Source organism: Rhea pennata, chromosome 2, assembly GCF_028389875.1.
Source record: "Rhea pennata isolate bPtePen1 chromosome 2, bPtePen1.pri, whole genome shotgun sequence".
Classification (NCBI taxonomy): Eukaryota; Metazoa; Chordata; class Aves; order Rheiformes; family Rheidae; genus Rhea; species Rhea pennata.
In genome coordinates, this window is record NC_084664.1 from 87,980,147 (window position 1) to 88,041,094 (window position 60,948).

The 60,948-nt window shown below is 39.7% G+C and overlaps 1 protein-coding gene across 5 annotated transcripts; it reads left to right on the forward strand.

Moving 5' to 3' along the window:
* Positions 1-15,092: 15,092 nt before the first annotated feature.
* ZCCHC2 (zinc finger CCHC-type containing 2) lies at positions 15,093-60,514 on the forward strand. Of its 5 annotated transcripts, XM_062569857.1 has the most exons (15): positions 15,093-16,183; positions 29,549-29,660; positions 32,889-32,965; positions 35,291-35,362; positions 39,973-40,085; positions 41,962-42,056; positions 45,855-45,938; positions 47,722-47,779; positions 49,992-50,130; positions 51,794-51,858; positions 52,750-52,844; positions 55,108-55,236; positions 56,070-56,791; positions 57,125-57,578; positions 58,558-60,514. In XM_062569857.1, the coding sequence occupies exons 1-15, from the start codon at positions 15,245-15,247 to the stop codon at positions 58,623-58,625; spliced, it is 3,222 nt and encodes a 1,073-aa protein (XP_062425841.1). In that variant the 5' UTR covers positions 15,093-15,244; the 3' UTR covers positions 58,626-60,514. The 5 variants fall into 5 exon arrangements, with proteins under 5 accessions (XP_062425841.1, XP_062425837.1, XP_062425838.1 ...); XM_062569853.1 differs by having other exon boundaries at positions 56,070-57,578; XM_062569854.1 differs by having other exon boundaries at positions 49,995-50,130; positions 56,070-57,578.
* The last annotated feature ends 434 nt before the right edge of the window (positions 60,515-60,948 follow it).

Here is a 60,948-nt window from a genome sequence, read left to right on the forward strand (position 1 = left end):
CCGTCCAGGCTGTGCTGTGAAGCATGCTGTGGAGACCCACCAGCTAGCCAAGCACAGGCTGACTTTTCAACCTGGAGCAGTGCGGTAGCACCCGCTCAGGCACCAAGAGGCATCCTGGGGGCAACGTGCCTGAGCCAGTTAGTCCCCACTCGCAGTCTATGCTGCCGCTTTTTTGCTGCTAATGTTACCCGGGCAGCAAGATTACCGTTAGCTCGTATATGCATACAATCCTGTCGCACCATGGATGTGTCCTTAACACTTTTGCGAGGCGGTTTATTGTTACAATTATTAAAAAAAAAAAAAAAAAAAAAATCAGTTTAATCTCAGCACGCCTCCCTAGCAATCTTCCGCTACTATCTTTTCTTCTCGTATGTGTTATCCAACTCCTCTAATTCCCATTACCTGGTTGCTCTAATTTTGGACCAAGCGTAAAATTTGGCCACAGCAGCTTTCTTTTCCTATTTCTTGTTTCAAGTTTTTATTTCAGGGAAGAATGGTTCTCTTTCTGCTAAGTAAAGGTCTGAGAATGAAGTTACTGGTTTAAGTCCCGCACAAACCTCTGTGGCTTGACAGGTCACTTTTAAATTTCCCAGCGCCTCAATTCTCCATCTGCAAAACGCAATGAAAAAAAACCCCTTGGCTTACCTAGATGTTCTGATTACGGCATCACTGTTTGCAATTTATTTTAACTTCTTAGGAGAGAAGGTGTTGTAGAAATGCAAAATACTTGTTATTCTGGGTGCTGTTAATGGGTTATCAGTGTATTTTTAGTGAACACTTACAGCAATGCATAAGGTGTAGAAAAAAAAATCAGCAAAGCTGAGTAGTAGCAACCATTTTATGCTCATATTGCACTGCTAAAAATGTGAGTGAATAACAGTGATTAAGACCCAATCCATCACATGTGTGATGGCATAAGCTATAAAATCACTTCTATTTCCTCCATTCATTGCTATACCTCAGCTGTTTGTTTCTCCTGCTGTCTCATACATTGTTCACCTTTTGCTTCCACAGCATATATCTACTATCTCCGCCCAATTATTCTTTTTTTTTTTTCTTTTGGTGCGTAATCTCTGTCGCTTTAGCTTGCTGACTTCTCCTCCCAGCCTGGCATGCCATTTTAGTGAGCATTCCTACTTTCAAATGATTACTCTTGAGCCCTGCTGGTTTACTACTGTGTGGCAGCAGGCTAGGAGGCTCTTCCCTGCTTGCTAGCAAGCGAGAATGATTGCTTCGTCAAGGATTCGATAGGTTTTACTATGCAAGTTAAAACAGAATGGATGCCACTTAAAACGGCTACACATTCATTGCTTACACAAATGAAGTAATTCTCTGTAAGAGGAGCAGCATGATCTACCTGTGTGTTGGTGCATACAAATAGGGTATATATCTACACTCTTCTGTTAATTTCTCAACAAAAAGAGCACAAACAAATATATACAAACTTCTCCAACATTTCAGTATTAGAGATGGGATGGGATTCTGCAGCAAGTCTGGATTTGCTTGTATTTAAGCAAGGAACATTGAAAAGAGAAAGAAAATAGAGATCAAGATGTGTGTAACAAGAGACGAAACCTATGCCAAATAAACTGCCAGGTTAAGTAAACTCAGATGTGGTATCTAATTACTTTTATGTCTGTAATGTGTACTTGAGGGTCTCTGTGAAAAATGGCTTTGGATTGGAAGAGATTCCAGGTGTCCAGCTAGCAATAGCTCTAAAGTAACTACCACTGCGCCTTGCCTGCAGATTTTGCACAAGGCTTAGCAAACATGCTGGGGGAGTATTGCCACGACCATTTAAACCAGTCTGAGTCACAACTGGAACAAGTACAGCTCTAGTCCTAGCCAGGCTTCTCACTCTGCCCCAACACCAGAGCTTATCTGATGGTAGGACAGCTTCAAAGAGCAAAATGGAAAATTAATGGAAGGAAAACTGTATTTTAATTACCAAATTAAAACATAAAAATAACCTGACTTCTTGTTTACTCAGCTCCTTCAACCAAATTGCCATGGGATCAGAGAAACACTAGCAGCAATGCAAAAAAGGATGCAGGAAGATGTCTCCAAGAACAAGTTAATCCAAAGGCAATTTGGAGCTGTCATGAAGCTACTCCTGTACGTAGCTGTGGCACATGGACAAGGCAGATTTGGGAGCACTTGCTCAAACCTCTCTGCTGACCACTAGATATTATTTGGCAGCTTTTCTTGTGCCGTGCTTTCTTCTTAACCTTCCTGCCTCTTGTTCACAGCCTTTGTACCTTGTCTTCTTCTTCTGAGTGAGGCTGAAACCCTGGCGATTTTGCTTCATGTGCATCATTTTACTCTGTTCTGCATAATTCTCTCCTGTAACTGATGGGGCCTCCTTTCCTTCCAGCTACTTTTCCCTCCAGACAGGTCTGGGACAACACTTTGAAAGACTTTCCCTCTCCCTTGTGCTGATATTTGTGCAAGTTATATCTGTAAAATAAACAGTATCCAGAATTTGCTACTTCTGGTTCTGGAATTATGAGAAAGTGAGAAGTTCTGATATGTCAGAGGATGGGACAAGATCTATTTCTGTCAGTGTTCTTTATTTTATCAGCTGTTCCTTGATGGCACCTGTGTTGGTCTTCTTTACAGACCTCTTGGCATAGGAAGCCACATCTGTAATAGTGAGCAGTATCAAATGCTTATACTGTGGGTATATATATAAGCTTAATTTGAGATGATACACCTCATGATCTGAGCTAGTCTCATTTATACAACATCAAGTTTTGCACCTTTCTAATCGTGTAATTGGGCTTTAAAGAAGATATGAGTATAATTTGTAGCTAGCCTCAGAATGAGAATTTCTTCCCACGGTTTGAAAATGTGTTATCAGTCTGCATTAGGTTTGGAACTCGCTTTCCTGCCACAGAACAGAGTTGTATTGAAGTATCTGTTGCAAGATTGAAAAAATTCTCAATTTTTTTTCTGTTTGTGCCCTGGTCAGCAGTAAGGAGATAATGCCATCTTTCAGAGATTCAAGAATTTCGTCACAACTAATGCATCCCTAGAAATCATTTCAGCTCTGACAACATAACATTTTTCAATGCAAATACATGTTGTTGGATGTTCTGACTCATTCTGATCATTTTACTTCTATTTTAAGCTCCTTTTTATATGGCTAGATTGGAGTAAAATGGCTCTTCAGGTCGACTGCTGACATAGCCAGGCAATACTGTTCAGGTATACAGAGATCATAATGAAATGCCCTGCTTCTGCTGCCCTCCCCACAATATGATTTGACAAATAATTTATTTCAAACAACGTTGTTTATGAAAAGCAATGCTTCTTCTCTAATTTGCGCTGAATACAATGTAGCACAATTTTCAAAAATTTGTTTTTTTTTCTTTTTCTTCTTCTTCTTCTTCTTTTTTTTTTTTTTTTTTTTTTTTTTTGAAATCAGAAGTTCTGACAGCTCGGATCATCTTTAAAAGGGTGGCACTGCTAGGGCACAGATCAGTCTACTTGAGTGCCAAGAGCACTGCCTAACATTATGCTATTGGCAAAGCTCTTAAGCTATATTTATAATCTACAATTAATTGTACGCTGTGGACCAACTCTGCCAAGCTTCTCAGGCCAAGGCTTTAAGATGGCCACAAGGGAGAAAAATCTGTGGGAAGTAAACTATCAGGACCTTGCCTACTGGGTCTTATAGGCAGTAAGTAGACCAGCACTATTATGAATGCTTGGATTAGTGTATGTTATTGCACTGTTATGGTTGGTACTGTAGGCATGTATTCTCTGGATGTGCTGTTGAGGTGTTTTCCATTGCAAAAACGAGTTTTTTTGGTATAAGACAAATGAGAAAACTGAGAGTGCTAAAATGTATACTAAGTACAGCTAATGTAAATGTATAGCTAAGTACATAGGCTTTTGCAGTGGCAGTGGTAGTCAGTGGTCTGTCAGCGTCAAGCTCACTGGCAGCAACAAGGTTCAGCTGTATTTCTCACTTCTGTCATTAAACCCTCTGCTTGTTCAGCGTTTTCACAGTGCTTTTACACCCTCACTGGAGAATCTGGCCTATATAAGGTATAGGTATAGGTATAAGGTCCATTTTACAAACAAACAGGAGAAATGAAGACAGAGGTTAGAAAGGGTTCACGCTATGGCAACGCAGAGAGTGAAGCGCAGAGCCGACATGGGCTACATGCTGCACCCTTCATTTCTTTCAGATCACGGATTTTCTTCTGAAGCACCACCTTCGCTTTCTGCGGTCCCATCAAATCTATAGACTTTTCTTTCAGGTATTTTGCAGACCTTATAAATAACCTCTTCCCATTACGGAGTACAATTCCAATTTACATGTTCTTCTTCCTTGATACATATTTACCGCTAAATATACCTTCTTCTGGAAATTTCCTGATTTCTTAGTTCTTGTCCACACCACTTCTTCCCTCCAGCCATCAGTCCAGAAGTACAAGAAGATGGACTTGTTGAAGACACAACATCTGCTGAGAATAGATTCAGGAAGGAGGAGGCTTAACCATGTTTGTTTCAGTTTCTATATCTGAAAAAAGAATGCAGCAATTTCTTACCAGTCCCCCAGGAGTGGGTTAAGATTAAGTAAACAATGTTTGAAAAGCTCTTTGCAGGGGGCAAAAGGTCTGAGCATTTTCAGAGATCCGGCGAGATGAAATCTCTTGTTAAGCTGTACATCTCAAATCAGTTTCAACAGATTTTTCTTCCTGATTGCAAGCTTATTTAAAAGGAAAAGAAATGGTAGGTTTTTTGGCATGTGCTGTTTGAAATTCATGTCTGTCATCTTCCTTTGGCTTTTCTGTAGCATTCATTACTAAGCTATCTAAGTGCTTAAAAAACATGAGCTCCTCGGACAAAGGAATTTTCGAATCAGTCAGAGTGTGATGTTCAGAGGAATTTAGGGAGTTGGGAGCCCCTTGGAATTCATTAGATGCTGGATTTAAGCTACATGTCCAAGCTAGATGTCCATATTTCAGAGAGTTTTTTTGAAATATCATCTCAACAGAATGTTCAGAACTCAAGACAGACTATCCTTGGAGAGTCTTTAAAGTGGGAAGGGAAGAGAAAGAAAGAATGGTGCAAAATTATCATGCAACTGGTTTCCAACACTGATTTGTATTTACATTGGTTAAAAAAAAAAAAAAAAAAAAAAAAAGTTAAATTGTTGAAATGACTTAAAATCAAGGCAAGAACATCCTTTCCCAAGGACTTGAGTGACTTTCTAGGGATCCTGCAAAAGGTTTTGACAGTAATTCATTTGACTTAATTGATTTTGCCACCTTTTCTCTGGGAGATGATAAAACTGGTTGTCAAGATAGATAAGAATGCTGTATTGTAGACTGCATGTTTGGAAAGTTTTCCAATTTAAGCCTTCTATTATCAGCATTTTTATCATCTTTAGGCAAACTCAAAGTATTACAGTTTGCTATTCACTGACAATCTCAAAGTACACTAGGCATATTAAAGATATAGAAAGTAAAATATGTCCCTGAATAAGAGAGAATTTCTTAATTACTATTTTATTATGTACTTTATTACTTTCTAGAGGCCTCACTCAATGCCCTGGCTGTATTGTATTAGACATCGCACAAATACAGAAGAACATTCAGTCATGGCTGGATGAGTTTACCACTGAAATGGATGAGTGGATTGAGGTGTAGGGCACAAGAAAAGGAAGTGCTTGAATTGTAGATGAGGTCCTGAGGCAAACACTTGCAGTAGTCCTTGCCGCTTCTGAGCTGGCGACTTCTGGAAGCAGCTTGACTCCCCATCTTAGAAGCACTTGAGATCTCATCCTTGTTGTCCTTAAGGCAGCCTGACTTCTACAAATAATGTCTTCCCTTACAGCAGAACCTTCTAGGGAAGGATGCTGAGCAACCTTGTTTGGCCAACATTGCGTGAGGAGATAGGGTGCAGTGTGAGGAGGTACTGGAGGCAGGTGCCCTTCTCAAGAGCTCATCACTGTGGGCAGAAGAGGGCGTTTGAAGACATCCTTGGCTACTGCCGTCTTCAAGCAACGTCCTGGGATCTCCTCAAAGCCAAATCATTCATGGACCACTGGCAAATCTGGTCTCAAGCTTACTTCAAGATTACTCTCAAGCTACAGTATAGCTGGAGCTGGAGGGACTACGGGATTTGGCACAGATCACAGCAAGAAATCATTATTTGAACTAAGAACAGATTTATTAAACGAATGCCTTTCATAGGCCATCAAAAGGCATTTTGAAATCTAATGGTATGTAGTTAAGGAAGAAAAGCAGTTATGAATAAAAGGGCATAAAGATGAGAAAAACGTTGATAAACACAGGAAAAGTCAGTAAATCTTGACTTGCTTAATTAAGAGGAAGATGGTAAGAGTTTTCTTGACATAAAGAAAATCAAATTTATTAATAAAAAAGGTCAGCCTTTTTCCAGTGACTCTTCAGTCCAGTTTTCTAGCTTTTCAGATCCTCCTAATATTTTCTAGACCCCTGGGAAAGAAAGGGTATTCTTCTTGCAAATACTGACTGCTCTTTCAATGCACGTTAGCGGAAGCTAGACATGTCTAGCTTATTATTTTCAAGCGCTAGCAGATGATTATGGATGATAATTATCTCCTGCTGAAAACATCCTTTGAGATAGGGATAAAATGGAGGCAGGGTGAAATGGGGTAATTTTGTGACCCCTCACTTGTATTCAATTATTAAGGACAGTCTGTAACTGAGGACAAAAAAGAAAAGAAAAGAAAAGAAAGAATGAAGCTTTCGGCTTCAATCACGTGAAAAGTCTCTGTCTGCCAAGCAAAGCACAAGCATCATCTCTTTTACATACAAGCTCAAGTTAAGCGTATGCTGGGGTGCCTTGCTGAATGGGGTGAGAATGAGGTAAATGAGGTAAGCATCACATAGAAATTATTCTTCTACTTCATGAAAAAGAAACACAGCTGCTCCTGATGCTGGGTGCTATCACTGAAAACCCCCCAAAACACCCAAGTAGAGGATGGCGCTCTGCAGGAGCCTGCTTACCCCAGGAGATGAGGCCGGAGACTGACTCAGCTGAGGGCTAGGCTGATGACACACATTTCCCAGGGGCTGCACTGGTAGCTCTGAGGAGCCAAGCTTATGTTTGGTGCCCAGAGATGCTTTAGATATTTCCATACAAAGGTGTCCTACTTTGAATTTGCTCAGGGTTCCCTATTTTGGCACTAAACAACAAATTTGATGCCTTGACCCCTTAAAAACCACTGAATCTGGGCTATTAATTTCAGTGAGATCAGGAATTATGTAGGGTTTTTGGTTTTTTTTCCTAGGAGATAGCTACTTTGCTGATTTGTTGAATTACCTCTTTACTTCAGAATGATTTTTGTTATGTTTTTCCTAAGGTACCCCATATTTTAAGTCATCCCATTTATGTGCTGTAAAGTCCTAAAGAATATAAATCAGACTTAAACAGTTTCTACAGATGTCATGGTTTCAGGGCAAGCTATCCATTCCTCTGAGGTGGAAAAACAGAAGCATCTCTATTACAAAACACCTACCAATCTGGAGATTTCCAATTCCTTGTTTTTTTTATTCAGAGGATTGCCAGATGGAGAACTCCCAATTTAAAAGCAGGGATTCACGTTTGAACTGAAAACCAGACAACCATGAAGGATTGATTATATGATTGACAAGGACAGATAATTTGAACAACAGGCCCCTCAATATAAATATATACCATGTGGGAAAGAGCACGAGTAAAGTGGAGGTTGTTTTTTTGGATTTGCATATTTTCACAACCTACTTTAAAACAACCGAATGGCAGTGTGTAACATCTGCTCTGGTAAGTATTTGGGCATTATTTTCAGGTTAATGCATGCAGTGGATTCAAACAAACAGCCATAGCATACCGAAGTGGGCTAAAGTATGAGCTTTTTTGAACAGCAGTGTTGTGTGCCCTGCGCCAAATCCAATGTGCAGAGCAGAAGACAAACAAGCATCAGCTATTGCGGTGTGTGTGAGGTGTGCCTTGAGATCACACCTCAAAAAAACATCGCAAACTGTGCAGCCGAGGTGTTCGCTTTGTCTGGCAACCCCCCATGTCATCCCTAGACTCATGAGAGCCACAGAACAAGATCTCTCCTGTCATCCTTCAAGCAGGGCTTGCTGGGGAAGACCAACAGGGTCTCAGTGTTGACAAATCAGTTCTGGCATTTGCAGCAACAATTCCTCTTTCGAGGCCTGAAACGGGCCGTAAGTCACTCTTGGCACCAGGGGGTTTCTCTTGCTGTAGGTGAAGTGCTAAGCAAGGCTCGAGCTACAGAGAAGGCGGCACTCTGAGCGTCAAAGGGCCCCGCTTTGCAGAGTGCCGGTGAGAGCTGTGTCTAATTTGAGCAGCAGCAGATGGATCTTTCAAGTCAGAGAGAGACTGGCACTACCAGCAGAGCGAAGGGATAACGCATTCCCGCTGCAGCAGGAATTTCACAAGTGACTCATGACTCTTCTGCAGCTCCCACTGGCATCATTTGGTCTTTGTAACTGCGACTGCACATTTAAAGGTCGGAGTGTAACGCCGCTTTCCTAGCTACCTCCGACTCCATACTGGCGAGAGTTTCGTGCTGAGGAACATGACAGCGCTATACAGCATAAGCAGTCATTTACTCCTCTACTCCTCTCAGCAAAAGTGTAAAGAGCATGAAATGACACAGCCAACGGCTCTCTTAGCAAAGTTGGATTCTTGGGTGCTCCTTGCACACATGATTATCATGCAGGTGACTAATACCAGGCAGGCCTGGTCCAGGGACTCCTGCCGCACCCATGGTCCTCCTGCAGGCCTCCAGTTAAGAACAGACTTCAATTAACTTTAATCAGATGTTTAAGGTGGCCTGGCTCTTTTCCTCTTCGGGTGGGTGTTTAAGTTTCACTGCCTTATGCTTAAGGATGTACTTTGCTGCTAACTGGAATGGAGATGTGCTTAAGTGGTCTTATATTGAATGGACTGATTTATGCATGATCTCCTGCGACAGCAAAAATCCCGGGTGAGTTCAAGCATGCAGGCAGACTGCCCATTTGTACTGCATCATTCATGTGCTTGTTGCAAAAGCAGGTAGTGATACTTTCCCTGTAGTTCCTTGGAGTCAATGGCATTTTACTACTGTCCTATCTGGAATATTAGAAAGCCCAAGCTGAATACATCTGGAAATCCCATCGCTTTGTTCCTCAGAAACTGAAGTCCCATTACAATCAGGTAGTAGATATCTGTGCGAATTCCATCTCTAGGAACAACATATCCTGGTACAACACTGTTCCCACCTGCTTGAAATTGGTGTGATCTGAACCAGGGCAAACTGCTGTGTGGCCACGACAGCACACAAAGGGGTTTCCAGCAGAGCAGGTAAACTCCTGGTGGGAAGATCCAAAGGAAAAAAATCCTAGTGCTATTGAATTCTTAACTGCCCCCAAATGCTCTTTTCACTTTTATTTATTATTTTATGTGGAGAAAAGCGAATCAGTATAGACTGCTGTTTGTACCATGGGCAGCAACTCTGTGCAGGTAAGTAATCTGATCTATTTGCACACAGGACTCCCTATCTTAGCAGCCTGGTAATGTGTCCATGTTTTAGGTGTTTCTCACCTGCATCTAGCTGAGAAGAGTAACAACTCAACTTTGTCAGTTATGTAGAACAAAAAGATTGTGTCCCCAGTTCAGCTTCCCTTGAACAGTGAACTGAAGTCTGCACCCGTCTTTCGTAATAGTACCATTATCAGCAAGCTCACCAAAGAGGCCTGGGACAAGTGACCTCTGCAAATGAATAACCAGTAACTTTGCCTTAGAAATGAAGTTCAGCCTGAGGACACACCCTCTGTCTATGATGAACTTCGTTTTTAGTAACTTTATAACTAAAACTCTATCTAAACTATTTAAACTGTATTTAAATGCTATATTTATTCCTGTGCCAGGATGCTAATGTGACTAGGACTATGGGTCATCTTGTGCGCTTCACTAGCTGTACTGAATATTAAGTCCTAGAAATGCCCCTGTATTCATTCCATACATGTATTGAAAAAAATGTCAAGAAATGCATCATGAAATGCATCATGAAATGACGCATCCAACACAAGTGTGGTCTTAAATGATGAAAGTTTCCTCACAATACAGATTTGTTTCTATTGCTTAAAGAGGAGACTGTGAGCCTGGGTTTATACAAACAATTAGTATTAAAACAAATGTTTAAAGGTGTCCTCACATTGGTGAAAAAGGAATTAGGCTACAAATGATGTATTTGGGAAGAGGAGTGATGGCAGTAAATGCCAGCATTCAGCCAGTCAGTTTGGTTTTGACTTGGAGATCCAACCTCAGAGGTGATACAGCCCAGGTAATCCTTTCATGTGCCTTCAGGCTGCCCTACCTGGAGCTATTAGGCCCACTTGCAGCTATTATCTGCAGGGAAATATAATTTTGTTCAACTCACACTGAAAGAGAGGTTGAAAGAAGGAGTAAACCAATTCAAATATTCAAAAACTATCAAAGCAATAAGAATAAAAAAATTCTATTATTGATTGGGTAAACTTTTCAGTGAATTTCACATTATTCAAGTCTCTCAGATCTTTTTTCTTCCAGATCTCTGAAGGGTTTCAGGAAAGGTAAGATACTCAGAAAAATATAAATTATTTTAAGATAAATGACAAATCATGAGTCAGCACATTGGTTCAAAGCTTTAATAGGGATCTTACATTTTCTTCCAATTTATTTAGGGGATATTGCCTGTGACATTATACCTCAGGAGTCTGCCTATGGGACCTGACAATAGTCCATACTACTGACAGTGAATTAAACACGTCTGTGAGCTTTGTATAAAGAGGTAGCTGGTCTTCTTAAAATCTGTGAAGGGAAAGAAAGCAAGCTTTTGTTTCCCAATTTAGTTATCTTCTACACTAAAGTATAGGTGGATGATACTCACTGAGCATTTGCTATACCTTTTTGTAAAAGTGAAAATGCTTATGGCAGAGACAGTGACTGGGGAACAGTATCAACACCACCAGTGTGTGTGTGTGTGTATACATGTATATGTATATGTGTGTGTATGTATATGTATATATATCCTACACTTTCCCTATCCGAATTTCAGGCCACAGATTAACCTCACTCACATCATTATGAACCAGGTTCATAGTCATTAGCAGTGATTAAGGAGCAAACAAACAAAATCTATGAAACTGTTTTTATATGCTGCCTGAAATTAATGGAAAAACTTTGACTGCCTTGGTCAAAGGCTAACGTGAAAAAATAGAAAAACTAGAAAACAAAAGAAAGATATGTGGATAGTGTTGAATGTTACTTTGTTACGTTCTTATTTCCTCCTTTAGTTTAGGTATTCAGTCCTGTGACTTTCTCATTTATTAAAGCATTGCTGGAGATGTTTTAAGCCTGATGAATAGAAATACTACAATGCTGATGATCTCTTTGTAAGAATTTTGTGAGAGAAGCTGTTATACTGAAAAAGCACGTTGTTTGTGACTGTCAGTACACAGAACGGTGACACACAACATGCAAGAAACAGGAGTGCCTCGGCTTACACTGCTCTGGGAGTTCTCCACAGCTCACGCGTCCACACTGTGATGGTCACGGCTACGCAGGAGAGCTGCGCCAGCAGCCTGCAGCAGCCAGGCTCACAGAGGGGTCTAGCAATAACAACACTTCTAGGCTAGTGCTGAAGCCTCTCTGCACTCAGGAGGCTCTACCTGTCTTTGAAACCTTTGCACAAGGGTTAGGGGGTGGGTACGAAGGACGGCAGGTCATGAGAAGTTGCAGAAAAGATTTTAGCCCTGCTACTGCAAATCAATTGTGATGGAGCAGTGTATCATTTGCTGTGGTGTCTGGCTGTCTGGGGGTGGCTCTTCTGCTGCCCTCGGCTTGGGACCTGTGATGACAGCTCTGCCACACTCAAAGCGACACCACTCGCCAGGGCAGTGGCACAGGACTCTCAAACAGGCAAGCGCAATCCCACCTTCCCCCGACCAGGCTGCTCCACATTGCACCAGAACCCACCTGGCTTTTGATTTACGGAGAGAGTGCAGATGCTTTTCTGCCCTTAAGGCTCTGCATCATGCTCAGCCTAAATCAGCCTGTGTGTGGGCCCAACAGTCATTAAAGATGAATGAAAGCTATGCTTTATTTGCTACTCCAGCTAGGCATTTCCTATGCTAGCCAACGGTATGAACTAGCAGAGAAGCTCCTTACATGCTGCACCGTAATTAGCTAGCATATAGCTGCCTCGAGTGACTTGCCCTTGCTTCCCTTGAGTGTATGGTGCGTATCATACAGAAAGTCACAGTTCTCCCTCGCAGCCCCCCCATACGTTGCTGACTGAGAAAATCTGACTAAAAAATCTCAAGGGCAGCTGCCACGGTCTGAGTAAAATTTTATAGTAGCCTCTCCTGCTGTGCTGACTTGTCAGTATTCATGCATTTGACCACTGGTTTCTTTTTCCTTTCACAGCTCTGAGTTTCACTTTCATTTCATGTGGACACTTAAGTTTCAGTTCTCCTTCCATATTATCCTATTTCTTCTTGCTACCTCCTCCTGGAGCTACCAAAATACTTTAAAGTCCATTTAAAATAACCTTGCCTTCTTTTTGCTTTCTCATTGTAATCCTTTTCCTATTTCTTTTCTAATTTCACATCTCTCAAATCTGCAAGTTTCATAGTTCAAAACATTAAAAAGGGAAAATTATGAAGGGCTGAGTAAATCAGGATCTTAAGCCTATTTGTGAAGCTAAGTGTCAGCTTGGGAGCTATCACAAATAAAGATGGATGTAGGCACATGCTTAAGCATTTTCTGGACTCAGAGAGTGCATTTCCAACCATTACTAGTCCGTGAATTACACTTACGTATGTACTATTTATCATACCTTTGTGGATTTATGAATGCTTTGGTGAACCTGCTGTCATCTCCTTTCTTCCCTCCCACCAATATTGAATATTTTTCACTTATTATATCATGTTTTATTGAACCACATATTGTTAAAGTATGAAATGTTATTCCTGGCATTTATATCATTGTAATTCTGATCTCGCAAATGTTATTAAGACAAAATATCCATTCAAATTACTAAGCAAAAACCTCAAGGCTTGTCTCTGCGCTTCCATGATTCCCGCTTGGCACATTTCGTGTGATAGTCAAGGCTATTGTTCTTTGAAAAAAGAAGCAAACAACAGTATGAAAAGAATTATTGTAATTCCAGAATTACTGCTTCATAACAACAATGTAAGCAAATATTATCCTGGGGTTTTATGGTAACTCTTTTGACTAGTAACTGCAAAGATTTAGAAGAATTCATGGGTCCAGCCAAGCTCTAATCAATGAAAAGCGCACAACAAAGGAGGATAAAAATGGCTTTATGGGACTTTCTTCACCTTCTCAATCCAGTGGTCAGCAAAGACCTCTGCTAGCAATCCAGGATCCAGCTCTATTGCTCGAGCAATTTCCCACTCCCCACTACATTTCTTGTCACCTGTGTTGGAAGAGGCCATAATGACAGTAACAACAGAGTTGTAATGCTAATGGAGGAGGAGAGCTTCAGCTGTTCAGGTTCAAGTCTGTGTTGCTAGAAGAGGTCAAAGCAACCATTAGCAGGTGAAAACCTAATATACAGTACCTAAAAGTTAGTCAGTTTTTGAAGTAAAATGTATTTGCTTGCTGCATATATTAAAAAATCAGGATGTGGTGGTCTATAACTGACATTCAAAATTATACTTATATTCTGTGGCAAATCTGAATGATGTATGTAAGATTATAATAATCTGCCTGACACTTACTTAGTTGTTTAATAAATAGGCTCACTGTAGTGAGATCAGCTTCTGGGCGGATAGATAAGGTTGGGGTTAGGATTGGCACTTTATACTTTGTTGCTGTAAGCAGTTTAGGGATGCTGCTTTGCATAATTCTAATTAAAACACATTTCATTCTTCACTCATGATGTTGTTTTGCGAGCCATGAGCTTGATTCTGTTTTCAAATATATTGGCTTTATGTAAATGTGTGGGAACTGAAGCAAGAAGTATTGCAACTTTCCGATTAGGCAGGGAACTGCTTAATCTGCTAATTGTAGACTCTTTAGGGAGCAATTGATGGCAACAGTTGGGAACAAAACAGGGGAAATGAGAATGAAGTAAGTCTGCTATTTCTTGATGGACTATCCTTCAGGCATTTTACTCCTGCTGTAATGTTCCCTTCATTTCCCTACTGTAAAACCGCCTGGTGGAAAGCCGTACAACACTATAAATGCTAGTAATATGAAAATGAGACGTTTTGCAACAGTAATCGTTTCAAGTCAGCATGGTAGAAGCTTGGAGCAGCCACGCTTTTGCAGCTTGCGCCCTTCTCCCATCAGCGCAGGAACCACTGCATGGGCGAACCCACACGCGCCTGCAGAGCCAGGACTGGTCGCTCGGCCAAGGCAAGCCGCCTAGCCACGGCACGGCGGGCTCTGCCCCGCGGCCCGTCCCAGGCGAGCCGCCCCCTGCGTGCCTGAGGAACCTGGCAGCGCAGGTGCAAGCCCGACTCCGACGCCGGGCCGCGGGGGCCCCCGCGCTGCCGTCACGAGAGAGCCGCGGCTCCGGCCGGCCGGGCAGGCGGCCACCCCGCCGCCCGCCGCCGCCGCCGCCGCTTCCGGCCGCGCTGCCGCAGGCCCTGTCACGGGCCGGGCCCGGGGCGCAGCGCGGCGGCGGTTGCGGAAGATGCGGGGGGTGGGGGGGGAGGGGGACGGCACAGCGCACACTCTGCGCGCTGACGTCGAGCCGCGCCCTGATAGGCTGGGCCGGGCCTTCTCCCCGCCCCCCTTTCGCCCTTCTCTCTCTGCCCTCCCCCCCCCCCCCCCCCCCGCCTCCAGCTCCCGACTCGAGCCCGGCCCGCGCCGGCGATCGCCAACGGCCGCCTGGGGAGCCGCGCGCGCCCGCGCGCGCACAGGCCGGGGGTGGTGGTGGGGTGGGGGAACGAGCCGCTGCGGGAGCCGCCGGCGGAGCGCGCGCGCGCGGCCCGGGCCGCCCCGCCCCCTCCGCACTTACGCACACGCCCCTTCCCCCCCGCGTGCGCGCGCGCGCCGTCGCGAGCTGCCGCCGCCGGGAGCGTTGCCGCCGCGCGCGCCTCTCCCGCGCCGCCAGGGCCGCGGCAGCATGAGCGGCGCCTCCTGACCGCCGCCCCCGGCCGCGCCGCTTCCCCCCACCCCCCACCCCACCCGCCGGGGCCGGGCCCCGTCGGATGCTCGCGCCCCCCCCGTGCTGAGGATGCTGAAGATGAAGCTGCCCCTGAAGCAGACGAGCCACAAGGCGGCGGCGGCGGTGGAAGAGGCGGCGGCAGCTGCAGGGTTGGGGCTGAAGGAGCCCGGCGGTGCCCTGGACTGTCACCTCCAGCTGCAGCAGGTGCCCCGGGCGCCCACCCGCGGGGGCGCCGCCGCGGGAAGGGGGTGCGGGCTGGAGCGACCCAGCCAGCTGCATGGCTTGGGGCCGGGGCCTGGGCCGGGGCCTGGCCCGCCGCCGCCTCCCGCCGCCGGTACCGCTCCTGGTGGCGGCGGCGGGCCCGGCGCGGCGGCGGCCCGCACGGACAAGGAGACGGTGTACGAGTGGTTTGGGCTGGTGCTGGGCTCGGCGCAGCGGCTGGAGTTCATGGTGGGGCTGCTGGACCTGTGCAACCCGCTGGAGCTGCGGTTCCTGGGCTCCTGCCTGGAGGACCTGGCCCGCAAGGACTACCACTGCCTCCGTGACTCGGAGGCCAAGGCCAACGGGCTCAGCGACCCCGGGCAGCTCGGCGACTTCCGCGACCCAGCCGTGCGCTCCAAGCTCATCGTCTACCTGGCCCTGCTGGGCTCCGAGAACCGCGAGGCCGCCGGCCGCCTCCACCGCCTCCTGCCCCAGGTGGACTCCATCCTGCAGAGCTGCCCGGTGCGGCGGCCCCAGGCGGGCGCTGCCGAGGAGGAGGGGGCCGAAGAGGAGGACGTGGTGGTGGTGATGGACGGGGCTGGAGAAAATGGCCAGACCGCCCTTCCTGCCGCCCAGGGCCTGGGTTTCGGCGCGCAGGAGGAGCTGCTCTTGCTCTTCACCATGGCCTCGCTGCACCCGGCCTTTTCCTTCCACCAGCGGGTCACCCTGAGGGAGCACCTGGAGCGGCTGCGGAGGGCCTTGTGTGGGGACCAGGAGGAGGAGGCCTTCAGCCGCCACCAAGCCCAGGTAACAGCGTGCCCTGGTCCCTTCCCACAGCGCCATATCTTCAGGCCGTTTCCTCCTTCTCCCTTTGCCCCCTCCCAGTTCTCCAGGAACTCAAGGGGCCTCTTTCCTTCCTCCAAGCCCCCCTCCCCTCCCTGACTGGGATGTGGCTTTCCTCATGGCCCATCACAGCTTTCCCCCTTCCCGTGGCAGCATACCCCCACCTCGCCGCCCCCCCCCCCCGGGTGTAGAGAGTCCCGCTGGAATTTCACCTTGTGATGTAATAGTGCCCGACTATGACGTCGTAGAGCCGGGGGGGGGAGGGAGGAATGGGGGGGGCTTCTCTTTCCAGCCTGCAGTGCTTTGGTGCGCTACTTTTTGGAGCCTGCGTAGCTGGAGTGCAGGATGCAAGGGCTTCCCAAAGCTTGACTGGCTCCCTTGTACACTGCAGGCCATTAGAGTAGTTGTAGGATCCAAGATTTGAAGAGTAAAAAAGCGACAGATTGACTGAACTTCTAAAATTATGATGGTACTAGATAGGAAATATACAGGCTTAAGGGTGCTTTCTTCAGTGAGTTAAAACAATGGAATGTGTTGAAGTAATTTTTATGTGGAACCTGCTCTCCCCTAAAAATGAGACTTATCCTTGAACTTGGCAAGGATCAGGGCTATAATCAAGGGTCAGCGTCTGTAAGGCTGGTTCTCTGAAAAGCATGTTCTATAAGATGGCTGAAGACCTTTGGGAATAAGTGGTAGTTGTTTTACTAAATGAGCAAATTGAAAGGTTACAAATGGAGCTTCTGTTCAGGGAAAAGCTTAATTTCTGGGTGGCTGTCAGGAAACAGCAAAGTGCATCTTGAAAGCAGTTGTGCCACTTGTTGCTGGAAGGTGACTGTCACAGAGAATGAAAATGAAGACTTTCAGTGAGTGGCACTGAAGTATTCTCATATGCAGCAGTTATATCTAAACTGATGTTTTCCCCCAGAGGCATTCTTTCCTGCCCTTCTGATGAATTTTTCTGTTAAAATTTTGCCCCATATTTGTGCAACCAAGTCATCATCTTGGAGCTCTACAGTTTTTGGTCTATAGATGGCCCCTCATGCAAAGAGGAAGAAAGGGCTTGGAAGATAGATATTTATAATGCAGATAGGCTGTTAAATTGAACACATCAAATTTTCACTGGATACTTAACAGAAGGAGGCACAAAAACTTAAGTGTTTTCTTTCAGTTTACCTACAGTCCCATCAAATTCAGCTACTCTTAAAAAAAAAAAAAAAAAAAAAAAGTTATCGCATGGCATGCAATACTAAAGGAATGTCCTATTTCTCTATTTGGTAAAGACAGGACATGCTTTTGAGGACTACACAGAGGAGACAGGAATGAATTTTTAAGACTTCAAATAAGTAAATGCTTGTATCATTCAAAGGCCAAAGCACATTTGGCAGGTCATAAACTAGTGGGTGGATGTTATGGTACTGAAATCATAATGAATGTATAGCACAACTCCAAAAAAAGTGTTTATTTTGGCTCACTAACCTGCACCAAGTCTAGCTATACCAAAATGAATCCTGGAAGTCTCTTAAGGAGTGGGTTGGATGGCAGGAAGTGGTAAGGCTGGACACTGTTCTTGCTGTGTTGAAAGTGCTAATAACTAGAAACATACTTACTGAAACTGGCACATCAATTATAACTGCTCAGTATGTCCCACCAAATGCTTTAGGAGCTGAGACTCGCATGAGGTGCTGGAATTGAAGTCTGTTTTGTATAGCATTCTGGCCTCATTTTAAAAGCAGTCTTCCAAGTTGTAGTGGTTTCACTTACTGAGGGAACACTGAGAGACCCAGATCAGCTTGGCTGAACAAACGCATCACATCGTCTACACAGGGCTGAAACTGCATCACTTCTGTAGGCTTTTTTTCTTCCTTTCCTAGTGGTTAAATTGTAAATACAGCAGGGCCCCTTCTGAGAAATAATGGCTGACTAGGAGTGGAGGGATTGATGGACTGTGTGTTTTCAGTTCACATTATATGAACTGTGGGACCCTGGCAGATAAAACATTGGAGGGGATGCAGTTAGTGGTGTGGTTGAAGACTTCCCTGGCTAAACGCAGCTATGCTGTTAAATTGGACCTGATTTAAAACCCTGCCAGGTGTCCACGTGCTTTTTATGCTCCTTTAATCTATGTAATTTAAGTGCCTGCCTTCAGGGCTCTGAGTTTGTGAACTAAAATGGTTTACAAAAACCTCTTAAATTTTTCTTCTACCAGCCTCAGGTAGGAAGGGTTGGGCTCCCTCTTTCGTTTTAACCAGCTCTCTGGTCCTATAGCCAGCAACTTTGTAGCACTAGTAACTTCACCTGCCCTTGTGATTTTAGCAGTGCCTTGTGTCCCTCCCAGCAGTGCCCTGGAAGCTACAGGCTCTGCCTGTGTGGACTGTGTCACTGAGGGCCAGACCCATGCTCTTGCGTTGTTACTGTGCCACAGGGTCACACAGGAAGTTTCTGGGGGAGATGGTTCCTGTCACGTTTAGCGTGCCCTGCACCTTCTTCCGTGATTCACTCGGCCCCCTCATGAAGGGTGCAAGCTGTGCTCACCCTAAGTAGGGAACTGGATTTTTTTTCCTCCCTGTTTCTGTTCCCTCATTAACAGAGACAGCCAGTTTGCAAGGGGTGAAGGCAGAAGAAGCTATCACAGGGAGAGCGGGGGAGGGGAACCCTTAACCGCCAAGATGTCTCTCCCCTTTCCCAGCCTGAGAATAGCATGTGTGGGGGGGGGAGGGTGACCTTTCGCTTTTTTTGCGGGGAGGCGCCACGATCGTGGCGCCCCCCCAGTCCGTGAGGGCAGAGCCCCTGCCCGCCGCGAGCCGGTGAGGGGAAGGGAGCAGCTCCCTGGCCAGCCGCGCCGCCGGCCGCCTCCCTGCGCAGAGGTGCGGTGAGTAATGGTCACCGGCGCTTCCCGCCCCCATTCAAGATGGCGGCGGCGCCTGCGCTCCTGGTCACGTGCCCGAAGGGCGGTTCCTTCCCCCTCCCCATTCGGCTGGGGGCGGGGGCAGGCGCCCTGCGTTGCATAACGGAAAGAGTCTCGTTCGTTCGGAAGCGACGTAGCGGCGCGGGTGCCCAATCACGCGCCTCTCCGGGGCTCCCCGAGTTTGGAGAGGGGCCCCGGCCGTCCAATGGGAGGGCGGCGTGCCGGCGGCTTTGGGCCGGCGACGCCCCGCGCGCGCACGGCCCCGGGGCGGGGCTCACCTGCCTCCTTGCCTACCGGGGGGTGGCGCGGGCGGCGGCCGTTGGGGGCGTTGGCCGCGTGCGAGGCGCACGGCGCGGGGTGGGCTCGGCCCGGCCCGGCCCGGCCCGGCCCGCTGTTAGCCCGTGCCCCGAGGAGCTGCCCCTGCCCCGAGCGCTGGGGAAGCCAGCAGAGCCATCACTGAGGAGAGACCGAGCGGTCGCTTCAGGAAGGGCTTACCGCAGACGCGCCCTGGTCGCAGGGAGGCTGCAGCCTGGGCAGTCCGCTGAGCAGAGCTACTGCTCAGTGAGTGTTGCACTGAGTAGCTGTTAGCTTGGGTCTGGTCTTTCCCTTCCTTATGTGCCCAAGCTTTCTCAGCTCTCATGTCTTCAGACTTTCTGAACTGTCGGAAGATGTTTGCAGACCAAAATACGATGGGTTGTTGGGTATGCTTGTTTACAAAACATGGCCTGCAAAAATTTTAGGCAAGAGAGCTCTTGTACACATTACGCATGAAATGGTATGTGCATATTGCAAAGGACAGTGATGTGAAATCCACTTGAACTGATGGAGTTCAGGCCTGGAATTGAGCTGGATGGTTTATTTGTCCAATTCAGAGCTTGAATTTCTGAGGGTAAGGACTATGTTACTGCATGTGGTATGTCTAATAAAATGACTTTTTTGAGTTTTCTAGGTGCTGCAATACATAGCTATAAAGAGCATTAGAATTCAAATTTACCACCAGAGAATTTGTCTAATGGCTGGACACCTTGGTTAGCAGAATATCATATTAGTTTAATTTTTCCTGTGATTGGGTGTTGATAATGTTTTTTGGATAGGACTTCTGTCATCCAGTAAGATTCAGCTCACACTGAAGTAGTTTCTTAGTAAAGGGATCTTTTTGATCTCTAATTTTGTTGAGCCCTTAGGAACTTAACATTTCTCAATGATACCTTTTAACAAATTTAGCTGGAACTGGCAGATAGGTTCAAAAGTACCTGGAGAAGAGAGAGCTAGAGTGGGATGAGCGGAAGTAGCATTGCCTTATAATTGTGTAAACTTTGTTTCTTTAGGAAATAATTCTGAAATACTTCCATTCACTTACAGTAGAAACACCTGATACTATTTTCAGCTTTTTAAAGGAAGAGATGGTTTATAATAACACTACTTTAAAAAAAGATCATTAGTACTTTGGGCTATGTAGAATATGAATGTTGAATCTAGAGTTGATGTATTAGAATAAACTAGCAGTATTCACATCTGAAGTCATAAAACATAAACTTACTAATGTGCAATAAGTCTGCTGATATCTCTACTCTGTATCAGTCTAAGTAACGGAACACTTTGCTGAATTCTTGTGCTGATTATGTTTGTTTAATAAGTGCACTATCAAAGCAGTTCCTTTTCATAGTCCATCTTGAAGCTGTAACATGAGGATGTCGGGATGCCGAAGGGGATCTGAACATGGGGAAACATAATACGACTTGCATTAGGTGCTGGAAGGTTTAGTCAGGCATGCTTGACAGTAACAGAACTAAGGTTCTATTGAAATAAGCAGTCTCCTGGAGATAATGGTTTGCTAAATAGTATTATAATTAGCTGGCTGGTGGATGCTTTTCAGAGAAAGTCTCTACTTATAAACAAAGGAAGAGTTTCTATCTGAAGAACATTTGGCTTAGTAAGAGTCTATTTATAGGATATTTTGTCTGCAAATTAAAAGAGTACTTTTTGTGATTGATCTTCAGTGACTTGCAGCAGAACAAGGTACTAGAACTTAATTTTAGAATCAAAGAGGTCTGTCTGGGAGAACAAAAATACAGACAGTCCTGTTTTGAAACTGCTGCATACTCATGTGTGTGTCCTTTTAAATATCATAGAGATGAGTATAAGGGAAAGTGCATCTTCAGGAGTCTGACTTAAATAAGAGATAAATATAAAAATGTTATTTTATTGTTTGCAAACATGTTTTAGATGCTGGTGCGCTCCAGGAAAATACTGAAGTTGTATATGCTATTTTACATACAGAGATACAAAGTGTTCTGACTCAGTGATCTGAACACCCTTGTCCCAGAACAGGAGTTTCTCCAGCTGCAAACTGGAGTTGAGGATTTCCAGAAACCTTTTTAGGAGTCTTCTGGAAAAGAAATCAAAACTAGATAAAATACAGTGCCTAAAAGGAAATAACTCTGTCTAAATCTGTGCTCCAGGAAACTGCAGAGTGAAAACTCTCACTTCTTTCAGTTGTTCTGGATATTCAGCTCTAATTATGAGGTATTATGACAAGCAAAGACAAAGTTCATAGTCTTGCCTGAGTCTCTTTTTACAAGAGTTAATCAGCTTCTTACTGTTTCCCATTTCAGTTTCTTCTACCTTGTCTTAAATAAGCAGAGGCAATCCCAAACAAGGCGATGGCTTCATAATTCCTGGACTTATCTTACAGATGTTAAGCTATGGCTGGGTTTTCAGTGTTACCCAGTGTTACTTACTTTTAGATAGCAAGATCTCACTGGGCTTGGAGAGCTGAAGGTTCTAAGTTTTTTTTTTTCTAAAGAATTGAAGAAGATGAGGGCAACAGCAGCAAGCTGTCTATATCTGTAAGACGACTAAAGTCTATAGAATTCCCTCTACTTAAATCTCTGTCACCTCGTTTGTTTACCATATCAGTGTATAGCCATAGCTAGACATAGCATTGCAGAATACACTTAGTTCTTCATTAATTGTAATTAATAATGAAATATCTGCACTTCATCCAATATTAGATGAATTTCTGTGGTATCTTCCAAGTCTTAGGAGCTTATACTATTAGAAACAAAAGCTTGTAGAGGACAGGCTAAGAGATCTGGCTGAGAACTGCATTCCTTCATGATCTTCTTGCCTTTCCTCAGCCTCTTAATCTTGTCCTTTTGGGGAGGAGAAGGTAAAAACACTGGGCTCTTAACTGTGAAAGAGGATTTAATGTCTTGGGAAGAGTCTTAAGAGTTAGATAAGAAAATGACTGATTTTCTGTTGTTCAGAATTGCCATACATAAAAGAATACTTTTAAAGTATGCTATTTAGACCTTTGAGTTCAAGGATTGGACAAAATGTCATATTATCCTCTGCCAGTAGTTAGCAGTAGGTACAAAGGCATTGTCTTTTCTCTACTGCTAGTGCGAATTCTTACCCGGGAAACGTTTTTTAAATCTTTCAGTCACTGTACAGTGTTGTAACAATATTTTGTGCACATCAATCTGAACACCCTAGTAACTTTATCCTTATGCGCTGAATAGACAATGATAACACTTTAACAATGCTGAAGTTATACAAAGTTGCTGGATTAACAAATGGGAAAGTATTAACATGAGCTGAACTGCTGCCTTACTGGCTTTAGCTTCAAATTCTCTACTTCTGTTATGGGCTAGCTAGGTTGGGCTAGCTAGCTTGAGCTGACACTTGCTTTTTAAGTTCAGCTAAAAATTTGTATGCAGATGGAACTTAAAGCATTTCCATGTCTCCTGTAATGCTGTAAATCATTGTGGTAGCTGATGTGTCAGGGTCTTGAAAAGGCATTCGCAGGTCGTGTTGAAATTAATAGTGCTACATTAGAGATTGGTATACCTTTTGTCTCAAAATTTTTGTGGTTTCACAGTGCCATAGGTTGGTAAATAGGTGATTACTGAAGCTTTCATCTGATACGTGTTTCCTCTCTAAAGCAACTGCTGTTTTTTCAAGATTTCAGTCTCCCTCACAGTGTGTGTTGCTGCTCTTTATAGGTGAGATCTTAGCATAGTTTTACTGAACAAATGTGCCTTAAAGTACTCCTGGGCAACTATTGCTTTCTCTGTATGTAGTCCTGTTGACTAGACAGGAGTTAATAGGCAGTTTTACATTATCCATTTGAACCATAAATCTGGATTTTCCTTGATAAGGTTTGTTGGAGGAGAGGGATTGAGCAGTGGTGGCCTTTATGCCATGCATTTCATCATCTGACAATACACACTTGTTTGTCTAGTGGAGTTTTTCCATGAGTTTCCAAAGTGCAAGTCTCTGATTTTGCCAGTCTTTGACACTATGAAAATTGAGTAAAGCCAAAAGTCTTGCTCTGTAGAGCTGCAAGATTTATTCACAGGATTTTATGTGGACTAAGCATTATTATTCTGGAATTTGCTTCTGCCTGTGAAAAGATAAGTTAATAAGAAAGCATTTAAGTTGTTTGTTTGCTGTGGCTAGAAGAAAAATCATTTTGTATATCTTTGTGATGTTAGATCTTGAGGCTGATTCTGTCCTTGTAGGACAGCTGTGTCCCATCTAGATCAATAGGACAGTTCATGTAATTGCTTCATTGAAAGCTTGCAACCTGAAGAGTAACTTTCAGCAACAATGTCAGTTGAACAATAGCTCTTCAATCCTAACCTTGACTTTGGCAGATTGTCCAAGGCAGCAGTGGATTTCTTGCACAGGAGATAGTCTTGAATCAAGTTTTTAAAAAATTTTTGAAGTGTTGGGGGTCCAGTGTTGCCTTGTATTTTTGCATTTGTGAGTACTAAATGTATGTGTGTGATTTCTATTTAAACATGAGTAGCATGAATATCCCAATATCCAAGCAACAGCAAGAATCACTAAGTGATAGTATGGTCATGTAGCTCTGCGCAGTGTGGAGTAAGCCCTCTTCTTGCTGCCTTCGTCATCAGGAAAGAGTTCAGCAGCACACAAGTGCATGTGCCGTTTCAGCTGTCTATTGCTTCTTAATAGCTGATACTTAGCTTTTGTAAGCTGTTGCATAGTTGTGAAGCAGTAAGGAGTGGTGAGTTGTAAGGATGGGTTTGAGCAAATCTTGTGTTGATCCTAAATCTGGCACCAGATCTATTAATGATTATTCTCTCATTCCTCAAATTCCTCTAAGGTATGGATGCTGCAGTTGACCAAGTGTCATGAGTTACATCTTCGTACTTCAAAGATTACTTCTTTCTTTGTCAGCTTCTGGTCTGGTTTGTCAATTCTAACTCCTGTATGAATAAATGAATAAATAAACTGTCAATGCTAGTTTACATTTATAGAGCATGAAAGGCTAAGAGTGCAATCTCTTAGAGTAGTTATACTGCAGAAAAATAAGCTTTATATTTTGGTATGTAGAACTAATCAAGCTATCCAACTGCTGTAAGCAGATTTCCCTGAACAGTGTTCATCAGAGCTGATGTGTGAATAGTTCTTTCATAAAAGTGCAGTGCAAACATCAGAACGCTCATGTGTGTCAATTACTCATGACCATTAGGTTATCCAATAGCAGATTTCATTACATATTGCCAGAACAATACCAGCATGGCGTGTCTTGTTCAGCTAAATGTTCAAGAATCTGAACATTTGTCATATGTAGATTAGCTCAGATTTGCTTGGTTCACATACACTAGTTACACAGAGCAACATCCTTCCTTAGCAGTATGGCTCTCTGTTTGGGTTATTTGGTGCTCTTTTCCCATGAATATAAAGACACTTCAAGTGGTAGGTGTTTTCTTTAGTACATTGCTTGCTTTTAGTCCTTTGAGGAATGATGTCTCAGCTACAGAACTCTGCTCTAGATTGTGAGAGCAGGCAATTTCTAAAGCGCACTTTCACCTTGTTTCACTTTCAAGGAGAAATATAGTTAATCCTCTAGCTAGTCACAGAGATTTATGTGATAATCAAATTAATTATCTGGCAACTCATTTGGGGCCACTCTCATTTATTTCTTCTATATTTTAATCATTATTGGCAGAACAATGAACTGCAGGAAATCTTAGATGTGAATGTCTTAGAGTGATGAAGACTTATGTAAGAATTAACTTTATACTTGCAAATGTTGTGTGAATCCAATTTATTCTTTGACAGGAAACATCTTAGTGCAATTAGCACTATTCTGCATGACCATCAACAGAAATTCCTTAGCAGCATACCACAGTTTAAAGAGCTTACGTTTTGTGGTGCAACTGGCAGTGGAATAGCTGGTAACATCCAGCTATGTTACTCTTCGTATTTGTTGGCCCTCTAGACTGACTAGAGTTCCTCTGCTGACCCTGTTTCCAGACACCTGCACGTTATAGTTGTCCACTCCACAAATATGTGTATATATATATATTAGTCAGTTGAGAGTCAACTAACTAACTAACTTTAAATGTGAAGAATCTTAATGCAGCTTAAGCAGAGGAACTGCAGATGACACAGAAACAACCTTTGTAGACTATAAGCCATGAGATAGTTATGACTGCTCTTACTCTACTGTCTACCATCTGCATTCCAGTACGTTATGCATGTTATCCAAAAAAATATACATATATATTTTTGATTTAACATGCTAGGTGAAAAAAATGAATAAATTATAAAAATTTTTATAGTTATGGTGATATATAAAGTTGGCCTAAGCCCAAAGATGTCAGGATTTATTTAAATGCAGATTTGAACCATGTAATTTTTGCACTTAGAGTATTCAAATGTGGATGTAGTTCAGCTCACAGAGAGTGCTATCATAGGTGGAACAGTACCTGTTCTAGTTGTAGAAGAAATATTTAGTGCCTCTCTGTCATGAACTGAGCAAAAAATCTCTTTGAAATGATTTTTTTCAAAATGTCTTTAAAAAACTGCTCACAGTTTTTTGACTTCTGAACTAGCAATTATTTATCAATAGATTTATATATTGTAGATTTTTTTTATTAATCAAAACAAATAACCTGACTTTAAATGGAGTGACAAGTGACTTTAAATTGTTTTAAAATCCATTTGGTTTAGCTCAGTTGGTTAGTGCGTGGTGCTGCTAATGCCAAGGTTGTGGGTTCAATCCCGGTATGGGGCTATGCTGAGGGTTGGACTAGATGATCTCCAGAGGTCCCTTCCAACCTCACCATTCTATGATTCTATGATTTGAGAACTTAAAAAACAAAACAAACAAACAAAAAAAACCTGATTAGATCAGAGTTCCAGCTGTCTCCGTAAAGTGAATGGAGCACTCCCCTTCAGCTCTTTGGATCACAATTTTAGATGTGTAAAAAGACACCTTAGAAAAGCAAAACAAATTTAACAGTCAGAGAGCCTCTGACAAAGTTAATGCAAGTGGCTGTCACCTGTACATGGTATGTATAGAATCAAAGCTCTTTTTGGCCAAATGTTTGCCTGTAGCTTCAGGAAGACTTTGCCAGAGAATTGACAATTTTTTTCCCCTCTAGAAATTTTTGGTTCAGTTCTTTGATTTTTTTTTTTTTATGTCAGGAAGATTCTCAGTTTTATACCAAAATGTGCTAAGGTTGTTAGCTTATTTAGTTTAGGTACAGCCAGTTAATCATAGTGTTAGTGCTTTGTATGGACAACCTTACAGGAGTCACTTTTAACAGGATTACTTTAATACTCAAATACTAACAGCTTTGTGAATAATGCATCACTAGGAGTTAATTTCTAAAAACTCAAGTACTTGGTTTTGATTATGACCAAAGTTGTTATGAAATGGCTGACAAAACAGTATGACATTTGACACAGTAAGAATAGTAAGGAGTTCTCAAAGTAGCTCTCTCCAGCTTGTCTCTGTGGACTTTCTTTTATTAAACTAAATTTGCAAATTTTCTGAAGTAGTTAAAATGCAGTTTCATTGATATACAGCTTTTTTTTCTTCATTTCAGGTTTGACATTACACTCAGAATTTATTTGAAATTCGAGGTATGATGTGGTACTTTGGTCAGTAAAGGAGTTTGCTGAGGATGCCAACCGAATGACTAGAGATTGGTGCAAATTTTTTTCTGAGGAAGCAAAACATGCTCTATATTTAGAGTTAGATTGATTTGAAACCTGAAATTACTGACACTCTATGTAGAACACAAACCATATACCGAATTAGATGAAATAGCTAAAATGTCTGTCAGTTCCTCAGGCCATCTGTAGTACAGTGCAAAGGCTCATAGATGTTCATCTACTAATTTTTTGATGCTGTTGTTGATGTGACTGATGAAACTTGCATTAACAGCATGCCCAGAACATGCTTGCTGCCTGTATAGTTACGCAGATCCTAAATGAGTTGTATGTGCTGTACTGCTATGGGCTGTCACAGTTTGTACCCAAGATAGATGTTTTAAAAGTGGCTTAGTAAAATCAAACAAGCTGTAGCTGAGATATCTGTCACATCTTAAAAAATTTAAAGAGTGAAAGATTGCAAGGGGGTTTTGAAACTTTTTGACACATCTATGCTCCCCCGTTCTAGCCTGTCTGTTGTGCTAGTCTTGGGTCCTTGGTACAAAACAAGGTAAATGGTCTTGGCTGCTGGTTTGTCCCATTACCTTGCATGAGTCCTTCAGGGAAAAAAAATCTCACACTGATATTCTGGTGCTTGTTTCCAGAATCTCATGCTTCTTATGTTTAACTATGATAAGAAGAATACTGTTTGAAGTTTTTACCTTTTTCCTCTATTCATCTTTTAGGAAAGTCTTCCAATGGAGTAATGCTCTTCATCATGAATTAGAGCAGCAGTCTTTGAACTATTAATATACATCTCCAAAAAGTGTCAATTTCTCCCAGTGTTCTTATTTAAGAACTACTAGTAAGATAAATATTTTATCTCCTGGTTTTCATGCCGATTGGTTGCTAAGTATTTCTAGTGGACTGACTGCCCCTGACAACACCCCTATATAACTTGCTGTTTTCGAAAGCTTTCCCAAGAAACCTAACTTTTGTTTTCGATTGTCAGCGCTGATTGAAAAGTAGTTTTTCGTTGAATTGTAGTGCTATATAGAGAAATGTCTGTGTTACCTGTCTAAATATGGGTGATACAGTATCAGCAGTATTATAGCTAATACACTATTTCCTATCAAAAGGTCAGAGGGGGTGGTTTCTCCAGTCCGTTTGCCTTCTTGTCTCCTCCTTTGCACTTCTCTATCTCTAGAAAGCTTACAGTATTTGTATGTTGATGATATCTGTGTGCTTGCATGTATGTACTAAGCTCATGTTATACTACTTGTTGCAAGTAAAAAGAAGTGCTCCACTTAAAAAGATCAATCCGGAAAGTCACGAGTAACTATTGATATTTCCTAGTTCTTTGTGCATGTTTCTTTTTAAGGTAATATGTAGTTTACTGGGAACATGCAATTGCACTGGCAAGAACAGTTACATCTGAAGTCACTGGAGGTTTTAAAATATTTCTGAGGGTTGTTTTTATTTTTGTGAGTGTAGGTTTTTGTTTTTGTTTGTTTTTTTTTAATTTGAAATGCAATCATAAAAACATGATTAATGTTTTATCTCAATTTGGGAGAAATTATATAGATCCCAGAACAACTACTTCAAGTTCAATTGCTTTTCTACTAGGTTATAAGAACAAACAAACTAGAAAAATGAATTTTCTTTGAGAGATTCATTGATGTTATGTACTTCTATGACTTTCTGTTCTGTCTCCTTCTGATGCATTGTATTAACACAGTAGTGGGTCTTGGCATTAATTTTGAAGTCTGAATGCAAATGTGGGGGCGTTGAGCTTTCATTCTGGTCCTTTTCTGTAGAAGAAATGTTGTTAGTGGCAGCTGCTTGTGTTCTTGGTGTCTAGCTAGCAAGGGATGCATAGATTTGGCTGCTAGGACCGTATGTCATGATAGACTGCCAAAACAGTTTGTTCATAATTTCCTGTATAGAAGAAATTGCAGACTCAATGAAAGTACCTCTAGACAGGAAAAACGGACAGTCCATGCTGAAGTGAACATACTTTACATTACATTGAACTATAGGTGATATTCCTGCACTTGACAAACTTGAATTTAAAGAATAAGCAGGATCTGTGAAGTGCAGGGGCTACCCAAATGAAGATATAGGACATGAATATAATTGGGGAGAATATGTTAGAATTCATTGAGTAGCTTATTTCACAGGTTAAAAATTGAAAGAGTTCATATTAACAGTAAATTAACATTGAGATTCTGAGCTAATAATTTTCAATTATCCACTTTGAGATATCCTAAAGTTCCCTCCCTCCCTCCCTCTTTTTAAAATAAGGTCAATGAACTGTTGGAGCTTATAATTAACATTAAAAAAAAATCGAAGAATAAAATTGCTAATGAGTGCTGCTTGACCACTGTCAAAAACTTCTGTTGTTCTCCAATACAGCACCAAATAAGTTTTTTTTTAATAATTTTCTTTTAAGAGCAAGCTTTGATAATATATATAAAAGCTTTCTTTTTTTCCCCTCAATTTAGAATGACTTTTCCCATAGCGACTGCATGTCGAGTAATGAGAACAGTTTGTTAGAACGAACCACAGCACCTCATGATGGACTACCGATGGCTTCCCATAGACCTCAGCGAGAAGGTATGTAGTCTAAAGTTTCTTTTGAAGAATGCTTTGAGGTTTTTTGAAAGTTAATCTCAGCTTGAAGTTGTACAGATTTTACATTTGTCTTAGTGCTCATCCAGATGAGGAACTGCGATGACAGTAAGTGTAATAGCTTCTCTGCTACTTACTTGATCTTTTCTTTAGAATGACTAGTCATTCTAGCTACCTGCTAATGACTGCATGCACTAAAGTTGATTGCAAACTGGCTTCCTCTTGAGAGATGGCATTTGGGAGAAGTCATGAAGGTTTAACAGGACTGTATTAACATTGTTTTGCTTTTTGAAGCAAAATCTAACACGGAGATACTGAAGCAGTGAATGGGTTTTGCTGTTTGATTCAATTTTATGATTAGTCTTAAAAAAACAAGAAAAGAAAAAACACATATTGGGAGGTTTTATAGAATTGGTAGCTTGGAAAAATAGAGAAGTCAGTCATCTTTTAGCTCTGTTGGGGAGAATAAGGGCAAATGGAACTCTTCTGTACAATTGCCAGTACAGTTTTGTTTCTTTGAAGAAATGAGCATTATTGAAAACAGATTTGTTCTTACCCTTTATTCTCCCAACAAGACTAGCAAATCACTTTTCTATTCAAAATTAGCCTACGTTATCCTAGACAGTGAAGAGCTTGCAATTTTGGAAAAAAACTACTGCTTTTCATTTTGTCTTCATAAATGTCCCTTTGTCTGTACTGTAGAGATTTAATTACACTTCCAAGGCAGGCAATTTGAGTGTTTTAATTCCTTGCAAAATCATATACAAAGATTATGGCAGATTACAGGCAACAAACCAGTTTTAAATCCCTTTACAGAGGTTTAAGTATGAAGTGTTCATATTCATAAATTAGAAACACAAAAGGGAGATCATTGTTAGCAACACTCTTGAATGATGCAAGAGAAAGTTGAGTAATTGAATCTAGCAAAGTGCTTAAATTTTTGCTCAGTGTTTATATTACTGTAGGAACAACAGTGAAGGTTCAGAATCATTTTGTGTTATTTGCTATACAAATACATAGCAGAAAGGGAGTCCTTGCTACAGAAAGCTCATCACTGGGTTAGAAACAACAGTTTGTTCTCAGTTCTGATAAAGCTGTTCTTTATAATTCTTAACACTGCTTCCATCACAAGTATCAGATAGGTATATATGTATGACTTAATCGCACTGAATGTGTGTGTGTGTCAAAATAGATTTAGAGGTGCAAGAGTCCTTACTGGCTTATATATTCCAACATTTCTTCTTGGTCTAGCTGTTCAGAATGTTTAAAATTTGATTATGGAAAGAGTTTAAAAAAAACCCTGGAACTGTGGATGTGCAGCAACAACACTGTGATTACGTGTTGCACTTATTAAGCTCAGGCATTTAAAAGCAAAAAAAAAAAAAAAAAAAAAAAAAAACAATGTTGCTAAGGAAGTTAGGAAGTTAAAAGCACTTTATAGGAAAGTTCCTTTATACTTGATGACAAATACATTTAACTTTAGTTTAAAATACAGTCTCTTTAGAAGAGGTTTTCTGTATGTGAATGTTAATGGTGGTAATTAATTTTCACACTTATGCATGTTAAATACATAGATGCAGTGAAATAATGCAACTTTAAAACACTATTATCAGTTCCAGTCATGTGAAACAACTTTTTCGTTAACTTAAGAATATTAGCTGATGATATCCATTTTGACACCGGCTATTAAGAAACTTCAGTGAGCTAAAACTGGTATTGTATCTTATTTCTTTTTCTAACAGGACATTTATCTACACTTGTCACGTAAAAAAATCAGCTCACTAAACATTTGACTTTTCATGGTATGTGGATGTATGTTATTACCTAGCATCCATAACTCACCTCAGATTTCTTTGGTTATGGAATAATTAGTTGTCTTTACCTGGGAGGTAAAGAACTGAATGATTTGTTTTTAACAGTTAAAGGGCTACAGCCAGTGTACACCATTCTAACTCAGTATTTGTCAGCCTTTCTAATAAAGGAATTGAGAGCCATCTAGTACTATGATTAGGCTTATATGCTTGCTTGTTATTCTATTAAGGAGATTCTTAATGCTTAGCACTCATTCTTGGAACTGGTGTGTTCAGATGGGGGTTCTGGTTTTATACTTAAACATCTTAAGTGAATTTTCTTGTAGTTACAGTTAAGTTAGGTAAGACTGTAATTAGCTAATCTGTAAGAATAAGCTTTTTAACAAACACTCACAGGAGGTTGTACTTCTCAATACATCTCATGTAAAAGTGCAGTTAAATACTGAAAGGAAAATGTCAGCTGTAAGACACCAGAAGTAAAAATAATGTTTCGAAAGAATTGAAAGGAAGCACTGATGATGCTGGTTTGAGAAAGAACTGTTTTTAGCTAAATTGTTTACATTTCAAGATGAGTTAATGATTGTAAAGGAATAAAAATCTACTGAATTCTTAGGGAAGGAAAGGGGGGGAGTGAAAACCCCATCTCAGCTACATGGTGATTTTTATGAAGCTATTACCTGAACAGTGTTCTGTCCCCAAAGAAAATTCTGGCTGTGAAAGCCTTACTTTGCTCTTTGTTACCAAGTCACAGCTGGAACTTGTCTATTCCTAAATATAGTAGACTATGGGGAAGGAGTGTTAAAGTTCTTTGAAGTACTTGCCTCTCTTTCCAGTTCAATCTAATAATGTTCTCTACAGTACTATTGTAGTAGCTTTCTTCCTCTGTTCTTCCCTTTTCTGTTTGCTAACATTCACTTCTGTCGCCTTCAGGCCTTTCTCAACTATCGTCTTCCACCTTGATACCTTTCAAAAATTTGGTTCTTCAGTCTTAGTTTGTTCTCACTGATACTTGATGTTTCAGAAACATGGAGATGGAAGGCGCTGTCCTGGCTTTCTTGAGCATTTGTTACTTCTTGGAATAAAGACACAAATTAACTTTGTCTTTTTGCTTGTAGCAATTACAAGGCCTGTTGAATTTATGCAATGTTAGGTGCAAATAAGATCTTGGGTTATGCACAAATTGTCATATTTGTAATGAAATGTTTGTGGTCAGGCCAGAGAAATGCTTTGAGAACATGGCACCCTCTGCCCCCTGCAGTTTGTTATAGGAAGATAGCAACTGAGAAGGAGTGGGGTTTTGTGAGTCAGTAAATAGCATATGGTGATTCTCAGTGTAGCTAGGTAAATAGATGCATTTTGAAAATGCGGTTGTAGCATAAACAGTAAACTGTTTTTCTTTCAGCTGTGCACATTGAGAAGATAACCCTGAAAGGAGTACCAAGAAAAAGGGCTGACAAACATTTGGAATACACATTCAAAGTAAGCAAATAACTTCCCGAATGTTAAAGTAAATGTCTTCATGACATCTATGAATTGCACAGATAGTTTGTTTTTAAATACCTACCCAGAAGACAATTTTTTATTGCATTAGACTCTTAATAGATTCTTGAAATTATTCGGTAATTCTCTTGGAGTCCTCCTTTTGTATGCAGAGCAGGTGTTTTCTGTAATTGTGGACGTAAGTTGGGGAGATATATAAAGAACCATCTGCAGCCAGATATTTGACATTACTTCAGGAAACTTTACTTTTGGTAATTTGGGACAGGCATTATAAAGAATTCTAGTTGTTTCATTGCTGCTAAACTGGTTGTTTCATTCCTTAAAATGGCATAGGAGTGCAGTTCTTACGTCTGTTGCTGTGTACTGCTTGGAGTCACGTGGTTATCTTAGATCCTTCGTGATTGTTTGCCACAAGAAGAGCTCTTGTGGTTTTTGACAAAACTGCTTTTTATTTTTTTTAAGAAAAACAAATAAGCTAAAAATAAGTCAACAAATTTCAAGGCCTATCTGGTATATTCTTCATATTTAATAATAGCCAGAGGCAACATATAAGATAATTACGTGAGTGAGTTTTAAAGAAAAATGAAACACTGCTTGCTACTAGTTTGGAAAAGAAGCTTCAAGTACTCAGGTCTGGTATTAAACACTATAGGTCTTAATAGCTACCAAGGCTGTTGGTAATGATGCTCTGACTGAGTCAAAGTGGCAATGATGTTCTGAGTCAAAGTAGTAATTTTCTTAGCAAGGACTGACTAACCTTATGAGTCATTTGGCAAATAGATGTAAGAGCCTGGTAATATACCAGGCTTGGACATAGAATTAAATCTCAGTGTTTTTTCCTTTCCCCCAAAGACAAAAGTATGTTGTAAATGGAATGTTGTAGCTGGCCACTTGAAGTGGATCATGGGAGTTATTTGAAAATGCAAACTAAATATGCTATTTTAAGATGAAGATTGATTTGTTGATCCTGTAGCTTGTTGTATCCTCTAAGCGCATGTGGGTTACAGAATCTTGTGGTATTATGAGAAGCTTAAAATCAGAGTTGAATTGACACCTCTACTATTCCTATTTTCGAAGTAAAGTATTGACAACTGATATCCTTTTTTTGATCATGCCTTAACCTGAAATGTGCCTAAAATTCTTCACATTTCTTTTGCTGAGGAGAATAATGTGGAATTCAAAGTGTTAAGTTAATTCACCCAAACTTCTGAACTTTACCACAGATCCTTTTACAGAATAATCTGTAAACTTGGTACTAGGTAAGAAACACTAGTGTTTAAGAGGTTTGTCCAGAATGCCCATATGGTTTATTAATATTAAAATTTAAGTGTCATAATTATTTTGGAAATCTAGTATTAGATTGATTTGACAGTGGTTTTGAATTTCTTTGTTAAAAAGAGAATGTTTGGAGATATTTTGGGAAGCATTTGGGTAAACTTGAAACTCTTCCACATTAGTTCCTTTAGGGAAGAGATTCCTTTTCTCACCTGTATGGCTATATACTCTGCTCCTCTCTGCAGATCACTTTATGCTTTCCCTAGGCACTGTCTATTTAAAGCTATAGCAGCAATTGTACCTTCCTAACTGAGGTCACCAAGAGTAGCAGCTAATTGGCATTTCTAGGGTCTAAATTGAAGGCATTGGTGGTTAACATTATTCTATCAGCTCTTTAGAGTAGATGAATGTTTATAAATTGCCATGTACACTTCCATTAGGCAGGATTTTCCCATGCATGTAATGGGAATCTTAAGCTCAGAGGTGGGCTTAAAGCCAGGTAGTGCTCATCTAACCAAGCTTGCTGCTTTTTTTCCCCCTCAAAATATGCATGTGAAGGTGCTGTTTTACTACCAGCATGTTGTGTCAAAACAGTAAGCTGCTGAGATGTGGATACAAGAATATATCAAAATGTTTTTTCTTGCAATTCCTTAAGTAAGTTGCAGTACTATTTATGAATTGTACCCTGCAGCAGCTTTTATATGACTGCATAAGATTCAAACCTGAGGCAGATGCAATATTTTACAGATAAGATTAAACAAAAAAATTTTTGAGTCTGATAATAACAGGAAGAACTATCCAGTGTATCTGAACCAGTTCTTTGTTCTGGTGCCTGGGTTTTGGGCTTAACAATGTCTGTTTGATTCAAGTCCTGTAATTATGCAGTCTTCTACCTCACTTCCCTTGGAGTCAGTAAGTAATCATCAGGGACTTCATTCAGAACTATATAATTGTTAAAATCTGCTAACTAATATGATCTTAGGAAAAGAAATGTGTAACTTCCCTTATTCTCATCTCCTCCCTTTTTAGGTAACCTGGTCTGATCTTTCTGTAACATGCGTAACAAAAACACACCAGGAGCTTCAGGAATTCCTGCTCAAAGTATGTATTGAAGTATAAAAATAGTGCTATATACCAGACTTATAACTTCAGAAGTAATATAGGAGAGCTGTGATGTCTGGGATGTAATTGCAGAAACAAAAACATGCTATAGGAGTTCTGTACTTTTGTAATTGTATTAACCATTTAAATCATGTATATTATAGTATTAAATTACAGAAGATGCTGAGCAACTTGACAGGTGAGGTGCAATAGAATGTTTGTGGTTTTTTGCTAGCAGGAGATAGGATTTGGCTCATCTCCAACTGCTTGTGTACCTATGGTTTTAACTGAACTACCATAAAACTGTCAGACAGATTTTTAGTATTACCCACCAAGTTAACATACAGGTACAAGCACTACTCATTTTCTTGTTGGTGTCCATATTAGAACAATCTGCGGAGCACCATTTGTTATTTTTAATCAATGAGCATTACAGTTCTTAATTTTACTGCTGTATTTTTCAGTAGAACAAAGATATATTCATTGTCCTAAAGTGTTAGATTTGAAAAAATCTATCTGTGTATAGACATAAAAATACGTATAAAGACATGTTTGTGTTATATGCATTCGTGTGTATGCTCATATTCCTTCAAGCTTTTGCTTCACAAAACAGGAAATACAGTGTGTAGGCCACATGTAGACTCCAGGTGATGACTTTGAATTGTGTACTTCATTGACAGTGTTTAATATTTTGGGTTCTATCTATTGTGGCAAATTCTGTATCTAAAATCCTTGCTGTTCAGAGCCCTAATAGAGATGTTACAGGCATGTTTTGATAGCATCTGGTGTTCTTACTGCTGTGTTAATTACAAGTGGAAAACATGTTATTTCACAAAGGTCATTGTGTTTTTTACTGTATGAATTACCAATATGTTGTGAAAATAAAGTAAGTGTTAACTTACTGTTTTAATATAGTTGGAATATCTAGTTCCAATAATTCCCAAAGCTTTCTTTGTGAGGGTTTGAGTTATGAGTGGAACATCTGGTTGGAGATGGCATGTCCCATAACACAGTATTTGTACCTCTGCTACTGAAGATAATCTTGAAAGTGAAGCTGTCATGTCAGCTCCTCACAGCTCTTGGAATGAGTATTGTTGAGGTGCATGCTTACTCTTTTGCTACCTGTAAAGTGGAGATGCATAACAGCCTCAGAAATGGATCTTCCAGTACCTACTTGCTGCCGGGAGGAGTAATAGAAAAGAACCTGGCAAACAGGATCCAAAACATACAGTTGCAGAGCTGTCCAGTCTGATTGACTGGCAAGTTTCCAGAAGTGGAATGTTTTGCATGCTGGCTGGCTGACTAATTCAACCTCAAGAGCATCTTCATATGTAGAAGATGGAGGGATATGAGAAAGACACCCACAAGCTGCTGCAGGCTTTGTGGAGAACATGTATGGCTGAAAATATTTTTTGGTTTATATTTGTTTGATAACTGTAAGAAAAGAAGAAAGAGGGAATTGTTAAATAAACCAGGTTCAAATTTGTATTTAAAAAAAAAATAATGAAAAAGTGAAAGTGTTACTCAGTTCACATACACTTGCATTCTGGCTTTTTATTACCTTTATTCCTGATCTGTATATTATCATTAGGTAGTATACTGTATTTTGTAGGGACAGAAAGAATGGTCGAAATACTTGGAAGGACATTCTAAGCTGGCAGGTGGTGCGAAACAACTTCAAAATTGTTTCAGAATAGAAATACTGATGGGAAAAGCTAAGGTAGTACCTGGGATAACTCTACCTTACTTTTAAAGGGCATCTTTCCTTAGATGATAAGCATAAAAAGCTCCTTGTATGTAGAAAATATTCCATGTATGTGGAGGGATTAACAGGCTTGAAGTAATAGGGCTGTTTCATTATCTTGGAGTTAAGGCAGTAAGCACCTAATCTTAGATTTGTATTACTCTGAATCTTTGTTAACTACAAAAGGAATTGAATCCCTTTAATGATAGTTTTAACGAAAAAAAGTTGTGTCTATTTCTTTAGACAAATTTAGACAAAACACCAAACAGGAAGAAGTTCCAGTGCATCTGTAGTAGCTTTGATTGTTTTGGTTTCTACTACCAAATTCTTCAGTCAGATACTTAGTAGCCCATATTAAAGCCTAAGTGGTCAGTTAAGAAAAGCTGATTAGAGCATTTCTGTCTGATTTTACAGCTAGTATACTTCAGAGGCAATAGCGTACTAACAGTGTCTGTCTGGATTCCACAAGTTCATCCTATGTATTTTACCAGGCAACTGCCTGCATTAGATATAGTGTCTGCTTATTAGTAGCAGTTCATTCAGTGAAAGAACTACAGTGCTTTGCTGTTGTACCACTAGCAGTATGTAGAACTCAGCTGCCACTCTGGATGCATTTCAGATGCACAAGAGGAAGATGCTGCTCTAGTCTAAATAATTTGAGGAAAAGCATTGCTGCTTTGGCTTTGTTCTTTTAACTGCACCGGTTCTGTTTAGATTTCTTTAGCAAAACAAATAACTAATATCATAAGGTTTTATGTATTCCAATAGATTATTTTGGAAGTTTAAAGTATGAAAAATCTTTGTTCTAGGAAATATTTTTGGTTTAAATACTGGAATGCTCTTTACTAATAGAGAATTTTTCACAATTGCAGAACACGAGGTTGACAGGGATTTTCGGAGGTCCTGAACTCTGACCCCCCTGCACCAGCAGGAGCACTTAGAGGGGGTTGCCCAGGACTGTGTCCAGATAGCTTTTGAATCTATCCAAGGAAGGATACTCCACCTCTCTGGGCAACCTGTTCCAGTGCTCAGTTACCCTCTCAGTTTTTTTTTTTTTTTTTTTTTTTTTTTTTACTAAGTTTTTCTTTATGTTCAGGTTGGACGCTTATTGTGTTTCAGTTTGGGCCCATTGCCTCTTTTCCTATTGCTGAGCACCACTGAAAAGAAAATGGCCCCATCCTCTTTACAGCCTCCCTTCAGATATTAGAACACCTTGGTAAGATTCCTCTTCCCCCCATCACCACCACCGCCCCAGGCTTCTCTTCTCCAGGCTGAACAGTGCAAACTCTTTCAGCCTGCTCTCATATGAGAGATGCTCCAGCCTCTTCCTCATTCTAGTGGCCCTTTGCTGGACTTGTTCCAGTAGCTCCAGGTTTCTCTTGTACTGGGCAGTCCAGAACTGGACACAGCACTCCAGATGTGGCCTCACCAGTAGAGCAGCAGGATCACCTCCCTTGACCTGCTGGCAAAGGTCTGCCTAATGCAACCCAGGAGACCAATGATCACCTTTTTCACAAGGGCACATTGCTGGCTCATGGTCAGCTTGTTGTCTACCAGGACCCCCAGGTCCTTCACAGAGCTGCGTCCCAGCAGCCTGTCCTGGAGCATGGGATTATTCCTCCCTAGGTGCAGACCTCTTCCCTTCCCTTTGTTGAACTTCATGAGGTTCTCCTCTGCCCGTCTCTGCAGCCTGTCGAGGTCCGTTGGAATGACAGCACAGCCTTCTGGTGCACCAGCTACTCCTCCCCGTTTGGCATCATCAGCAAACTTGCTGAGAGTGCCCTCTGTCCCTTCTTCCAGGTCACTGATGAATAATTTGAACAGGATTGGACCCAGTCCTGAGCCCCTGGGGGCTCTACTGCTAGTTATTGGCCTCCAACTAGACTTTGCTCCACTGATGGCAACCCTCTGAGCTCTGCCATTCAGCCAGTTTTCAATCCACCTAACTGTCCACTCACCTAGCTTGCACTTCCTAAGCTTGCCTATGAGGATGTTAGGTGGTATGGTGTCGAAAACCTTACTGAAGTAAAGACAGACAACATGCACTGGCGATCAGGATGGTTAAGCATGATTTCGACTTTATAAATGCATACTGATTATTCCTGATCACCTTCATGTGCTTGGAAATGGTGTCCAAGATGAGCTGTTTCATCTTCCCAGGGATCGAGGTGAGGCTGATTGGCCTGTAGTTCCCTGAGTTGTCCTCCTTGCCCTTTTTTGGAGATAGGAGTGACATTTGCTTGCTCTCTTTTTCCTTCTAAATGAGAATATCAGAAGACCTCACTTTGTAATACTGACATTAAACAGTCATAATTATTTATGAATTTTCATTAGAAGTTCAGCATAAATAGGAGCTAGAGAAGGACTTGCTATTCAGTAATCGCAGTATTGCTTACTGAAATCTTGTACATTATTTAACTTGAAATAGTCTCTTTTCGACTGCTGTTTCTTCAAAATAACTTAGTCAAGTTAGGTGATGTGGTGAGTATAGTGGATGCAGTCTTCCCTAGTAATTTTTGCATTATTTTCAGACTTAGTTTCTTTGTGTGAAAGATTTATGAAAATAAATCAAAAAAGGATGTAAATAACTGTGAAAAAGAATGTGATGTTGGTCAATTTTGAATTTTGTTGTTTTAAATATAATATTAAAGCTTCATAAACCTGAATTTGATTTAAGGATTCACAACAAATTGTTCATCTAGCAAAACTAAATTATGGTTATTTGTTGAATCTTTAGAGTGCAAATTATCTTATTCTAACTGGAACGGTAGAGGTTTTTTTGATACGAAAAGGTATAAAGGTTGGTGAACAAAGATATTCTGAATATGATGAATGAGTAGTTGATGTGTTTTAACCTTTTTCTCAGCTTCCGAAAGAAGTGTCTTCTGAAGCATTTGACAAGACTATTTTAAGAGCACTAAATCAGGGTTTTCAGAAGAGGGAAGAACGAAGGCATGCTGATCTTGAGCCCATAGTCAGGTAAATATTTTAGCAAAGTACTTGAAATGTATCACCTGAAAAATCATGAAAGTCAAGCTGGGTGACTTCCAGGGATAATGGAAATTCTGCCAGGTAGACATGCTTTCATGAGAGAAACCAGAAGGCAGTGATGAAATAGATACTTAAAACGCTTTCTAAGTTGAGACTCTTCTATTAAAATTCAATATTGTTTGCTTTTTAAAAGGTTATCATACAATTATGAAAATATTTGTACTGAATCAGCATTATGTGGAAATGCATTTCAGAAAGGGTCCTACATACATTACACAAGGGTGATATATTTTAAAATAAAGCATCTCCAACTGTTTATGTTCCTATTTTAAGGTAAGATAGAGTGAGACACAACATAATTTGGAATAGCTTGAACAGTCGTAATAAAGTATGTTTATAAATTTAATTGCAATTCAGACAGTTGTGAGAAAATGGCAGATAGACCATAAGCTATTATCTAGTGATTAGGATGTGTGCTAGGATATAGGACAAGTAGGTCAAATCGTGCAAGTCAGAAGAGCAGTATGGATTTGGGTGTGCTTCTCTCCATCCTTTTTTTTTTCTTTTGTTTGTTTATTATGAGTATCTTTTGTTAGATTCATTACTTTTAGCTTAGGTTGTTCAGCCTTGCTCTAAAATACTTAAACTATGGATCAGGTTAAGGAGAGTGTCTCTGGAATTAAGGTACTTGTAATCAGGGACTGCTTTTCAAGTTGCTGATCTGCATACTGCAGGCATTTGAATCAAAGCCTCTCAGAGTTTCAGATTTTCTCTCCCAAATTTGCTTTTATTTTGACCAATAATACTATTTCTTCTTTATTGACTTGATTGTCAAGCAAAGCTTGGTCTGTGCAAACAGTTTTGACTAATAAATATTCAGTTCTTAAACTGTGTTTAAATAGAGATTGATCCAAGAGTGCATGTCTGTAAGAGAAGACAAATGTAAAGCCTCACAGCAGAATAATTACAAACCCAAGAGATTCAATCTTTTGTATGTATCCAGCCATGTTATGTTATAGAACTGTAATTATGGTTTACAAACTCTGTTGTGACTATTCTGGAATGCTATGTGAGTACATAGTAAGCCTTTTGACAATAGGGTTACTGTATGTAATTTTTTTTTTCCTCATAATGTCAGTTCAGGATAGATTTACATTTATTTTGGGGGTCTTAACTCTGTGCCTGATTGCCATAATTGCCCCCCCACACACACACCCAAATAGAACTGGGTGGTTCTTACTTGGCAAGCAAAACCTGGAAACTTGATATGGGACTTTAAAACTATTCATTTATGACCCATTTTCTTATTTGAAGCTAATAGAAGTTGTCACTGACCTCTTGAACAGATTCAGACCAGTGCCAAAAATATTTGAGAATCCCACCCTTTGCTCTTGGAGATAATTACAAAACTCAAATACTGACCTTAGATTAATTCAATTTTATATTTAACCAAATAAGTGTATTTAAAGAACAAGCACATAACTTTGGGAAATTAAATGTATTCTCAGCTTGAAAAAAAAAAAACAAAACTGTTAAAGATCCAATGATTTTCTGACTTAGTCCAAACTCCTCTTTGTTAACGTGTTACGTATATGTGGCTAAAATGTTCAAACTGGGATGACCCAAAAGCATATACTTTTTTAAATTAAAAAAATCCATCATCTTAATTTCTTATCCTGACTGTAGCACAACAACACACTAGTTCTGAATAACAGCATTTACCACTGTGGGTACTGAATGTGCAAATTCAAGTGCTCAAACTTTTAGAAGTGGGTATTTTTGCTTTTGAATGGTAATGTAGTATTTTTGTATCGTTCACATGGAATATTGCTTATAATGTAACAAGCTCTCACTTTAATTTCAGGCAGCTATTTTCAAATACATCACAAGCTTTTCTGCGGAATCAGAGAGTGTACAACTTCTTCCAATCAATTTCATCAGAGTCTTTGCACACTCACAGTAAGAAATGTCTTAATATTCTTTATATAACAAAAAGATTCTATAAAAAAACTCTTTTTTCATGTCATGTCTAATTATGTTTGCTTATGTTACATTTCTGTTTATTCATGTTACATTGTATTTTACTGGTTACATTTGAACTCTAGGACTGGCTATGTATAGTTGCTTCAGCAGTAGATAGGTGCTTTTGACAGTGGGAGCGTGCTATGGAGCATCAGCTTGTGCTGTTCTTTCTTTCTTTCTTTTCTGTACCGTCATACTGTTAAAATAGGTAATAATGAGTTGAGTACATGCAACAGTTTGTGACTGCATCCTTTTAAGAAGTCTTAAAATGGCTCAGATTCCCCTGACCTGAGTACCATTTCACCAGGGGGCTAGTGGTATTGAAGAGAAAATTTGAAGCTGTATATGCTTAAAAATCATTAGTTAAAACTACAAAGCATTAAAGGAAATGTAGGTTTTCCTTAATGCTTTTTGTGTTAAACCTACTCTTTTTTTGAATTCTGTGAAAATGATGATGTTGCTGTTGTAAACTTAGGAACAAAAAGCTTGATCTTGTACAAAAGAAAATGCATCTGTTTGGTTTTTTTGTTTGTTTGTTACCTTTGTAGGTGAAGTATTTTTCTTGGTATTTAAATTAACATTGGTTTGGGTACACAGTACACAAATGATGACTGCCTACAGAACACGCGGTCTTGTTCAGTGTTGGCCTTGTAGTATATTTTATTGGTGGGCCTGTTAATTGTGTGTTATAAGTTGTTTGTGAGACCTAAGGATATCTTCCTTGTAAGGATATATTAGGATGTGACCTTTGTTTCTGTTGAAACCTTTCTTCTCTCAATACTTGATGACAGCTAAGAGACAGAGACCATTGCCTCAGAAGTTGCAGAAGATCTTAGTATTGTATTGATTAAATCAGAGTTTTCAAACAGACTGCTTATAAACACTGGGCAGAAAATAGAGGAATGACGGCTGGCATAAATTTAATATATTTGTGACAAATATGCTTAACTTCATTCTGTGATTAAATCAAGATCTTGTGACTAGTGGAGAAGCTGTAGGTGTCATCTTGTGATTTTTGGTAACACATAGGACATTCTTGTATGACAGTTTAATGAGCAACTTAAGCAAATGAAGTCCAGAATGGGTGCGGAACTTGCTAGAATTTACTACTAGAAAAATTTTCGCTTCCCTGTTCTAGTGAAAAGCTACACGATGAGGAGAAAATGGGTTCCAAAGTCCAGAAAGATTTATGCTGATGAACAGGTCTGCCACATAGGATGTGCATATTTTAATCTGAACATTACATCTAAGTAGGAAAAACTTGCAAGTGCGTTGGTATACATGATTATAATATAAAACAATCTTGACAAATTGGAGAAATTGTCTGAAAAAGAACGAGTGCAGGATTCTGTGGTAATAGACTCAACTGCATTAGCACAAAGCAGAAATATCTGCAGGACAGGAAGGTTAGAGGAAAAAGATGGATAAATAGCAATTCCACAGGAAAAAAAAAACTGTAGAGACTATAGTGGAATCATAAATGGAAGATAATTTGTGAAGTGTATGAAGTCATTATCCTGTGTTGGTAAAGCTGTGGCTGCAATTTTTTTTGTCAGTTTTGGGCACATGGAAGTCCATAAGGATCGGTCAGATCTAGAATGCGTGATGGACAGAAGAAAGGATGAGGAACTTATCTTCTAGCTGTTATTCTTAAACAACTAACTTAAGTCTTCAAACATCAGAGTCATAATGTGACTGTTCTCTCTGGATGAGAGAGAAAGCATTGGGCTTAACTTGCTGTGAGGAAGATTTGGTTGTTGGGGAGGAGCAGCAAGGGAAAGCAAGATGGGAGCTGAGAAGCCTGGAAGGGCCGGGCTCTCATTGATAGGGCACAGACCCACAGTACCCAAATCAGAAGAGCAGAGCTGAGGCAGCCAAGATTGATATCAGATAAGTGTATAGTGATGAGGTGAGTCTGAGATCAAGTCAGCAGGTCAGGGTAAAGAAGAAGATCAGCAAGATACATGGCCAGGCACAGGCATAACTGTGGCATACCCCAGGCAAGGGCCTCAGCTTAAATGCAACTGCCAAGCCAACAAGTGGAAGCTTTACATATGGCATTCCCCAGCTCTTTTCCTAGCGGTCTGATCCAAGGTTACAAAACTGCAGCATGTCAGAGGCTGACTTTGAGCTCAGGCAGGTGAAACCGTGGGAGGGCAGAGGAAGAGGTTGCAAAGCCTGTTATTGCATTTAGGCTGTGACATTGGGTTAGATATTAAGAACAACTTTGGTGAGGACAATTAAAAAGTGTAATAAATTTAAGCATGTTTGCTTTTGCCTTGAGAAAGGGGATTGGATGACTTGCCTGAGATAGCTCACAGTCATGTTTTCTATGATGCAGGCTGTACAAAGAAAAAAAGTAGTCACGTTGTTTTTTGCTAGAGTCACCATAATTGAGCAACTATTTTTTTCTTCTATTATTGTTATTAATAGCCATTGTGTTTTTCTGGGTTTCCTGTTTAGTATTTCTGAAACCTTATTTACAGCACTTTAAAATTCTTGCAATTGCAACTTAGGCTATGGTGGCTTATTTTGAAAATGGTAACAATGGCAATGATTTTTTTTGATGATTATGATTTTTTTTAAAAAAAAAAAAAAGGGAAAAGAAAAAAAAATCTGATCCTTGTTCCAAATTGGATATTTAGACCTAACTGGCAAACAAAACGGTTGTGGCTTAAATTGGTCTTGAGTCACTATTAGAGATAAAATGTGTCTCTTTGCAGAAATGTGGTGAAAATATTCACCCTTCCTGATGTATCTGAGTGCTTTAGGTATGATTTTAGTAAAAAATACGTGGAAGTTAGTTCTCCATTCAGTAGAGGGCCTTTATACCTGAAATGATAGTTGGGATCTCATGCTGAATAATTATGTTCAGTAAGCATAATTATCTATTCTGCCATGGTTCCAGTAAGCAGAAAATCAGTTAGTTCCCTTCTGATTTGTAACATTTTGTTTTAGACAATTCTTCAGGGTGGAGTTGACTTTTGGTTCCAGTGCATTTGGTTCCAGTTAGAGCATGGTCTCTCAATGCTTGGTATGATCAATGCAGAAGATACTCGGGAGAAGCTTCCTATCAACATTTCAAGATCCTGAACAGCTTTCAAATGCTCTTACCTGTACCAATTTGGAACACTTCAAAGTAGACTGCTAGAGTTAAATTCATTGCCAAACTTAGTCCTCTTCCAAGGCGTGGCAGTGGTATTTTTGCAACAATACTGTAATTATTGCCATTTTTTTCCCATTCCTTCTGGCAGAAGGTGGCAAAATATCTGCATCAAAGCTGTATTAAAGTCACTAGAAGACCAGCTCAAATTACATCTCCTTTGGCAGATGAATGAGTTAATTATGGGAGAGTAAGTTGTCACAGAAAAATTTCTAGTAAGTATAGTTGGTCTCCTCCCATTTCATGCCATAGCACAAAAAGATTATGAAAAATCTCAAGGGCAGTATAATAAGAATATTTCTAATATTGTAATCATAGTCACAAGCTTTAAAATTGCAGCATAGCTTTAAAATTCTTTTGCATGCGCCTTTCTTCAAAGTAGAAGTATCTCTATAGATCCTCTACTCTTGGAGATGGTCTACTTCGAAGGAGATGATGTTCGAATTATTGCTGCAGACAAAACAATATCTTCAGTCTTCCATTTCCCTAGCTTCCAGTTTAGTGCAGGCATTCAGGAACTGTCTAGTTGTTGAAGATCTATAAAGTTACTACGTGAACTTTATTCTCTGCAGGTAACTTACAACCCTCTTTGAAGACGGTTAAGGCACCAGAACACTTCAAGGAGGACAGTTCAGAAGCTTCAAGTCAGGAGGAAGGTAGTTGTGTAACCAAAGGTGGTTCTTCTGAGGAATTTTACCACACTGAGTTCTGGAAATCATACAGTTGACTGATTTCTTTATTGGTACAAAGCTGAGAGATTTGGATGAAATGTGCTATGTAAATGAAGAATTTTTATATGCTTTCAGGGGTTTTCTTAGGGGATTCCTATCTAAGCCAAGGAACGGGATTGTTGGTAGGGTGCTTGGAGGCAGAAGTTCACAGCTGTGTTGAACAGCCAGGAAGAAATGCTTTACTATTTACTTAAGCCAAGGTTATGCTTGTAGCTTTTTCATATCTGCATCTATTCTTCAATTACCAGGACACAAGTTGGGTGCAGCATTTCAAGATTTGCAGTCTGTTTTGCATTAAACACACTAAATTCATCTAGTTTTAGTTTCACATAGAAAGGATGTTCATGTCTTCTTCCTCGTAGCCTTAGCCTTGGTTTCCTTGACACTCTGACTAGTTACTAAAGAGTCTAACTGTTTGGGACTGTAGTGAATATTGATTGCAATCTGAAAGCTGATGTTTTCCGAGTACCTTGAAAACAGTTCACATGTGGAAGCAGCAGCCCAGTGGATGGTCACTGATTTCATTCTGAAAGGAACATCAGGCCAGTTTTGCAATGTTTTTAGTAGCAAAAAAGTATGAGTTTCTAATACGTAGAAAGGATGAGAAATGCGACTGATAGTGAATGAACAGTGAGCACTTATTCACTTTCACAGAATGATACCACTCTTACACTGTTACACAATAATGGCTAGGAGGCTTAGAAAAAGCCTGGAAGATCTTATGTGCAATGAATAAACCACATACACAGTTCAGACAACTTTTTCTCATTTAAAAAAATTACCATATTCCTTTCTAGAGTTCAGAAAGCACCGAGTAAATATGTAATATATTTGAAAATAGTCAAATGATGTTTTATACTGTCCTTAAAAGAAATCTCTTCACTTGATGAAACTACAAAGGCATTTCAGAACATTGTGTCATTTTAGTTAAAGGCTACTGGAATTTTTAAAACTGTGACTTTTTTTTTCTTAAATCATAATTTGATCTTCTGTTTTGCATTGAAATGAGTTCAGGCAAAATGATGACTGTTAAGAAGGTTAAGATCATCAACAGTTAGAACTAACAAAAGTCGCTTCTGTTACAACGTCACCATTATTTTAAAGAGAGGAGTAGACTTCTTCCAAGGTTTCTTTTTTCTTATTGAGGCAGTGGTTTTTCATGTTTCACCTTATTTGTAAGGCTTTACTTGCACAGTGAAGTTTGAGGTTCAGAATGCAGTGCTTTAGGGTAAGACTTACCTTTATTCACTAGTTCATCTGAAAAGTTTATATCACTGACAAATTCTGGATTTCAGTGGATCAGAAAAATTTATAGAATTCTGTGCTTTTCTGTCTGAATTCACCTATCCTCTGTCATTCTCTTTCAGTGATACATGTTAGGTAATATTCAATTACACATTTAGTTCTTTTGGTGAAATACAGTGGTGAGCAAGTGTGGAGGGTTGGTTTTGTTCCTATTTTTCTACTCATTCTTCTGAGAAATTGAGGGCAAAGTCTTGATTCTACTGTCCCTGTGAAACTGATTCATCATCTATGCAACACCCGCTAATTTCGTCAATGTAAATTAAGTCTAGTATATTTAATGGTGATATCTTTCATAAAGTATCTGTTAACAATGGAAGGCTGAAGTTACTGTGGTGATCTGAAAGGAGAAATAAGAATTGCTAGTGGAATTACTTTTTTTTTTTTTTTTTTTTTTTTTTCCCAGATATAATGCAACACACAACAGTCCACAAGAAACATAATGGAAAAAGTCCTGTTGCCAAGTAAGTGCTGGGATATAATGAGGCCATGCTAGATTTGTGAACATCATTCGTTAATGCTTTAGGAGTATGTGTTTCCTTCTAGATTAAACTTTTTTTTTTCCCTTTTTTCTTTTAATCTCTGTTAAAAAGGTTTCTGTAAGGTAGAGATGTTCAGTGTTAACTGCTGAGAATGTTGCAAAAGATCCTATTTATAAACCTTCAGGTCCAGGTCGTTTGAAACTCTCTTCTTTCCCAAAATTTTTGAATCTTTACTGCTTGAGTTGACGTTTAACTTTATGGTTATAAGCTGGTCATTTATGTATATTTGTATTTCATCTTTCCCATGCACCTCACTCCACCCTCAATATTTAGAAACTTCCAGAGCTGTTGATTCTCTTTTTTTTTTTTTCAGTGCTTCTAAGATTTTCCTATAGGAAAAGGTAGTCCATTCTTTTCCTTATATATGTTTTAGGTACTAAATACTTTGCTTATTTGTTTAAGTCCATTGTAAGTGGAAGCACTTCTTAACCCTATTAAAGTAGTTGATATCTACTTTTTGGATTTAACAAATCTGTAATGTTAATTAACCTGTTAATGTTTCTTAACCAGAACCATTGGAGGTGTTTGCAAACAGTTGCACAAAACTTCAACTATGTTAGGAGTAAAAATGGATATAGATTTTATCATGATTTGCTGTTCTATTTTGTACATGACTGCCAATAATCTATTAATTCTTTCCTATTCATATCATCTCCTCTTTTTAAAAATCTGTACTTGCTATTTATAGGGTATAAAGAAACAGCACTGAATGAAACTTCGTATCTCTTTTGAATATATACCTATACACATGCACACACACATACGCACACACAACTGAGTCAAGAGCAATTCATCTCAAGTAATGTTGGTACATTTTGGGAAAATGTGTACATTATGTCTGTCTACTTCTGTTTTATTCAGTAGGGTTGGCACTGCACTTGAAAGAGTCTGCAGAGATTTACTTGTACAAATGAGACCGGATGTGTGAAATAAACTTAGAAATGTTATGGCTTACATGAAATGACAACAAATTTGGCAGCAGATTCACTTATTGCTATTTGGTGGAACTTTCTACAGTGACCTTATTATATCTCTGCAGTTTTGGACTTCAGTGTGTCTATATTTAGACCTTCTTGGGTTCTTATTGTTTGCTTAAACTATTTTAGAGTATTCTATCACACCTCTTCTAAATAGTTTGAGCACTTATTTCAAGTGGTATTTGTTAAGTAGTCACTGGAACTTAAGCTTGTCTTCTTTGGAGTGAACTGGATTTCTGTCATCATGGGAACTGAATAACATTTCCTATTGCACATATGTTCATGTAGCTTGACGACAGTCCTGAGCTAAAGGGCACTTTAAAAGTAAATTTTCACCAAAAGTATTTTGATCTGAATTTGAAAGTAATACGTATTTCTTACAGTCTTGTCTCCAGCAGGGCACATTTTTGAATGACAGATGAAAAGATTACAGGTTTATGTGCCTACTGACTTGTCAGAAATCTTTTTGCACCACTGCACTCGTACTTGTAAAGTTACAAGTCATTTGTGACTGACTGCTGCTAAGAGAAGCTTCAGTGGAAGGCGTTATAAAGCCCGAGCTAAATGCCAACTGTGACTTCCCTTTTTCCAGCACTACCCAAAACTAGCAACTGTGAAAGCAAAAAATATAAAAGAGAATATTTTGAATTTCAAATAAAAATGGCTGCCATGTGATCTGTAAGTAGCCATGCACTCCTTTTTTTAAATGCCTCATGAACTCTGAAGCTTTATTATTAATGTTGTGGAAGAAAGAAAATAAATACAGATTATGTTTTTATTTGGAAAGCTTCCCAAAATCTGTTGTGAAAAAGACATAAAGAAAAACCTTATGTGTAGAAATAATCATGAAAACTCTTCTCTTGGGTACTGTGACATCCTGGATTTTGTGTCAGATTATAGTAGACAAATAAAAAAGGAAGTCCAAGTGTCTTCAGATCATTAATATAACTTCACTGCACAAGAGCTCCTGTAATTGTCAGCAGATTTTAAAAGATGTAAATTTCTGGATTTTTCTGAAAGTGAATTTTTTATTTCCCAGCATGGTGTAAAAATTTGTGTGTTGATAGGAGAAGCCTGTAGCTTTGTTCACATTGGCGTGTATATATATGTGTATATGTGTGTATATATATATATATATTTTTTTTTTTTCCTTTCAGCAGCACTAGCAGTGCAAAATGTTCTTCACTGGATAGCCTTAACATACAGCACTCTGAGCAAAATGGGGTAATAGACTGGAGAAGAAAAAGCTGTATTGTCCAGCAACATCCAGAGCACTGTACAAACCTACTTGACCAGGTGTGTTGCTGTTCTTTTTTGTTTAAAGCAGCATTCTGAAACACTGAATTGAGGAGATTGTCGACTACACATCATTGCATTTAGCTTTAAAAGACGAAGAGCAGTAATAAAATTGCACAAATAAGTGTCCAAGTTCAGGTTTACAGTGACTATCTTAATTACCAAAATTCTCATTAAGTTTTAATTTTTTGCTGCTGTTTTGCAAAGTTGTATTTTGTTTATTAATTTGTAATTAAACTCTCCTAATAGGATGTATGAGTCAGAAAAGTCTAGTGCTCATTTCTAATGAATCTGGTTTTTGTAATCTATTGTCAACAGAGAACTTGAGGAGGCCTAAGGGATTTTGGTATAATTATAAACAACAAACTGTATTAATAACTATTTTATCTTGTGAAAAAGACATACAGAAAAACCTTATGTGTAGAAATAATCATGAAAACTCTTCTCTCGGGTACTGTGACATCTTAGATTTTGTTTTAGATTATAGTAGACAAATAAAAAAGGAAGTCCAGGGATGGCAGGGACAACCAGTTAAATGTAGCCCTTCTATCTTACCTGCGTTTTATAAGTAACTTAACATTTCTGTGAAGATTAACAGCTAGATGCACATACACATTTTGTGACACTTTTTTTAAACTATATTCATAAGAAAATTGAGTATTGAAAAGACAGAAGAGTAAGTACTTATAAATAAAATCAGCTACTGAAGTTGAGGGGACAAAGGTTGCGATTGTTATATCTGAAAAACCTAGAATGTTACTGTCGCTCAGTACTTCTATTCTGCATACAGAATTTGGCTGTTGATTTTTTTTTTCGTGGGTTATAAGAAGCCAAACAAAGATAATTTCCTCATTTTACAAAGTAGAGTAATGAACTGAGATTTGCTTCAAAAGACAAAATGGTAATTATATCAAAGCTTAAAATATGCAGGCTTGAGGCAAGAAAATTTTAATATATTAGAGCAGAGGAAAAGCTACTTCCCATTTAAATGTGTGAATACAGCATAGGCAGAGATTACTTCTGAGTGGTTCTAGCTTTTTCTCCGTTGCCGAATAGGAGATATTACTAGCAGCTAGTAATACTATATTTAAAGAATAATGAAGATACTGTATTTCTTTCTAATACACTTCTAGGTGGTATTCTACAAACTTCAGTTTAGCAGCAACCTCCAGTTCAAGGCTGGGTACCTGCTCTGTCACTATGTGAGCAATGTGAAAATAATTTGCCGCATGTACATTTTTTCCTCTCAAGCATTAAAAAATTCCACTTAAATCAGTAAATTCAATAGATATAAGCCTTGTGATTAACCAGACAACTTCTTTTCGAGGAAGGAGTTGTTAGGGGGTATTTGAACTGCATTTGTTTCATCCTCAACAGGAAAAGATCCATAACTTACTCCCAGCATCCAAACAATAATTTGATTCAAATCTTCTGCATATTTCCAAGTAGTAATTTGCAGTGTCCTTTGCTGATAGTGTCATAAATGCCAGATGAGATGCATGAATCTAAAGGTCTGAATGCACTGTACGCGTAGATGCTTGTATGGTTATAGCACTGTGAGTGCATTAGTCATGGACTCATGGATGTTTAAGTCTAGAAGTTCTTTTGGCTCTTATGATACAAAAGTATCAGTTAGAAAACAAGATCTGTATTTTTTGTCTAGCATACAGGGGAAAAACGAGGCCTGTCTGCAGTAAGCAAGAAGAAGGGAAAGCCACAGCTGGAAAAGTAGGTTTCCAATGTAACCAGTAATCCCGGAACGAAGTGTAATGCATTCACTCTGGTAAACTGTGTGCCATCAATTGGCTGCTTTGGTTTGCTATTGTAGAACAGGAGCTGGCATATTGTGCATCTAGTCTACAATAAAAATTGTTATTTTATCATCTGAAAAGTAGTAACATAACTGACATTTTGAGAAATGGCTGCATACAATTACATTCTATTTTTATTTAGCAAAAATAAGGAGCAGAAGTGTATTCTTAGGTGATACTGAATTGCCTTTTTTCCTCTTTATATTTATCTGAAAGTTAAAAGGTGTAAAGCTGCCCAGAAAAATATAAAAATCAAATAAGGATTTACTGCAACCTTTATTATTACTCAGTGAGTGCTAACTTGTTGAAATATTTTATTAAGCATACTTGCATATCAGAAGACTTGAACTTCCTATGGGCTATACAGTCCGGCACTGTGAGGAAGTGAAACCATTTCCACCATTGCCTAATACTCTGTCTAGTTCAAGTTGGACTTTTTGTCATTTTATTACTCTATAGCCTATAGCGCTCTGTAGCTTTTATGCTAACCTGGCATATGGCTCGGTTACATTCATGAGCCTCCAGGAAGAACTTTAGAACCAGCTGTATCATTTTTTTCTTAGCTGTTTTCTTTTAGATCTTTAGTTGAAGTGTTTAGTAACATTGGTTGCAGTTTAATTTATGATGTGTTACGCCATTAGCCTTTACCTGTTTGTTTATTATTTACACTTGCTATGTCTATTTTATATATGTCTACTATATATACATTAGTCCTTGCCCTCGTTTACAGTGGCATTATATTTTCTTATGTTTCTGGTTATTTGTGACTGTGCATTTGGAAAAAAAATACAAAAAATTATTTATACAGGGAGAAGGCAAAGAAAACTGACTGCCGGTTGAATAACAGGACTAATGGAATTAGAGTTGCAACATCACAGCACATCCGCACAGGGACAGCAAAAGGTAAGACATTTCTCTGAGCTGTTTCTAAAAAAACAGTTTCAAACTTGGACTTATTAATTGTTCTGCAATAAAGGAGAAATCAAAAATCTGAAATATGTTTGGGTGCAAGTCAGCATGTTGGATATCTAGTCTATTCAGCAGGTCAAAGCAAAGAGTTAGACGCTTTGTCTTCTGTACGCAATTGCTTAGGCTATGTCTCCTTTCATGCATAATTGGAAACATTTTAGTAAGCCCTTCATAACTTGTCTTATGTGAGGTTGTAGTGGCAGAAGGAGTCAATTTTAGGCTACTGTTGGTGTTTAGACCAATACTTTTATATGTCAGTCAGTTATAAGACAAGTACTTTTGTACTATTTAGTAAACTGAACCTCTAAACCTTTCTGCGCCGCCTCCAAAGGGCCGATATTCATCGGCTTTGTTGTCTCTTTGTTTTCCAGGCTTCTAATATCAGTTGCAGCCTTGCCTCTCCTATACTTAGTTCTCAATGAAGAGAGCTGAGAAAGAACTTGCCCTCTTTTATATTGCCTCAGTGTGATGAGGGTTGGAACCACTCTTAGAAAGTACTTTGTCTTGTTCCAACCTCTACTTGAAGTGCACTCTTTATCAAGCTTTCATTCTCTTCTCTCCTGATCTCTCTGAAATTTTAAGAATTCACAGTTCACAAAACTTTGCAAAAACAGGACAATTTTAGAATGCTTTAGTTAAGAGCTGTACAAGCAGAGATTATGATCTGTAGGAGAGCTTTGCTGTATACTTATCTGAGTGATTGCTGTTCTTGTCCAGAAACACTTACTGAGCTTTTATGAAGTAACAGTAATTTTAGGAAGATGAGTAGTTTTGTATGGTGTAGTGCAAAAATTGGATAGGAAGGCTTTGCCGTGAGAGTTCTATCCACTCACTACCTGCACATGCTATACAGATATAAAACTGCCTGCCTGATGCTGTTGGTTAGTTATGGCCACTCCAAGAAGGAACTGTAACCCACAGAGGCTGGAAGGAATTAAGTCCTTAGACATGAGTTCTCTACTTGATGTTTTTGTACAAACATCAAAATGTCTTCTGATACCACCTATGAGAAATGTAGTCTAAAAAAAATTTTGATCAAGATGCAATCTGAATCTCTGCCTCGCTTTATATTGAGGTATAATATGAAATGTTCTATTCTGAGTTAGTAAATTTTAACTATATCACGTTTTCTTCCATTTTTCTCCCTATTTTAAGCTCTTCTGAGTCATCAGTTAGTTACACTTGTAATTTTGAAGACTTTGTGACTAACACTTCAGAATCCTGTTTTCAGTGATTTGAAGCTGATGTTGCCACTCTAGGCCATATTGAATATTCAAAAACAATGGTTAAAATAATTTGACCAAGTAAAGGTTTAATTAGGAAATGTTTTATGAGTTGAAACATTAAAGCAGCTTTTTAACCATTTATCCCAACCTGGTATACTTGCCATTGTGTTCTGTTTTCACCCTTGATTTTTACTAACCAAGGTTTTGGGTTGGAGTCAGAGTTGGGGAGCATATTTGGTAGCTGACAGTTCCTTGAGGCTAGCCTCTGACGTGCTTTCTGTGAGAGGGTCAATCTGTCTTGCAGCTTCACCTCTGAGGCTGAAATTCAAAGCCCAGTTCAGTGGCCAGAGCATTCTAACTTAACTTGTTGACTTTGCTAATAGGATCTAAACCAACTCTATAATCGGGTTTCCAGCAAATAAGTTTCCCCAAGATCCTATTCAGAATCCAGAAAGTAATTTTACATTTGTCTTTCACCTCCCTTTCCTTAAACAGACTTTGTTAATATGGTTTCCTTAAAGCCTGCTCTGGAAGAGTTATTGTGAACAGACATAATATTTAAATTTTGGTTTCTGAGTTAGCTTTTTGTCTTTGCTTGTGAGATAAAGGAGTATGCAATCTCTTTCAACATAAATACTTGATTGCTAACATCCAGAGGAAGTTGTTATTGCAGTGTAATCCAGTATAAGCTTCAAAAAAAATTAAGGGTGATCATTCTTTTGACTACTGTTTGTATATGTAATTTGTGCATAAATGTCACTTTTAACAGAAAGGATGTAATCATCACAGATAGAGGGGCAGAGTAGTGCAGAATGTAGGGAGTTTAAACGTAAGAAATGCAGAGGAAAGTTAAGTAGGAACACAGATTAACAAACAGGTAACTGAAGTAGCATTATATGAGCAGACCAAAATAACCTCACTTCCATCCATATACCAGGATTAAAAATAAAAATGCCAATTTTTATTTTTAGATCTGAATTTGGACACTGGATCTGGACATGATACATGTGGAGAAACATCATCTGAAAGTTACAGTTCTCCTTCTAGTCCACGACATGATGGGAGGGAAAGCTTTGAGAGTGAAGAAGAAAAAGACAGAGGTTGGATTTGTGGAGAGTGTGCATGAACTTTTGCTTTATTAACTTGACTATTCTTTCTTGTATTAATTTTAACTAGTTTCTCTGTTTTATTAGCTGTTGCTATATTATTTCTGAGCAAGACTTTTCAGCAAATAGCAGGAGTGTATTTAAACACTGAGTTCTAGATTAGCACATATGTGAGTCATGTATGTTATCTTTGTCTGCTTTGGCGGTGTAGATCTCTTGAAAAATTTCATCAGTATGATAAGCAGAAGAACTTCATTTGACCTGAAGGGGGTTTATTTTATGCCAAATCATGCTTGGCATGTCTGAGATATCCTCCTTTTTGTCTTGACTGTTGAATTTGCCACTCCTTCAGAACTGGAGTAAACTATGTTAATGTCTTTCTAAGTAGACAGGAATTCTTAACTCTTTGTCCTACTCTTCACATTTGCAAATGTACACAAGCCAAGGGCACACTAGCTGGTTGTGCAGATTGATAGGCAAGTGTTAGAGATTGATGTAGCTTAATTTGGATGCATGAAATGATGAAAATGATAGTGTCATAGAATTGGTAAGGTTGGAAGAGACCTCTGGAGGTCATCTAGTTCAACCCTCAAACGAGTGGCCCATGCAGGCATTGAACCCACAACCTTAGCATTATGAGCACCACACTCTAACCAACTGAGCTAAACCTAACCCCATATCTTGCATTTATTCTGATTCAAGATGACATCATTTCACTTTAGTCATCAAATTTGGTAAACTTTGTATATGGCTAAATGAGTCCTGGGAAAGGCATAACACAGTGTCACATTCACGCTTCTGACTTATAAATTATTTTATCTCTACAGATACAGACAGCAATTCTGAGGATTCTGGGAATCAAAATGCAGCCAGGTTTACAGGCTACAGTGCTGTCAGTTCATCAAATATGAACAAATCATCTGCTCAGATCTCGTCTGTGAATAATGAAAATGGAAGCCTTTCGGAAGATCCTTTGAATGCAAAGTTTCAGCATATTTCCTTTATGCCTGCCTTACACTGTGTGATGCACAGCGCTGCCCAGAAGCCTGAGGCAGTTGTCCCGCCACCCATATCTGCAGATGGTAAAACGATGGGAATGCTTGTTACCACGCCTGTTGCTGTCTCACCAGTGAGAGAGTCTGCGAATTCACCTCCTGGTGGAATGGGCGCAGTGACCTCTGGTGAACCTGAGAAACGCCTTGAGCTGATGGCTTCCCCTTTACCAGTTCCATCCACTTTCCTTCCGCATTCTGTCCAGCCTGGTAGCCCAGCTTTGCATTTGGCAATACACAGATTGAAAATGCCCTCTCCACAGGGATCATCAGAAAGTTGCACAGTTAATGGACCACAGCAACCAACAGGAAACTTAAGTATTGGATCACCAAATACTGCCTTTATCCCAGTCCACAACCCAGGTAGTTTTCCAGGATCCCCAGTTCCTACTACAGATCCCATCACAAAACCTGCATCCCAGGTGGTAGGACTGAATCAAATGGTGCCTCACATTGAGGGAAACCCAGGAGCAATCCCTCAGCCTACCAATCTAAAGGTAGTTCTTCCAGCAGCTGGTCTCTCAACAGCAGCACCACCACCTCCACCAGCTTCATATGCTTTGCCAGGCAGTCCTCACGCTACTAGTGTGTTGCCCAACCAGAATACAAATGTGCTAAACACTGTAGCAACTTCCTCACCACCTCAGTCAGCTGGTTTAGGTGTTGGTCAGGTTCAGTCCACTGTTCCTCCCGCAATACCTACACATACACCAGGCCCTGCCCCTAGCCCAAGCCCTGCTTTAACACACAGCACTGCACAGAGTGACAGCACATCTTACATAAACGCTGTTGGAAATAACAACACTAACGGGACAATGTTACCTCCACAGCAGTTGGGATCTGGTCCTTGTGGTTCTTGTGGACGTAGATGTAGCTGTGGGACCAATGGAAGCCTTCAGATTAATAGTTATTTTTATCATAACCCACTTCATGGACAAGTCTACAGAGTTCCATCTTTCTTCACTCTGCCATCACTTTGCAATGGCAGCTACCTCAATCAAGCACATCAAAGCAATGGAACACAACTTCCTTTCTTCCTGCCTCAGTCTCCATATGCAAATGGGCTTATGCATGACCCAGTAATGGGGAGCCAAGCCAACTATGGTATGCAGCAGATGGCAGGATTTGGGAGGTTCTATCCTGTATATCCAGCACCTAACGTAGTTGCCAACACAAATGGGTCAGGACCCAAGAAGAATGGGAACGTTTCATGTTACAATTGTGGTGTAAGTGGACACTATGCGCAGGACTGTAAGCAGTCATCCATGGAGGCCAGTCAACAAGGTAATCATGATAACTCCCAGCGGACTTGCTTTTGAATTTAGCAGTTGATCTTTACCTTACTGAATGTGCTGTTTCTGTTCTTGCAGAAAGGTGTGCGTGCGTGTGTATGTTTTGTGTAAATGGTTGTGCATTAGTGACCTGCTCTAAAACTGCAAAGTATTTTATCTCTGCCTGATAATTTTGTAGAACAGTGCAAGGGAATGGGGTTCACGAGCGTGAAGTTGAAAATGGGCATGATACAGAGCTGGGAAGTCAAACTGTATCAATTCAAAATTGTCATTCTTTTCACCTGTTTGTTTTTTGAGACTTGCATGTTGTTTCAATTCTTCCATTGCTATTCAGTGTTTTTTGGATAGAATTCATGGGCAAAAGGTGTAGAAAATATGAGTTATTGCATATGATATTAACTTGGATTTTTAAAATTTTTTGGATTTTTTTTGGATTTTTTTTGAAGCTTACCTTCGCACAATCAGCCATCCTTCTGCACCCCATCATGGTCTGCATAGATGGGAAATGCTTTAACTTTTCAGACAAGTGGCAGCAAAAAGGCAAAAAACAATTGGAATTAAAAATTGAAGGCATGGCTTCAGTCTTGCATACCATTACTCTCTCTGTCCACAAGAATGGAGAAAATGCAGAGTTCACATAGAATGTAAATTATTCTTTTATTCTCGGCCTGTGCCCATTCTGATTTTACTTTTTTTGTCCGACTGGAACAAGAAAGACTAGCTTTGGGGTCTTTTTTCCTTTGCATTTTTCCAGCAAATGTAAAATCAATATCTACTGTTTAGATTTTTTTAAAACTGTCATTTTTAGCAAGCAGATTAAAGAAAATAGTATAAAATCTTAGGACCTACTTTTAAAAGACTGGAGGATGATAGTGCCTTTTGAAGAGCATGTCCATTTTGATACCTTGTAGTGGTTTTGTAATCCATTTTAATTGTAAGCAGTGACTTAGTAGTTCTCTTTCCTGTTTTAGGCACTTACAGACTGAGATACGCACCTCCCCCTCCCCCTTCCAATGATACCTTGGATTCTGCAGACTGAAACAAGTAAACATTGCCTACTTAAACTGAAGCTTGGGAAATTGGGGGAAGGTGTGTGTGGGAGGTGGGAGGGTCGGTCTTGCGTTTTTGGGACATTCCCGGTTTTATATTCTTTTGGAATTTTTCAATGCTTTTGCACCTCTGTTCAATACAAAAGAAGAAAGCTGAGTCCCTGATCTCCTCCTGATTCTACAAAAAGGCTTGCATAATGCATGTTGTTCAAACACACAGCCAAACAATCAAAAAGAGCATTCAAACCATGCTTTTGCACTGAAGACTTGAGACATGTGCAATGTTTACTGCATTTTTTTAAAAAAAAAGTCCTCTGACCTCTGACATCACTGGTGGAGCAGCCATATGGTGAAAGAAGAAACTTGGTCATGTTCCCCACAATCTCGGTTCCCTCCCTCCCCATTCTCCTTGTGCTGCTGTTTTATTTTTTTACCCCGTTTGTCCACGTGGATTCATTGGACTTGCATGAGTGTTTAGTGGTTCATACAGACCCTGCCCATACTCTAAATTGATGCTCATGAATTGAGGGGAGATATTCAAACACCCTATTAAGAGAGTCCAAAGGAACACACAATACGGTATGTGTACTACATCTGATAATACATATACACAGCTCTTGAGAGCCCCAAATAAATGAAAATACGTAGAGCAGGAAGGAGCTGAAACTGTGGACTTGAACAGGTTTAGAAAAATGAACAAGCTTAAATTGAAAGATTTTACTTCCATTGTAGCTTTTTAGCCTGTATGTTCAGCAACAAAGGTGAAAAAATGGTATGAATGTTGTACTCAGTGTGTTTGCATTTGTAATGAAAGTTGACAGCATTTTTTTCCTTTTTTAAAGCTATTCTACATCGTGTCAACACAGAATGAACGTTACTTGATTGAATATTTTTTTCCTAAACTATTACAGTGTTGCATTGTACTTAGAATGTAAATGTTTTATTTCAAACTGAACAAAAGCTATGGTTTTCTACAAAATAGTCAGGTATTAGTATTAGAACCTGTCTACCAAATAGCAAAGTCACTATTTTATAACAATTTACCACTATGCGTAATTACGGTATAATGTGAAAGACTGAAATGAGTGTTAAGATGGTATTAATCATGTCAGTATCATGAGTAAGTAAGTTTAATGCTGCTGTATTTTTTATTTTATTTTTAAAAGCCAATATATGTACTAAATTGCTTCCAGGTAATATTTGATTTCCTAAAGTGCACTGAGGTTATCTGGAAGATGAGTGTATTTTTTGACTGCTGCATTCAACACCGATGAACAACTACCACTGTATTTCCATAGGGTTTGGCATTCCTCACAGTTCATGGTAGAAATCTTTTCTTAATATAAAACCTGGTGTCCAGTAGAGGGATGAAATAAAATCAATCTTTGGTTCAGCCGTCTAATAAATTGCTAAACAAACAAAAAACTTGAAGAAAAAAGCTTGATTACTACATTTCTTCATAGGTAGCGTTTATATTTATAGCACCAGTGTACATTTTGAAACTTTTTTCTTGAAGGGGGGAATGGGGAGGGAGGTAGATGAAAGCTTTAATTTAAAAAAGTTTAAGTAGTAAATGAAAATTATTTTGATTAAAATTTTTATTTGATCTGGGTATTTTTGGACCACTTGAAATGAATGAACTGCGTTTGAGTTGAAGTGAGGGTGTTAAACCACCAATGGACTTGTATTGTGAATTACCTGCCAGTTGTACTTTATGGAACTTATTTTATGATTTAAAATACTGTACTGTAAATAGGAGGTATGTTACCTTCTCTTTATTTGTATGTTTACCATATACTTTGATATTTGAAATGTACTGGAAAGGTCACTTATATTTCTAGAAGAGATTGGATTTTATGCAACCTTTTTTCCTTGAATTAACAGCAATAAAAAAAGAAAAAAAAGTACCTATGTGCAAGTACTGTCCTTTGTCACTGAGAATAATGAAATAAAAGCCATACTGTGCTCTCTGGGTGAATGGATGGGATTGTGGAAAGTTTTGGCAAGCTACCATTCTGGTTGGAAGCTGTCATTTAGACAAAGTGAGAGTTTTTGACTTAAGATCAGTCTTTTATTCTGAAGGCAGGGTACTGCCTCCTGAGTGAGACATCTTTAAAATAAATGGATACCTCTCAGGAGAAACAGGATGATGTTGTGTGATAAACCTAGGACTTTGACCTAAGCTCCTTCACAACAATTTGGCCTGTGTTTTATTCTGTTGGCTCCTGTATCTGGGCTGAAACTCAATTTAAACATACTTTATAGACTGCAGTGCAGTTTGAGCTTGTTGTTGTTCTCAGTATAATGTATGTG

Excerpts from the sequence above, each read along its gene's own strand:
- ZCCHC2 (XM_062569853.1), top strand. The coding sequence starts at position 15,245 with ATGCTGAAGATGAAGCTGCCCCTGAAGCAGACGAGCCACAAGGCGGCG. Across the intron at positions 47,780-49,991 it reads GGAAAAAGTCCTGTTGCCAA|CAGCACTAGCAGTGCAAAAT; the intron begins GTAAGTGCTGGG and ends TTTTCCTTTCAG. Across the intron at positions 50,131-51,793 it reads GTACAAACCTACTTGACCAG|CATACAGGGGAAAAACGAGG; the intron begins GTGTGTTGCTGT and ends TTTTTTGTCTAG.